Source organism: Quercus robur, chromosome 10 (genome assembly GCF_932294415.1).
Source record: "Quercus robur chromosome 10, dhQueRobu3.1, whole genome shotgun sequence".
Lineage (NCBI taxonomy): Eukaryota > Viridiplantae > Streptophyta > Magnoliopsida > Fagales > Fagaceae > Quercus > Quercus robur.
Window position 1 is genome coordinate 9,146,764 of NC_065543.1, and position 72,089 is coordinate 9,218,852.

General features: G+C 37.0%; 3 protein-coding genes across 3 annotated transcripts; 2 read left to right on the top strand and 1 right to left on the bottom strand.

Annotated features, from left to right (window-relative positions):
- Nucleotides 1-5,163: 5,163 nt before the first annotated feature.
- LOC126703803 (zinc finger BED domain-containing protein RICESLEEPER 2-like) lies at nt 5,164-5,724 on the top strand. Its single transcript, XM_050402875.1, has one exon. The coding sequence runs from the start codon at nt 5,164-5,166 to the stop codon at nt 5,722-5,724; it is 561 nt and encodes a 186-aa protein (XP_050258832.1).
- Nucleotides 5,725-19,439: 13,715 nt separating this feature from the next.
- Nucleotides 19,440-20,748, bottom strand: LOC126703804 (uncharacterized). The gene is made up of 2 exons (XM_050402876.1): nt 20,695-20,748; nt 19,440-20,027 (listed from the first exon to the last, which is right to left on the bottom strand). The coding sequence occupies exons 1-2, from the start codon at nt 20,746-20,748 to the stop codon at nt 19,440-19,442; spliced, it is 642 nt and encodes a 213-aa protein (XP_050258833.1).
- A 19,618-nt stretch (nt 20,749-40,366) lies between these two features.
- LOC126703805 (uncharacterized) lies at nt 40,367-42,586 on the top strand. Its single transcript, XM_050402877.1, has 3 exons — nt 40,367-40,846; nt 41,084-41,361; nt 42,229-42,586. Exons 1-3 carry the CDS (start codon nt 40,367-40,369, stop codon nt 42,584-42,586), a joined length of 1,116 nt encoding a protein of 371 aa, XP_050258834.1.
- Nucleotides 42,587-72,089: the final 29,503 nt, after the last annotated feature.

Consider the following 72,089-nt stretch of genomic DNA (forward strand, 5'->3'; position numbering starts at 1 on the left):
TAGGGCCTAAAAACGTCACTATAGGGCTTAAAAACGGCACTATAGGGCCCCTTGAACCTGTTATGGGGACTTATGAAAAAATTTTTGCAGCAAAACGCCGCTATAGGGCCCGAAAACGTCACTATAGGGTCCCTTAACCTGGTATGGGGGCTTAAAAACGCCGCTATAGGGCCCGAAAACGTCACTATAGGGCTTAAAAACGCCACTATAGGGCTCCTTGAATATGGGGCGATAGTGGATTAAAAAAACATGGTACTCGAGCTTGGCATGCTCGAGTACCTAAAAAAGTGGTATATTGCTATATAGTTTGGAAACAGTGTTTCTGGGCAAATTATTTTGAAAATTGATGGTAATGGGCCATTTTTGCCGCGTACCCTGAGTGTTTGAAAAAATTTCCTAGTGGACAACAGCTGTCTTGGATCGAGCTTTGCAAGCCCAACCGCTTGTTTAGGGCCAGTGGATTGCGTCCCCATTGTGTTGGGACCTCGCCAAGTCCAACTACTAGTTCAGGGGCAAGGAGACCCACGGGTTCAGCTAGTGGATCTTGAATTGAGGTTAAGATGGTTTGGTTACGGTTCTTAGTTCTTACCTTATTCATTGGAGATAAAAATGTAAGATTTCAAATTTCAATTAATAATATTATTAATATATAAAGAAGGGGATTTGAAATCTAATTCTCTTTCATGCAAGAGAGCAAACAATGATATTGAACTAAAAGGTTATCAGTGTAATATCACTTTTAGGGGTATTTGGTTTGCTGTAATGTTACATTACACCGTAATATTACATTATTGTTGAAGGGATGTGTAATATTACATTATTGTTGAAGGGATGAAGGGCCCAAGAGTGTATATTGGTCCGTGGGCCTTATCCAAGGACATTTAGCAGTCCGAGGATATTTGGGCTTTAACGGGAAGGTGCCAATCGGTGAGTTATGGAAGGATTTTGGCCATAAAGGTTTGGTAAGGTTGTCCGAGGATAAATGCCTCATCGGTCAAGAAGGGTAGAGGTCAGAAGGTTTGGTCTGCCATCAGAAGCTAGGCTCTGACGATTCTACTAATAAGGATAAAGATCATGAGGGAGTAGGACAGAGGAAAACTAAGAAACATCTAAGAGAAAGCTGCTACCACCGCATTAAAAGCTCTGCAGCTAACTCTCTGACTACATTAATATGGAGGTGATACTTAAACAGTGATATTCAACCTTACAGCTATTCTCAAAGACTTCAGGAAGTTGTTGATGGGACAAAGATAAAAGCCAGGAGCTTGATCTACATGTGGAGGGTGGGGATGAAGCAAGAGGGTAATATAAAGAAGAAATGCCCCAATTACTGAGGGGGCATTAGAGAATCTGAGAAAAGAAGAAAAAAGACTGTAGCAGAAGAATATATTCAAGAACTATTCTCCTTGGACTTTGCTGAGGAAGGATTTCTTCACATAAAACCTGTTTTTCTTTATTTTATTTCAATCTTGAATCCATTGTGAGCATTGTCCAACTCATTGGAACCTAGTTTTCAATCCACTCTTTACAAATTCTTTGTATTAGGCTCTTTGGGCCTTAATCCTCCTATCTTTTGGGCCTAGGATCCAAAACTTGCCCTTACAATTGTAATCTTACATTAATATAATCTCAATATAAGAATACAACATTACATTGTTTAGGAAGGTGATGAGAATAAAATGATGTGATATATTTTATATTTTTAGATTATATTAATGTTAGATAAAATAAAATAAACCAAAAACCTTAATGTCACATCATCGTAATGTATATCACATCAAGAGTACATCATAACGAACTAAACACCCTTGACATTTTTGCATGATTTTACCAATGAAACACTATAGTCTAAGAACTCGTTTGGTAAGAGATTTTTAGTAACGTTATTTAAGTTTTGTGGAAATACGTGTAGATGAAAAAGTGTGTAGAAATACATGTTGTGGTGTTTAAATAACAGTTTTCGTTATTTAAAACTGTTACCAAATGGGCCTAAATAATTGTGAAAACATTTTGGCAATAGACTTATTGGTTTTTCTTTTTTGTTTATTTATTTATTTTATTTTCTTAAAAAAATTTATGAAAATTTTGTGGTAAGTAGGATGTGTCGTCGGGTGAGTTGGGCCATCTTGCCATTCGTGAATGCCATGTGGTCTTCAATCAAATTGGACATCAACAGATGTATACATATATGAAGCTAAGGACCAAGTACTCAAAAGTTTTATTAAATGCGTTTGCTCAATAGGAATTTATGATTTCTTCTTGGTTGTGTTGTGTGAATATTAATCATGGTTTTAAAAACCAAACCAGGGGCAAAACCAGATTTGCCTCTGGTTCCTGATTTTTGACTAGTTTTCTTGGTTATTCCCAGTTTTTACTAGACCGGACTAGCATTCGTTCCCGGTTGAACTGGTCAAACTGGCCAGTTCGGTCCGATTTTTAAAACAGTGATATTAATGCATGCATCCACTTTAGTAATGATTATACCTAGTTATTAGTGCATTGAGATTTCTTATGTTTTTATTGCAAGTATCTTCAGCAAATTTTATGATATGATTCTAGTGTCAATAATGATGAGAGGCAGAGTCGCCATATTAATCTATTAGAACAATGGATTTTCAGTTCAATTAAATGCTTGCAGTTGAGAAGGTCAAGAGCTTGAGTTGCATGAGTTGTAGTTTGGGCCTAATAGGGATATAAATGGGAACCCTATAGAACACTCGTTTCTGGACGGGCTCGGAGATTTTGCTTAGAGCATTCACATCAAGCATGTTAAAAATACTAAGATGCCAATTTAACAACTAACACACAAAAATGCCTACTACATCAAAGATCTTAAATGTTAAAAATTTTGACATTCAACTATAGTGAGTTGCCATCTATAACAGATGGCAGCTCACTGTAGCTAAATTTTATAATAAAATATGTTTGTTTTGTTTAGGCCCCTATGAATTAGATTTGTTTAACCTAATGAATTAGCCAAATAGTTACTTATATTAATTATTCACATCTAGGTTAAACTCATACAATTATATTACCTAGTGCGGAAAAGTAAAGAAGACAATAATATGATGACTCAGCAAAACCAAAGAAACTAACCATTTTAAGGGAAAAAATCTGGGGAGGATTTAACCTAACCATCCTTAAGGTAAACAAATCCACTATGATAGAATGGAAGTTTATAATAGATTTAAACCCAAAATCTAAGCTACCTCTTGTAGAACTTACTAATACGACCACGTGCAGCTCTGACTCCACAGACTTTTCTATCTTGAATTTGCTGAACACAAACACCTAGGTTTGTGACTTTGAGATCCAACTCAAAGGTTTCAGATCACTATCAGTAGTAGATCTTTATGCAGCAACTTGTTTCCACCAGATCTTGATTGTAGATCTCGTTTCGGTAGATGTTTGTAGAGTTAGAAGGTTACAGAAACCTTACAAATCTCACAGGAGTAACACTTAATCTAGACCTGTTTTTGTTCTCGATTTACTAACGTACATAAATTAATAGTCTGAACATTTAATCATAAATATTTAGAACCTAACAAAATAATACAATTTTATTTGTCCCACGTGTGCCTCTTTTATTTTTCTGTCAGTTTTGCTTCTCTCTCTCTTTCTCATCTTCTCCCTCTCTCCCTCTCAACTTCTCTGTATTCTCCCTCTCTCCATCGTCCTTCCTATTAGGTTCTAAGACTTTAGGAACTAAATATATTAAAACTTCATTATGTATTATATTGGCAAACCATGATCAAAACATATAGTCTAGATTTAAGCTTGCTCAAAGAGTGTTTATTTCTATGAAGCACGGGTGCGTTTCGGGACTCGGGTGCGGGTGCGGGTTGAAAAAGGTGGGTGCGGGTGCGGCGGGACTCGGTGATTAAAAAATTATTAAAAATATTTTTAATATATTACTAAGCATGCTTTTTTATATAATAATAATAAAAAACTCATATAATAATAATAATAATAATAATAATAATAATAATAATAATAAAATAAATAGATAATAATAAGTAAAAAAAAAAAAATAAATAAAAAAAAGTAGGAGGCTCTCATGTGTAGCTTCCCATTAAAAAAGAAAAAAAAAAGAAAAAAGAAAAAAAAGGGAAGATGTGGCTCTCACATTTGGTCAAAGGGGCACAAAAAACAAAGGAGTTTTTAAGTGTTGTACTTATAAAAAAGAGAAACAAAAGTTACAGAACACTTCCAAAAAAAAAAAAAAAAAAAAAAAAAAAAAAAAAAAAAAGAGGACAACTCAATACTCACTTAAGAAGACGATGCAAAGAAGAACACGAAGAAGCAAAGATACGATTTCAGTCCACTGGCGATAGTGGCATATCAATATCCAGTCCAGTCCAGTCCACCGGTATTTTCGGTTTAAGTTTTTTTTTTTTTTCCTTACCAGTCGATTTCCTTTTTCCGGCCGAAACACACTGATATTCGGCCAATACGATCTAATTCGGCCCGAATCGGTGCGAATCCGTCCTGTTCGGCGCGAATCGGTGCGTGTCGGAGTTGAATCGGCACAAGTCAGCCCGATTTTGAGCCGCGTTGGCGTTGATTTGAGCTGCATCGGCGCGAGTCGGGAAATCCACGTGGCACGACGTGGCACGATGTGGACGGACGCTCGGTCTGCAGCGTCCCTCCCGCTTTGCCACATCCCACCGCGTCGGACGCGGGTGCGCTAGGTTCGGAGCCGCGTCCGTGCATCCTACGTTTATTTGTAAAGTTAGAATTGAGTGATTGCAAGATTTATTGGTCTAAATCTGCAAGGCTCGATTGATCGAAAATTAGGAAACTAAATTGGGAAAGAAAAGTTTCAAGAGGTTGTAAAGAAACTGAATTTACAAAGCAAGGACATTACTTCTCAAGGTGTTCCTATAAGGTGGGATTCCACCCTTTTCATGCTTGAGAGTGCATTGGAGTTCAGAAAAGCATTTTCTTACCTACAGAGTAGTGATTGTGACTTCCCTGTAAATTTATCGATGGAGGAATGGGATAAGGCAAAAGTCATGCACAAATGTTTGATTGTTTTCTATGATGGCATATGCAGTTTTTTGAGAAGCAAATGTGTATTTTCGTAAGATTTTTGATATTCATCACAATTTGCTTCAATGGTAAAAAAGTGAACATACATTTATTCACTTGGTTGCAAAGAAAATGAGTGAGACATTTGACATGTACTTTGACTATTGTACTTCTGTTTCGGCAATTGCAGCAGTTTTTGACCCACGGACAAAATTGGACTTCGTGCATTACTCGTTCACAGAGTTATATGGTGGGCATACTAAGAAATACTTATTGATTGATGATATTCTTGGTCATATTTTTGATGAATATGCAGAAGGCCGTAGCAGTCAAGCATCTACTTCATATGATGATAACTATTCTGATATACTAGATAGGTGGTACAAGTCTAAAAGAGATATGAATAAGGCTCATTCACGAAGGGCCGAGCTCCATCGATATTTAGAAGAGCCTATACCTGATTTTGAGGGAGAGTTTGACATATTGGGTTGGTGGCATACAAATAGTACAAAATTTCCAACTCTTTTGAGGATGGCTTGTGATATCTTGACAATTCCACTGACTTCTATATCAGATTCTGCTTTCAGTATTGAAACTATGACAATCAATCCAACCTTCAATGGTTTGGATCCTGACATCATAGAGGCCTTGGTATGTGGGGAGAACTGGTTGGACAATCCTATTAGGATGTAAGTACAATTTTCATTCATTAAGAATTTAAGATCCTTTTATATGCGCCTTCTATTCTATGCATTCCTTAACTCCCTTTTCATTCTATTTAACTTCAGCACACCTAACAAGGACAATGAACACCCTTCAGCACACCTAACAAGGGTTTCTTTAAGCTTGGAACCTCAAGAGGCACAATTTCAGTCTCTTTTGTTTTATTATTTTCTTTTCTTTAAGAAATGATGTTTGTGTTGACATTGCTTCCACCTGCAGAAACATGCTTCCTCTATTGCCAACACGAAACTCATGCTTGCAAAGCTTAGTTCTGTTAAAATGTAATTTGCAATTGACAAGTGGCTCCCTTTGTGTCAAAGAAAGAAGGAACTGAAATCTAAGTGTCAACAAATAAAGAATCCAGCACCCAGCAAACATGCAAGTAGACACCTCATGGACAAGTGTCAATTAAAGAGAAATGAAGCAAACTTCTGTAGTGTTCTTGAAGCTTGTAGTCATCCTAAACTCCTAACACATCTATATATAGATGTGAGTTGTAAATGAAGTTGTAAAATCCAAAATTCAGCAATAGAGTTTCTGCAATACTCTGTTTTTTCATCTAGCATAACAACAACTTAAATACTAAATTCTACTCCTAGCCATATTGTTCTAAACTTGCACCCAACGAATTTGGTATCAGAGCAGGTTGCCAGCCCCTTTTGTCCTAGAACTATAAACCAGACAACCATAAACCATGGCAGCAAGTACAAGTACAGCCACCTTCAACTATGCCCAAAACATTGTTCCCATCTTCACCGGTGAGAGCTATGATTTGTGAAGCACACAAATGAAGACACTCTTCATCTCACAAGATTTGTGGGATTTAATTGAAGAAGGCTATGAACAGCCAGAAGATTTGTCAACTTTGGCAGCAGCAAAGCTAAAGAAGTACAAGCAAAACAAGCAAAGAGATGCTAGGGCTCTACTCTTCATCCAGCAAGGTGTAAGTAAGACTATTTTCCCTAGAATTTCTAGTGCAACTAAATCTAAAGAAGTATGAGAGATTTTAAAAAAGCAATTTAGTGGCTATGATAAAGTAATTTCTATTAAACTACAGAATCTTTGGAGAGAATTTGATAACTTGCAAATGAAAGAAAATGAAACTGTGCAAGAATTTTTCTCTAAAGTGTCGGCAATAATAAATCAGATTAGAGGCTATAGTGATAATATAAATGATAAAAAAATTGTAGAGAAAATACTGAGAAGTTTGTCAGTAAAATTTGAACATGTGATTGCTGCAATTGAAGAAGCTAAAGATTTATCAAAGCTTACACTAGATGAGCTTTGTAGATCTCTTGAAGCACATGAAAAAAGGATGGGTAGATTTTCTACTCAATCTTTTGAACAAGCATTTCAATCTAAAGTGAAAAGTATAGACAATAAAAACACAAAAAATGAACAAGAAAATAAAGTCAACAATTCCTCCCAATAAAGGAATCATACTGTAGGAGGACAAGTGAAAGCTCGAAAATGTATTGAAAACACAAGAGCTTGTTTAGACCCCCAATTTTAAAGTTACGGCTTGGTTGATTTTACACTAACTTAATACTAAGTGCGGAATAGTTTAAACACAAGCATACAAGCAAGAGAGCTACTCTAATCCATATTTAAAGCATCACAATAGTAAAATGAAATGAACAAGAGTAGGGAAGAGAGATGCAAACACAGATAACACGCCGACGTGTTATCGAAGAGGAAACCGAAGAACTCGGCGAAAAACCTCTTGGTCGCCCTCCAAGCAGTAATCGATCTACTAGACAATCAGTTGGGATACATGGGTAAGCAAGAGACCCTCCAAGCCTAATCTACCCTCTGTACCTAAGCCCTCTAAGCTCCTACTCCAACAAGGCTTCTCAGAACTATGTCTTGTCTAGCTCTCCGGATTCTGCAACAAGCTCCATGTTGCATCTGCCATCCTTGGCATCTTCCAATGCTTCCTTGCAACACCAAAAACACTCACTACACTTTGAAAAGGTGTGGATTGTGTTTGAGTACAAATCTCTTCTCAAGGTATGATAATGGGCGAGGGAAGGAGAAGAGGCTACAATTAATTCTCACTAAGGATGAGTAGCTCTTTCTCAAAAAGATGTGTGTGTGTGTTGTAGAAAACCTATCTAGGGTTTTTCTCTTTGAATGACCTCTCTTACATTTGTGGGTAATGAGGTTATATATAGTATGGGTGAAGGGTAAGGAATTCACACATAAAAATCCTCCAGGCAGAATGTTTTGCGACTATCTCGCGGGAAGGCCTTACCCGCAAGACACTCACGAAAACGACAGCCTGGCACGACTCTTCAACTTCCAATCATGTGCTCTTCACATGCTCTTTCGTAGCTTAGCTTCTCGCGAAATCCACTAATTCTTCATTTAAGCTTGATTCTTCACCAACTTAATACTAAACCCAATACAATAAAATCCAACAAAATACAAGGAACAAAATTAGATCAATTACAACACTTTTTGTCATGGAATAAAGCCAATATAAAACATAGTTATAAATCACAACTTTACAATGAGGAAAACATAATTTTAGAGGTCGAGGCAGAGGAAAAAGAAGTTTTCAAGCCAAAGAAATTTTTCTAGTAACTCTGATTCTCAATACATAATCTGTAAAAAATCTGGACATGAGTCCAAAAATTGTTATTTTCGATGCACTAAGTGTAAAATGCCAAATCACTCTTAAAGAGACTGCTAGTATAAAGATGATAGAAGTGCTAAAGAAGAACATGATGCCAGCATCACTAAGGAAGTTGAAAATGCACAAGTGTTTTTCTCATGTATGTCTGTACAACAAGAACCAAGAAGTACATGGTATTTGGATACTGCTTGCAGTAATCATATGATAGGAAGCAAAGAATTTTTTGTGAGTCTTGATAAAGGCTACACATCCAAAGTGAAGCTTGGAGATGGAAAATTTCATGACATCAAAGGAAAAGGTGTAGTAGCTATTGAATCAAAAGGAGGTAACTCCAAACTTATCTATGATGTGCATTTTGTTCCTGGTTTAGTTGCAAATCTTTTAAGTCTTGGACAACTATTAAGGAAAGGCTACAAAATAAATTTTAATGATGATGAAGGGACAATCATAGATAAGAAGACTAATTCCATAGTGGCAAAAGTAAAAATGAATACTAAAAAAGTTTTTCCTCTCACTATGCCACTAGCTGAGAATTTTGCTCTCAAGACTGACAAAATAGATGAAGCATATTTGTGGCATTTAAGATATGGACATTTAAATTATAATGGCCTCAAATTACTGAAGGATAAAAATATGGTTCTAAGATTGTCTCCTATTGCTAAGCTAAATCAAGTTTGTGAAGGCTATATTTATGGAAAAATGCATAGGCTTCCATTTCCAAAAAATGCATGGAGAGTCCAAGCACCACTTGAATTGGTGCATGCTGATATCTGTGGACCAACAAGAACCCCGTCACTCAATGATAATAGATATTTTCTCTTATTTGTTGATGACTATACTAGAATGATGTGGGTATATTTTCTTAAACAAAAATCAGAGGCTTTTAATGTTTTTATTCAGTTTAAAGCTTTTGCAGAGAAACAAAGTGGCAGAAAATGAAGGCTTTCAGAATAGATCGTGGTGGAGAATTTATTTATGGACCCTTCCAAAAATATTGCAAAGAGCAAGGTATTCAAAGACAACTCACAGTTCGTCATACTCCACAACAAAATGGCATGGCAGAACGCAAAAACCGTAAAATTGTGGAAATGGCACGAAACATGTTAAAATGGAAAGGGCTATCAAATAATTTTTGGGCTGAAGCAGTTAACACTGCTGTTTATATCTTAAACAGGTCTCCTACAAAGGCCGTTCTAAACAAGACTCCTTATCAAGCTTGGCATGGATAGAAACCTCAAGTCCATTAACTAAAAGTGTTTGGATGTGTTGCTTATGCTCATATTCCAAAACAAGAAAGAGAAAAGTTTGATGAAAAAGGAGAAAAGAACATCTTTGTCGACTACAACAATGAATCAAAAGGCTACTGCCTTTACAATGCCAAAGCAAACAAGATAGTGATTTCTCATGATGTCATCTTTGATGAATCAGCAACATGGAATTAGGAAAGCGATTCAAATCAAGGGCCTAAACTATTCGAGATTATTGAACCAGTGATAAATCAAGAAGGTTCAAGCTCTCAATCAGCTCCAAGTTCAAGTCCAAGTCACAGCCCATTAGCAAGAACAAGTTCATCAATTGGAACATCTTCAGAGTTTGAAACTCCACCAGGAAGAGTACGTTCTCTCAAAGAAATTTATGAATCATCTAATGTAGCATTTTTTGCATGTGAGCCTCAAAATTTTGAAGAAGAAAGTAAAGAAGAAGTATGGATAAAAGCAATGAATGATGAAATTGCAACCATTGAAAAGAACACATGGGAACTTGTTGATCATCTTGAAGACAAAGAAGTAATCGGGCTAAAATGGGTCTATAAGACCAAGTACAAAGAAGATGGTTCAATTCAAAAGCACAAGGCACGATTAGTGGCAAAAGGTTACTCATAACAACTAGGTGTGGATTTCAATGAAACTATTGCACTAGTTTCTCGTATGGAAACTATCAGAACTGTCCTGGCCATAGCAACCCAAATGGAGCTACAAGTTTTCCAACTTGATGTAAAAGCAACATTCTTAAATGGAGAACTTGAAGAAGAGGTATATGTGGAACAACCTCTAGGCTATCTACAAAATGGAAAAGAAGACAAGGTCTATCATCTCAAAAAGGCCTTATATGGACTAAAGCAAGCGCCACGAGCATGGAATAGCAAAATTGACTCATATTTTCAGCAAAATGGATTCCAAAGAAGTCCAAGTGAACCATCACTATGTCAAGAAAAAAGGTATAAAAGATTTTCTTTTAGTTTGTTTATATGTTGTTGATCTTATTTATGCAAGTACAAACCCAGAGATGGTTGCAGAATTTGAAGGAGCAATGATGAAAGAATATGAAATGACAGACTTAGGTCCCATGAAATATTTTCTAGGGATCCAAGTACGTCAATGCAAAGGAGAAATATTTATTTCTCAAGAAAAATATCTTGAAGATCTACTTAAAAGGTTCCAAATGAACAATAGCAAACTAGTATCCACCCCAATGGCATTCAATGAGAACTTGCACTCAGACAATGGCATAGAAAAAGTTGATGCAAGAAATTATCGAAGTTTGGTTGGAAGCTTAATTTATTTAACAAACACAAGGCCAGATATTGTGCAACCAGTCAGTCTTATTTCTAGATTCATGAATGAACCAAGCAAAACCCATCTCACAGCAGCAAAAAGAATTCTACGCTACCTAAATGGTACAAAGAAACTTGGTATCAAATATGTGAAAGAAAAAGACAGCAAGCTTATGGGATATACAGATAGTGACCGGGCAGGTTCAATTAATGACCGTAAGAGCACTTCTGGTTACTTATTTTGCCTACGTACAAAACCAATTTCTTGGTCCTCAAAGAAGCAGAAAACCGTTGCATTATCTTCAGCTGAAGTCGAATACATAGCAGCATCAGATGCAGCATGTGAATCTGTATGGCTAAGAAGAATTCTTTCAGACATGCAACAGAGTGAAGAGATGCCAACCATCATCTACTGTGACAACATGTCAGCCATTGCTATGACCAAAAATCCGGAGTTTCACAGTAGAACAAAGCACATTGAACTCCACCATCACTTCATCAAAAAATTGGTGCAAGAAGAAGAAATACAACTCAACTTTGTCAACACAAATGAGCAACTAGCAGATGTTTTTACAAAAGTTGGTACTTCCGAAAAATTGGAAGAGTTCAAGAAAAATGTGGGAATTACAAATTAAGAGGGCGTGTTAAAATGTAATTTGCAATTGACAAGTGGCTCCCTATGTGTCAAAGAAAGAAGCAACTGAAATCTAAGTGTCAACAAATAAAGAATCCAGCATCAAGCAAACATGCAAGTAGACACCTCATGGACAAGTGTCAATTAAAGAGAAACGAAGCAAACTTCTGTAGTGTTCTTGAAGCTTGTAGTCATCCTAAACTCCTAACACATCTATATATAGATGTGAGTTGTAAATGAAGTTGTAAAATCCGGAATTCAGCAATAGAGTTTCTGCAACACCCTGTTTTTTCATCTAGCACAACAACTTAAATACTAAATTCTACTCCTAGCCATATTGTTCTAAACTTGCACCCAACAAGTTCAATTTGGCGCCCTGAGCCACTTCCAGCTCCAACCGGTGAGTTCCATTCTTATTATGTCTTATCTTCTTTTTTTTCTTCTTTTAATAGAAGGTTATAATACCTTGTCGTAACTTTCAATTTTTGTGGTTTATGTTATTTCCTTCATGACTTAAAATTCACGTAATAAAATGCAACTTTTTGTCTACCATGATTTTTCTTTAAAAAACTATAATGTCACCTGAATTTTTTTGGTTCATGCTTTCAAATATTGGTTCCGTCCCTGGTGCCATGTAGCCTTCACTCTTCAGTCTTCAATCAAATTGTCCATCAACCGATGTATTTGTAGACAAGGACTTGGTACTCAAAAATGCTATTAAATGAGTTGCTCAACAAGAATTTATGATTTCATCTTGGTTGCGTGTGAATATTAACGCATCTACTTAGTAATGATTTCACCTGGTTATCAGTGTGCTCAGATTTCCTGTGTTTCTACTGCAGGTCTCGTCATCAAGTCATCTGATTATGGTTCTCGTGTCAGTGATGCTGAGGGGCTGAGGAGCCGTATTAGAAAACTGGAATTTCAGCTCCAAGATAGGCTTGCAGCTGAGAAGCTTGACAGGGAAATGGAGAGGGCGGAGTATGAAGCCCAGTTGGCAGCAAAGGAGGCTCAAAATCTTCAGTGTAGGGAGCAATATGCCCAGGAGAAGTTTGAGCTAGAGCAACGGTTCAAAAATGTAGAGCTTGAGAGGCAGAAGCTGCTTAATCATGTTCTACTTAATCATGGGTATCCTATACCATTATATGCTTCTCAGTTGGAAGTTTCCAATACGCAAGAATCGTGGTATGAGGGTTCACGCCACCATTTAGACACCATTTCAGATATTTCTCATTGTCCTGATGGCTTCTTGTATAATTCTCAAAATCATGCTACTTTTGAGTTTAGCCGCATTGGACTTGGTTTGTATGAATGAGGTACCTAAATCTCCGTTGATTCCAACTCCGAGGACTCCAACTCCATCCACTCCAACTCCGACCACTCCATAGCAACTAGAACATGATTTCCCATTAGGTCAGAATTTCTAACAATAGTTCCTTGGCAACGATGCTCAGTGGACTATGTCGTAAATGTTTTATATCTCTACTGACATGTAAATGACGTGCATTGAAATAAAATGTAAATCAAACAATGATGGTATGTGTTACGATCTAAGTTCAAATCAGTGACTATGATCGGCATCTTGATTTGAAGTCTAATACTCTAATTTGATGAATGTACTGAATATATATGTCAAACACTCGGGTTAGGATCTTTCGAAACTACATACGTCAAATTAAATACACATGTATAAGTGGGTTAAGTGTTTTGTCCTTAAATAAGGACTCAAATTTCAAATCTTGTCTCTACCAAAAATCGATTTCTATCTATATATAAATATAAATAGTATCATATTAGTTATAAAAAAAAAATTAAAAAAAATGCAAATTTATAACATATAAAGATGCATATACTTGTCGGCACATACATAGAAATTCCTTATCCAACATTATGGCTCTTCCGTTTGCTAATTTCCTCATTACATAGAGCAAGTAAACTGTTCCCAGCATCCCAGAAACATGATATAGTCTCCTTTTCGACAATGGGAATGATTTGTCGTCATGAAATATCAGTTCTTATACGTTACATGAAATCTCCTGCTTTCTGGCTTACTAGTTGATCCAATTTTTGTCAAATGCACTCTTTCTCCTATAGGAAGGGTAACGGATTTAACTCCACAACTCCTTCCCTCAACAACTTCAGCAAATGATATCCCATCTTTTCTACGGTGAAAATTATTTACAGCCATTGTAGACCCACTTGGATTAAGGTTTATGGTCTTGAATATTTTCAAGTGATCTTGAAATTTGCAATCAATAACTGCAAAATCAATATTCTTGTACTGCTTGATCACTTCACAAGGATTTCCATAGACAAATTTGATCACGTTTTCAAGGTTATTTCCTTTAACCAAAGCTTTGCTTTTTTCCACGTCATCTTCATGACCAATACAAATAAGTAGTCCACCAGTTTGCTTTGCAGCAACAGCTAGAGCTATTGTTAATGGAGTTATGCCTGAGGTGATTTGCACCATTAATCTAGCTCGCTTTCCAACTGCCAAAGCTGATACAAACTCGATATATTTGGGTTCAATCAGTCTTGAGCCTCCAACATTAATTGCTCTTTTTTTTTTTTTTTTTTCCTTTTCTTATAAAAACTTTCTCAAAATGAATTGTTAACTATTACTCTAAGAGCATCCATTAGCATTTTCCAATTACAAATATAGAGAAGACTTTTGGAATGCTCAAGCCTAAGATTACTTCAAGTAAATTGAAAGGACTTGGAGGGTCATACAAAGTTGGTGGGCATATTTGTAGCATTTGGATTGTTTTGATGCCATTAATGTGTTCTTCTTACAACCAATTAGAGTGTTGTTGAAGCCTGACACATATCTTAATTATCACATTAGGACAAGTGGTCTTTTGTAAAGAACTTGAGGGTGTGATGATTTGCATGTAGACGAGGGGTGTAGTTAGGATTTTAAACTTGGAGGGCCGAGTTATATTATTTATACAACAATCAAAATTTATAAATATATTGAATACAAAGCTATCAACTCTAATATATCCATAAATTGTCTAATTCATCACAAACAAAAAGAATATTTTGCATAAAAATTATGTCTAATGATAATCTTTGATGGAATAAAATTAATCTATTATCATCAAATTAAAATTCTAAATGTTGCTACAGGAATCTTAAATTCATCTACTATCATCAAATCATAATCGAAGAACATTTTGCATTAAAAAAGAACATTAATTTGTTGTTATAGGTGTCCTAAATTTTGAATTACTAATATATTTTTTCTTAAGGAATGCATAAATTGTTTATGGCTTTGCTCATATTTGTTTTAGCTTTAATATAACTTAAGAATTAACCTAAAAAAACCTTAAATTTTTTTGTTTTTGTTTTTCTCAATTAAATAAATGTTACTCACATTCAAGAAAAACAAACTACTATTATTTTAAGCAACATCCACCTCAACATTCATATTATTATAATTTTTTTATATATTTTAATGAATTATCCCTCCAACACAAATCCACATCCTCACACACTTTCAAGTTCAATCTACTGTAGCCGCAATGAGATGAAAAAAAAAAAAAAAAAACCGAACAGATTTTTTTTTTTACTAACTGTGAGGGTTTTCAGTTTTGTGTGGTTGTGTTGAGATGGAGAAAATACACCATATTCCTGGTGTATGCTCCCCCCCCACCCCCCCCAAAAATAGTTGGTAGGACCCATAGTTGATGGGTTTCACCAGCTTGTGAGAGGAAGGAAGCATACAGCCGAAACATTCATTGGGATGAGCTTTGTTTTGTCGATAATAACTAAACAATGAGGCTGGCATCAATATTGAGGAGAAAAAGAAAAAGGGCTGACATCTTTTCGATGAGGATGAAGAGGAAAATGTATAGTTTTGTTTTGAAATGAGCTGACATCTTTTCTATTTCGAAAGAGTAGATCATTGTCCATTGAATTAATTATAAGTCTCTAGATAATTAGAGGACTCAACTATCACTACAAAAAAAAGGGTCTAAAGCTGCGTTTTAAGACCCCAAAAACGCGGCTATAGGCTTTTAGCCGCGTTTCCTATGGCCGCGTTTGTAAACGCGGCCTAAAGTCCGCGGCTCAAAGCCTATAGCCGCGTTTTTTGAAAACGCGGCTAAAACCGGACCTGGAGCCGCGTTTTCTAACTGCGGCTATAGGATTCGACCTATAGCCGCGTTTACTAAAAACGCGGCTCCAGGACAGCTTCGAGCTGCGTTTCAAACGCGGCTATAGCTATTTCCCAGCAACATTGATCACGCTATAGCCGCGTTTTAAAAAACGCGGCTATAGGTTTTTAAAAAAACAAAAAAAAATTCTGGGTAAATTTTTCCCCAGAAAATTCAAAATTGAAAAATCAAATATAAAAAATTCAAAATTAAACACAAATACAAAAAATTCAAAAACAAATACAAATCCAGAAAATTCAAAATCAAATACAACATACTCACAATACAAACACACCCTGAAAATTTTAAATTAAACACAATATACTCACAATACAAACACATGCACCCAAAAAATTAAAAATCAAACATAAACCCATAAAATTCAAAATCAAACACAAACCCGGAAAATTAAAAGCACACACAACATTCTCACAATACAAACACAACGAAAAAATTAAAAATCAAACATAAACCCATAAAATTCAAAATCAAACACAAACCCGGAAAATTAAAAGCACACACAACATTCTCACAATACAAACACAACGAAAAAATTCAAAATCAAACAAAACGTGTTCCAAAATATAAAACAAACCCATGAATCTCCTCTCCTTCAACAAAACCAACCAAATCTAACACTAATTCCATTCAATAAAACAAAAGCACAAGCTCAGAATCAAAAAAGAACACAAGCCTGTGAAGAAGGAAGAAAGAAAAAGGAACAAAAAAAAAAAAAAAAAAAACGCAGTACCCAGATGTGAAGGAAGAAAGAAAAAGGAAAAAAAAAAGAAAAGAAAAGAGAAAAGAGAAAAGAGTTACCTGGATGTGGAGAAGGAAGGAAAAAAAAAAAAAAAAAGAAGAAGACTTACCCAGATGTGAAGAAGGAAGAAAGAAAAAGAAAAAAAAAAAAAAAGAAGAAAGAATGAACCATCTGATGAATGAAGAAAGAAAGGGAAAAGGAAGAAAAGAGAGCAATGGGGGTAGGTGGGAAAGTGGGGTGCAGGTGTGAAAGGGTTGTGTACGTGGGAAGCTTCAGGAAAAATTTTTTTTTTTTTTTTTAAGCGCTACCTATAGCCGCGTTTTCAGAAAACGCGGCTATAGGTAACCTGTAGCTGTGTTTTTTCAATGTAAAAACGCGGCTAAAGGTGACCCGTAGCCGCAGTTTTAAATCACAAAACGCGTTCAAAAACGCGTTTTTTAGCCGCGTTTTTCCAAAACGCGGCTATAGCTTTTCCTTTGAGCCGCGTTTTTCATGAACGCGGCTCAAAGGAAAGGCTGGAGCCGCGTTTTTCCGGAAACGCGGCTCCAGCCTTCCCTTTGAGCCGCGTTTTTGGAAAAACGCGGCTCTAGCCTTTCCTTTGAGCCGCGTTCATGAAAAACGCGGCTCAAAGGAAAAGCTTTAGCCGCGTTTTTCAAAAACGCGGCTAAAAAACGCGGCTTAAAGTCGCGTTTTTTGTAGTGTATTATTTTATTTGAGGAAGACAAATTAAGTTTAAGTCTTTGGAACAATGGGAGGCTGGTTATAGTTTTTTGAGGGAGCCTGTGTCTTTTTGCTATGCATATATTGAGGAGAAAATTTAAAATTTTGGGGGCCATGGCCCCTCCAAGGAGCAACGTGGCTCCACCTCTGAACTAGACAAAGTCGTGGCAATTTTGAGCACTTTCATGTGCATGTGACCAATCTGATTGCAAAAATTCTTAGGAATGTGATTTGCTTTTTGCTACATTATTCATATATGGGAAGGAGACACTCACAGACATTCCTGTAAATGACGCGTGGAGAGTATTGAGTTTCTAGATATTGAGTATTGAAGCTAAGAGCAGCCATGAACTTTGGAATAACATAAAATATCCAAGAAAATTGAAGAAACTAGTATAAAGGCATGCAAACACGTAAAAGTATAATTCACAACAATTTTTTTTTTTTTTTTTTTTTTTGGGGTGAATTATAGGAGTATATATTAAGAGGGAAAATGAGGGGAAGGGTTCAGGCCCTTTCCATTCTTGGGAGAAAAGATCAAGAATAAATAGGGATGAAAATAGACTCATTCCAAGACCAAAAAGGGGTCAACAGGCTATATGCCTATATCATGAATGATATATAGTTTGACTTTGACCACCTTTAAGCTTTTTAAAAAAAAAATCCCAACAAGAGAATGAACAAAGACAAGACTTGGTCTTGGAAAAACATTTAATTGCGGAAGACGAGAAATCATGGATCACATCAAGAAAAGGTTTATGAGTTACTTCAATAAATACAAATTTAGAAGCTCTTATCAATAGTCAGGTTGATTGCTAAAAGTTAAACCTGAGTTTCATCCCTCAAGGAATTCGAAGGGTCAAAACAGCCTTATTCACCTTGTGCTACTTTTTCAAACACAACGGTAATCAAGTTAGTTATGTTTAATGCAAGCATGATATATGGGATTCATAGACATGTACATATACTCAGCCATGAAACTGCATCGAGTAACATTGGTTTGTTTCTTGGCAACCTAAGATATCAAATTGGAACCAAAGAAGACTACATAACTAGTCATGGATCTATGAGTAGTGAATGGGCAACTAGCTAGCCCAATCAACATCAGAGAAAACATAGAGGTCAAGACGAGTATCCTCGAGTAGATGAAGCCTGAAGTCTTGAGTGCCTTGAACACATCAAATAATAGGTTTAAATTGTTACATGTGTTGGATCGAAGGAGCATGCATATATATGCTGGTATCCAGTATTGACAAATTAAGCCAGGTCTGCTCTTGTGATGGTTAAGTATTGAAGAACACTAACTTTGCTTCGTTAAACAAAGACAAGAATTAATGTTAAGTTGATTAAAATGAGACTTGGCTATCATAGGTGTTGAGATTAGGTTACTGGTGGAAAATATTTATGCTCGGTGGCTGAGGATGTCACAAGCATAATTGGCCTGACTAAGATGCTTGCCTTTGGAAGATTAACCAACTCCAATGCGAAGAAAATAATGTAGGTTTCCCAGGCCTTTAGTGGCAAAGCCAACGTTAATGTGGTTGATGAAGGAGCTCAACAATGAGAGTTACTTCTCCGCAGATGGATCTACGCATCCAACACCACTGTCCAACTATATATTCTACCATTATCATAAAATGAGTTTATAGATCCCCTGAATGAGAGATAGAACTTGGTACTAGAATGTCATGAGTCTTGTAGCTCAACTGATACATTCTAGTATTTTCAACGAAAACATCTAAAATTCAAATCTCCTCTAACATTTTGAATTAAAAATAAAAAATAAAAACCTTGGTGTTGGAACAAATTAGGAATTTATAAAAAAAAATTTCCTTATTTTAGGAGGGAAATCATTAGGTTAGTTGACTATTTTCAATTTTTCAAGAGATTTGTAACTCAACTAGTACCTTCTGATGTTTTCAATAAAGACATTCAAAATTTCAATCATAATTTCCCATTGTTGTAACTAATTATCAATAATTATTTAAAAAAATCAATTAACTCTTGAGAGGGGAATTAAATATAAATTTTGTAAATTTACACTACAAATTATATGTACACAAAAAATAAAATTATCGAAGTTTAGAAGGGCCATGCCCCGTTTTTCTCATATTTTTATTTATTCTCGTTTTGCATAGATAAACTATTCCAGCATCACAGAAAACATAATAGCCTTTCCATTCACCTTTTCTACAATGGAAAATTGCCATCATGAAATTTCAGTTCTCATATGTTACATGAAATCTCTTGTATCTCCTGTTGATCTCTCGCTTACTAGTTGATCCAATTCTTGTCAAATGCATTCCTTCTCCTATAGGAAGAGTAACAGATTTAACTCCACAATTCTTTCCCTCAACAACTTCAGCAAATGATATCCCATCTTTCCTATGGTGAAAATTATTCACAACCATTGTAGACCGACTAGGGTTAAGGTTTATGGTTTTGAATATTTTCAAGTGATCTTGAAATTTGCAATCAATAACTGCAAAATCAATATTTTTGTACTGCTCGATCACTTCACAAGGATTTCCATAGATAAATTTGATCATGTTTTCGAGGCTATTTTTCATAAACAGCGCTTTGCTTTTTTCTATATGATCTTCATGACCAATACAAATAAGGAGTCCACCAGTTTGCTTTGCAGCAACAGCCAGAGCTATTGTTAATGCAGTTATGCCATCTGGGGTGATTTGCACCATTAATCTAGCTCGCTTTCCAGCTGCCAAAGCTGATACAAACTCTATATATTTGGGTTCAATCAGTCTTGAGCCTCCAAGATTACAATCTTGAATGTTGTGAATCTTACACTGGAGAATCAAAATCATATACAATTTAATCAGCTATAGTTGAAACCAAATTACCCAATAGCTAGGGTTCCTAAATACAAGAAGCAAAATTAATGCAATGTTTTTCACCAAAATATAAGAGAAGCTTCCCCTCCTCTCCCCCTAAATTAATTAGCCTGATATAACAACTTTTTTGGACTAAATGCTATACAAGTGTCAAATTTTGTATATAAAAAAGGATTTTACTAATGTGTGCCTTAAGGACATACAATAATAAATCATTTAAGGAAAATTTTTATGAAAAAATGAAAAAAAAAAGTTATCAACTTTTTTATAGCTTTTTAAATTCCCCATAAAATGTTCTAAAAATAGATGATTAATGTATGCTTTAAGGGCATATATTAACCAGGCAAAAAAAAAAAAAAAAAAAAAAACTATCAATAGTGTCAAATTTCTAAATTGATTACTTTATTCCCAAATGCATGAAATATATTTCTCTTTCAAAAAATTTCACAGCTATTTACATAATCTTATGGTACATAATAAAATTAATGTCAATGATAGGGCTAATAAAAGTGAAAGTAATTGTTGAAAAATATTAATATCTCTAATATTATTTTTTGGAAATAAGCCTAAAATTTTGAAATAGACGTATATTCAGAAAAGATAATTGAAGGAAGAAATTTACCAGCTGAATAGTGTGTAGGTAAGCTTTCATGGCGTCTTGAGGAAACCATTCCATTGTCAAAGAAAATTGCAAATATAGAGAAGACTTTTGGAATAGTCAAGTCTAAGATTACTTCAAGCAAATTTAAATGACTTGGAGGGTCTAACAAAGCTGGTGGGAATATTTATAGCATTCGGATTGTTTTGATGCCATTATTGAATTCTTCTTACAACCAATTAGAGTGTTGTTGAAGCCTGACACAGATCTCATCACATTAGGACAAGTGGTCTATTGTAAAGAACTTTGAGAGTATTATCATTTGCATGTAGGTGAAGTCGTGGCAGCGTTTTGAGCACTTTCATGTGACCAATATTCTGACTGCTATAACTCTAAGGAATGTGATTTGCTTGTTTCCATGCACGTTAATTATTCAGATATGGGAGGAGAGAGACACTTGGTGTTGCCAGACATTCTTGTAAATGACACGTGGAGAGCATGAGTATAAAGACATGCATGCAAGAACTTGGGAATAAGATTATCATATATTGTTAGGTTCTAAAGACTTAGAATTTTATGTATTTAGAATTCCAATGTGTATTGTTAGCAAATCATGATCAAAACAAGTTGGTTAATCGTGTTTAGACTTGCTTAAAGTTGGTTCATTTATGTAAAGTTGGAATAAGTTGTTGTAGAAGTTATTTATGCTTCTCGGCCTGGTTCGATCGATTGATCGAAATTTAGGCTCGATCAATCGAAAATCGGGTTAGAGGCGTTTTTCTGTAGAATTCAAACTCAACCCTAGTTTTAAAATGTTCAGGATTTTCTAATTTGCCCTAGGTATAAAAGGCAAACCCTAGTCACGTTTTAGTGTGGCTCATATTGCTGTTTGTGTAAATCTCTTGTGAGATCTGTGAGGAGCTTTCCTTTACACAAGTTTAGAATTATCAAGAAGGAGATTTCTTCAAGAGCTTGATGATCATTCACTTGCTGCCATAAGAACTTAAAGAAACACAAGCGGATGTGCTTGTACTTGCTGGAGAATCCAAGAAAGAAGGAGTTTGTGGTTTCGGAGTTTGCACGTGATCGTGTCAATAAGTTTCTACTGGTGGGTAGCGATAGGATGTTAGTTGTCTAAGTCCTGTTGAACAACTTCGATTCTTTCATAATGGATTCAAGTTTACCTTGAGGATAACTAGGTTAAATCCTCCTCATATTTTTATTGGTTTGGTTTTCTAGGTGATCATATCTTTGTGTTATTTATCTTTCTGCTGCTTTGCATGATATGATTGTTTGATTATGTTAACCTAGAATTGGAATTTGGACTAAGTAACAACTTGGCTAATTACCTAGATTAATCCAATTGTGTTTTTAAGGGGTCTAAAAACCATTAAGTGGTATCAGAGCGGGTTGCTCTCTTGTTGTTGATCTTTTGATCGCTGAGCTGATCCTTAACCCCTGTTGTTATGGAACATGGACATTCTCTTGTTATTCCTCCTCACTTTGATGGGAATAACTATGCTTATTGAAAAGTAAGGATGAAAGTATTCCTGAAATCAATTGATAAGAAAGTCTAGAACTTTGTCGAATACGGATGGGAGAAGCCCACTACTCTTGTTAGTGATTGACATACTTCTAAAAAAGAAGCAGCCCGCGTTCAATAGTAAAGTTATGAATGCTATCTTTAATGCTGTTTTTATAGAGGAATTTAAAAGAATCTCTAATGTTGAAGTTACTCATACTGCTTGGAATATCATCCAGATTGTGCATGAAGGCACAAAGACTGTCAAAATCAACAAATTGCAGCAGTTAACTTCTAAATTCGAAAACATTAGGACGTCTGATGATGAATCTTTTGATGAATTCTATGCTAAACTTAATGATATTGTTAATTTTGCATATAACTTGGGTGAAATTTATGATTAACCTAAAATTGTTAGGAAGATTTTTAGATCTTTGACTGAAGATTTTAGACCCAAGGTGACTGCCATCACTGAGAGCAAGGATGTGGACTCCATCCCTGTTGATGAACTTATAGGATCTCTTCAATCCTATGAGTTGGACCTACCTAAGACTAGAAAATTCGAATCAATGGCTCTTAAGTTAGTTGATGATGTTGATGTTGGTGCATTTAATGATGAGCTCTTTGTTACAAAGATTGCTTATCTTGCCAAGAACTTCAGGAATTTCCTTAGAAACAACAACAGAAGGGTAAGAGATAAGAATACTGTTGAACCTAGAAACTTTTGGAAAAATGATCCCTCTAAGGTTAACAACATTGATAAACCTAGAGAAAAAGTAGGTCAATCTTCTAATAACTCTATGGGTTCCCGGTGTTTTGGATGTCAAGGGTATGGTCACATGAAATCTGAATGTCCTACCTACTTGAAGTCTAAGGGTAAGACTATGGCTATAACCCTTAGTGATGGTGAAGTTTTTGATGATGAGTCTAGTTGTGATGAGGATGGAAAACTTCATTGTTTTCACTGCTACTATTGTAGTAAATGAAAGCATATCTGCTGAAGAGAACCCTTCTAATGGAGAACTCTCTGAGGACACAGATCTTCAAGAAGCCTACAATAAACTTTGCAAAGTTGCTGCAAAGGATGCTATGAATGTTGAATTAGGCTTGAAGAAAATTGCATCTCTTAAGCTTGATAAGAAGAATTTGCTTGTAAAACTGTTTGATGCTAATGAACTTTTGAACAATGTGAAAACTGAGAATATGCTATTGCTTGATAAAGTTAAATTGTTGGAACTTGATTTATCTGTTGCTAGATATGCTAGTTCTAAACTTGATTAAATGTTGAGTGTTCAAAAATCTCCTTCTGACAAATCTGGATTAGGTTTTGTTGAAAGCATCTCTGTGTCTGCTCCCCATTCTAGAAACTTTGTCCCTTCATCTTTTGAACCTTCTGTGAGTGAAACTGTCAAACTCCCTGTGAGTGAGGTTGTCAAACCCATAGAAGTTTCACCATCTAGGAAGATTAGGATTGATCTGAAAGAGTCTAAACCTAAGCAGCCTACCCTTTCTAAGGACAAGTCACATGATAAGCTTGCATGGGTTTGTCATTTTTGTGGAAAGTTTGGACATATTCGTCCAAACTGTTACAAGCTGTAAGCTGCGAAGAGAGCAAACAAACCAAAAGTACCTGTGCCTCAAGTACAAGATCCTATGGTACTCATTGGTGAATTGGTAAAGGTTCTAAACCTTTATTCAAATCCTGGAGTTGGTAATCATTCCCATGTGAATAAGAACTTCAATGCTCGTAGTGCATCTAAAAAGTTTTGGATGCAAAAGGCTCAATCTAATTGAGTCCTTCTGACATGGTCCTTGTGCTTTATTGCTATTCTTTGTGACCATTGTTCTTTGGTTTTTGTTTTCTCTGTTTCTAGGATTTGCATTACATAACATTCATGCATTTCATTCTAGATTGTTTTTGTTTATTTAAAATAAAAAAAAAAGTGAAAAAGGAACCAAATTATGTTTTGCACTATTTTCTTGGTTTTTGAAAATAAGGTTGGTCAATTTATTTTCACATAACATTTCTTTTGTACCTTATTTAGCTTTGATGAGCTTACTTATTGCACTTTACTAGTTTAAAATTTGTAGTGCACGTTGTATGGAAAAGATGTTTATGGTTTTGATCACTTTATCTTGATCTTGAAGTCACATGTCTTTCACTGTCGGACTTGAACTTTTAGAGAAATGCATAAATAACCATCTCACCACTGTTCACTAGCCAATCATGAACACCTTAGTGCATATTGTAAAATTTCGTGCTCAAGAAAGTGTAGTACATACACAAAAGATCCTAAGGTGTAGCCTCGGTTTAAATGCTAAAATTGGTGTGTATATTATTGGACTTGGACTTAATATTAAATCTATCAAATAAAATTGGCATGTACATTATCCCGGCTATTTTTAATAAGAATCTGAATAATTAAAATTTGTATGTACAATATGAGGCAAATCAAGAAACTTACATTATTGCAAGCTTATTATCTAGGAGATATGGGAGTTATATGATGTAACTCTTTTGGTAGTAGTCTCTTTCAAATCCTTGTGATGAATTTTGTAGACTTTGTGTTTAATTGCTATACACATATCACATCACATGTATCTCAAGTTTTTGTTAGTTGCACACACTACATTAGTTATTCTTTGCTAAACATTGTACATGGTATTGTGTGTGTCTTTGGTCTAACCAACCAAGTTTGCAAATACTTTGAGTTTTATGCAAAACTGATTTGATGATTGAAAATTTATGGAGAATGTAAGAAATTTTAACCTTGGGAAAATTAGGCCTAAATCCTTGTTTTTGAAAATCATATCATCACAGACTCATGCATTTTGTTTATCAATTTCAATGCTTTGAGATGTTCCTAAATTTTTTTGTCAAAAATTGTGTTTTTCCTCAAATTTTGTGAGCCTCTACCAGTTTCGATTGGTCCAATCTGTTTTTTGATCAATCAAAATTCTTTTAAAATTATTTAAGGAAGCCTCTGTCTGTTTCAATTAATCCAATCTGTTTTTTGATCAATCGAAATTGTTTTGAAATTGTTTTAAAATTTTTGAGAAGCCTCTATCTGTTTCGATCAATCGAAACTCGTGAATCAGGTTTTAAAAAAATTAGATTTGACTTGTTCAAACCAATTTTTCAAAACTCTCTCTCTCTCTCTGACACAGCAAGGCTCCACAAGGTTTCTCTATCCATAAGCTGGTATGTCTATATTACCCTTCCTTTTGCATTGTTTTTCATGTTTCATGCATTATTTCATGGTTTTTGGGTAACATCTTTGGAATGTGCATAATTTGAGATTTTTGATGAATCAAACCTTATTTTGTAAATTTGATCAATGGGTTTTGTTGCTATATTGATATATTCATGATCTATGATTGTTAATTTGATCAATTTGGGGTTTTGTGAAATATTAAAAATTCTAGGGCTTGTATTGAACCCAAATTAGGGATTTTGTTTAATTTGGTTTCAATTGATGAAATTGGCTTGTTGAATTGATGTAATTGATCATTATTTTATGTAATCTATCTTGTGTGATGATCAATTGGTCAATTTGTAAAATTAAACAAGTGGGTTTTCAAATTTTTTTAGGGTTTTTGTTAGAAACTCTATGCTCAAGCCAAATTTTGTGAACTTGAACTAAATTTGAACTTAATTTCACTGCATTAGGGCATGCATCATGTCATTTAATCTGTTCATACATCATATAGATTTTTGTTCTATATTTTTTTGTGCTAACTTGCAATCTGCCCTTAGTTTTTGTTTTTCTTGCTTTGTGTGTCTTTGTCCTTATCCTAGCACCATGCCTAGGAAGACTATAGCTCATAAGACCCCCTCCACTTCTTTTGAGTCTCCCTCTAGGAGTGAGGTGTTTAGGAATGACAAAAGTAGAGAGGTTATGAGAAGCTGAACTGTAAGCGTAAGATTTGGGCTAAGTGTTCTATAGTTTTAGATGAGGTTGATTTGGCCATTAGGGCAAACCTTGAGTCTAGAGGTTGGTTGTCCTTGTTAGAGATAGATCATCCACCCCCGACCACCCTGATTAGAGAGTTCTTCTCGAATCTCTCTTGTCACGTCTATGATTCCAACACTCTTGTTAGGAGTTAGATACGAGGTGTTGAGTTTATCATTACTCCTCGGGTAGTGGCTGATGCTCTTGGGGTTCCGGTCGTTAGGGAGCCTGACTATCCTTATGAGGAGTCTCCACCCTTAGATGATGTCATGTCATACATCACTAGATCTTTTATCCAGTGGGGTTCTGATCCTCGGATCACGTCCGCTGAGCTTACTGAGATTGCCTATCAATTCTTTAGGATAGCGTGTAATTTTTGTGGCCTATTTCTCATCTTCATACCATCCCTCTTGAGCGATGTATGTTTTTGTACGCTTTTGTGTCTGGTGCGTCTATCAGCTTTCCTCATCTGTTTCTTCGTTCTTTGAATGAAGTTCATAGGAGTTCTGCCATAGCAAATGCTCTTTTTCATCTTATTTTTATTCATAGGATTTTGTTGTATCTTGGTCTAGATAGTTTCCCTTCTGGTGAGCCTGTTCATGTTGTAGCTCCCATAGGTGCCACCTTCCTTAAGCAGAGGGTTGCTCACTTGAGAGTTGGTCCTATACGTCCTAGAAGTGCAACATCTGGTGTTGTTCCCCCTCCTCCCTCTTCTATAGGTGCTGATACGGCTGAGGCGTCTGGTGCTGGTGCTGCTAATGCTGATGTTCCTCCACCGACTACTTCAAATGATTTAGACATTTGATGTACGTTGGATCATGTCTTGACCATTCAGGCAGCTTATGGACAGATTTTGGTGGACGTGGTCAATGAGATTCGTGCTATGCGCGCTGAGTTAGTACAGTTTTGACGATCTTCACCGCCACCTCCTTTTGATGATGGATTTTGATTGCCTTTGTGATTCTGTCACAAAAAGGAGGAGTACATAGTTGAGCACTTGCACTTGTAGAGTTTTGTTTTCAGGGGGAGAACATTTTTGGTTGGTTAGAGCTTGTGGAGTTTAGATTGTATCTAGGTGCTTCACATTGTATTTTTATCTTTTTAGCTCTTGTCATACTTTTGTTGGGATATTCATGTTAGGGGGAGATACTTTTATTGCTTTATATGTTTCTTGTTTCAACTGCTTATTGATTTATATTTATGAGTTATTCATTGATATATGTCTTTATTATGTGTTGGTTGATATCAACAAGAATTTATTTTGTTTACTTGTATTTTCCACACATGCGGTTATGCATTTTGTTTAGTGTCTCAAGAAATATACAGGTTGATTCAATTGAACTGCTGTCTACATTTGCAACTGATGGATAGTAGTTAGGATTGAATTTGTTTTTTTTATGAGCATTATTTTTGTAAAGGGCTTTTCTTTGTAAACTTTGAGTTTTAATTGTGTTTTGTCACGAATTGCCAAAGAGGGAGTTTGTTAGGTTCTAAAGACTTAGGATTTTATGTATTTAGAACTCTAATGTATATTGTTGGCAAACTATGATCAAAACAAGTTGGTTAGTCGTGTTTAAACTTGCTCAGAGTTGGTTAATTTATGTAAAGTTGGAATAAGCTGTTGCAGAAGTTATTTATGCTTCTCAGCCTGGTTCTATCGATTGAAACTTAGGCTCGATCAATCGAAAATTGGGTCAGAGGCATTTTTTTTGTAAAATTCCAACTCAGCCCTAGTTTTGTTTTAAAACATTTAGGGTTTTCTAATTTGCCCTAAGTATAAAAGGCAAACCCTAGCCATGTTTTAGTGTGGCTCATATTGCTGTTTGTGTAAATCTCTTGTGAGATCTGTGAGGAGTTTTTCTTTACACAAGCTTAGGATTATTAAGAAGGAGATTTCTTCAAGAGCTTGATGATCATTCAGTTGCTGCCATAAGAACTTAAAGAAACACAAGTCAGTGTGCTTGTACTTGCTGGAGAATCCAAGAAAGAAGGAGTCCGTGGTTTCGGAGTTTGCACGTGATCTTGTCAATAAGTTTCTATTGGTGGGTAGCGATATGATGTTAGTGGTCTAAGTCCTGTTGAACAATTTTGATTCTTTCATAGTGGATTCAGGTTTACCTTGAGGATAGTTAGGTTAAATCGTCCCCAAGTTTTTACCGGTTTGGTTTCCTGGGTGATCATATCTTTGTATTATTTATCTTTCCGCTGCTTTGCATGATATGATTGTTTGATTGTGTTAACCTAGAATTGGAATTTGGACTAAGGAACAACTTGGCTAATTACCTAGGTTAATCTAATTGTGTTTTTAAGGGGTCTAAAAACCATCATATATATCCAAGAAAAATTGTAGAAATTGCACGTATAAAGGCATGCAGACACATAAAAGTGTTTGATGTAAAACTTAACCCAGCACCAAGCCACTCTTTTAAGTGTAAAAGAAGCCCCCCAAGGACAGGCAATGAGAGAAGGAAACAAGGAAAATAGATATGTCATTGACTCGTTGTTCATGTCAAAGTTAATTACATGCATCTCCATTACTTTCAGCATATCAGAGGTAAAGATGGTTCATGACTTTTTCTGATAGTTGAATGGATTCAATAGGAAATTAAAAATTTTCCTCATTCAACATGCAACCGAACTCTTTATTGGCTCCAAAAAATTAAATTCAACCAAATTGTTTAAATAGTTGAAAATACTTCAACAAAATACCTTTTAAAAGTGCAATTAAAGAGTTAGAACTTGATAACAAAAAATAATTGACCATTTTCACAAGTGAGATTGTATGTTAATTTAAGTAGTCAAAGCATATAGCTTTTTCTGTGCTCTCAAAAAAAAAAAAAAAAAAAAAAAAAAAAAATCTAAAAATGCGATTCGCATTTTTTTAACATTGTTTGTATCAAAAAAATGGTAAATACATGCATGGTGATCTGTGGGATAATGTCAATTCATTATTTCTTGTAATAAAATTGACAATGTCCTTTTTTGGAAGGAAAAAAAAAGTAGGTGGAAGCGTAGAGTTAGAGAAGACACAATGGTGATCTGTGGGAAAAGAAAAATCGTTTTTATGTGAATTTTCTATGAGAAATAGAGAAGGCATCATATGAAAAAAAATATTGTTTCAAAAAAAATACTAACTAGGTATTTTAAATTATTTGAAAAAGAGACCCTTATAAAAAAAATAATAAATAAAAGAGTATTCTGGCCATGCTTTTTTATTCTTTGTACTTAAGGATTAGTATTACTGATGAGTTGATTTACTTTTTTTTGATGAGTTGATTTACTTATTAGTATATTTTTGTTGGTTCTATTTTTGTAAGAAGTGAAAATTTACTTGAAAAATATTGATATATTGTCAATTAGAATGACATTTAGGACAAGATTGAAGTTCAATTAAAATTCAATTTAGATTTTTTGTTGAACTTTCCTTCGATTTTGCGCGCTTTTATATATTTATTACAATATACACTTTAACCATAAAAGAGTGTCAGGGTTGATATGTGGAAAGGCTAGGTAAAAGAAAGGGGGAAAAAAGTGAAAAAAGAGAGCCCAAATACCCCCTTAAGTTCAATAAATGTGATACAATAAGGAGAGTCAAACCTAAAATTTTAATACTCAATGAGTAGAGGCTAGTGGTGCATCACAAAGATAATCCCAAAATTGTTAAGCAACAAAAGGTTGGAGAACATAAATAACACATTAATTAATTTGAACTGTATTGTACATTGAGTAGGATTGAAAATTTAAGATAGGTGGAAAGGGAGAGAGATGGACTCTACTATGTTGTCATGTTCACACCAAGCCCTTAATGTTCTATTGCTCTAGTTGCTGAGAAAGTTTGAGTATGGTAAGTATGGTGGTTGAAGGAGTAATGAAGAGTTCTAGGGAGTCATCAAGAGTTTTTTTTATTTTTTATTTTTAATGAAAGATCTAATGAAAATGCTTTATGGCAATTGAATAATGAGTGAAACCATTGACTTAGATAATGACAGGAACTGTTTTAGTCATGGTTAAGGACGAATATTGACTAAACCTGATTGATTGTACTTTCTAAGCTAATTCAATCCTAGGGAAGCTACTTAATGTGCATTTGGGAACTGATTAAAAATTAAAATTATTTTATTATTTATGGACTCTACTGCACTTTTTAGTATTATTCATGGGTTCAACTGTATTATTTCAACTAACTTTTATCTTTATCTACAATACTTTCAGAAATAAATTTTCAATTTCAGCAAAATAAGCATTATTCCAATACGCCCTTAATGTGACAAACCTGGTAGAAATCAACTAATGAAACAACATGTTTGTGTGGGCTAAAATGGGTTCAGCAGCAACTGTAGCAATATAGAGCATGATAGACAAACTTCCATTTGTGTGAAAGTGACTAGCAAATAACTTTTTCATATATCGATCCTTAGATTTTGCAAATGACCGTATCCCAGTTAGCAAGATTTACGTTTTGGGTCTATGAAAAAATCTAAATAGGCCTAATCGTACCTTCCATACAACACTCCCTTAAATCTTCATTGGGCCATATAAAATAATCAGGCTCGTAGGATTTTCGCAAAAAAGGGCAATCAACAAAAGGAATGTGACCTCATCAACTTTGCACCCGTATGCCCATCTTAGCTTCTATCCATAACTCTTTTTGGCACACACATCCCGTTCTTATACAACTAGATATACATTTGCCTTGTCTTAGCTACAACTTGTATCAAAGGTGATACTACTTTGATTGTCTAATCCTCATGCCATTTTAAAAGTTTCAATGATTTTTGAGGCATAGGGAGCATTCACAGATTGGCAGTATTTTTTTCTTATCTTACATCGTGTGCATATTATGCTATTATTGTCTAATTATGTCAGAGATTTGGTAATACATGATACTCTTTTAATTCAACATCCTTAATGTTTGACCTTTTTACAATAAGTGATAAGTGGTTTCTTGTTCAATATGTAATGCGTGGTATTGCAGATCACTTGTAGATTGATGCAACTAATCCTTTTTTTTTTTTTTTGTTACTAAACAACGTCCTCTCCTTTTTAATGCTAATGTTTCATCAGGAGCATGAATGCTTGGTTGAAGGACCTCTGAATAACTTAAAACAAAGTATGGTTCAATTTCAAAAGCCTAAAAAGGTATAGGTGATGGAAATTTAAAAGTTGATCTGTGAGTTCCTTTTAATTTTTTGGCTTTTCCTTCCTCCTTTTTTTTTGGGGGGGGGGGGGGGGATGGAAATTTAAAAGTTGATCTGTGAGTTCCTTTTAATTTTTTGGCTTTTCCTTCCTCCTTTTTTTTTTTTTTTTTTTGGGGGGGGGGGGGGGGTGTGGGGGGAGAGGGTTAATGGTTGGAGTTGGTTATCGATTATGAAGCATTTATGTGGATAGGAGCTGATATTAATATTGTTATTTTGACATAGATCTACAACGATAGGTGGCTTTTCTTTGGAGGTGGACCTGGTGTTCTGCCTAATGATACTTTTGGTTCTGTTGCCTCATCTCCAAATGCTGATAGAAGAAGCAGTCGTGGTAGAGGTATGTTATTTCTAACATATTGTATATTTACATTATTTGTATTTTCCTGGAATGACACTTTAAATCCAGCAAAGTGGCTTGAGTGTGCTCATTTTTTACTGTTGATATTATAATGTCTTCGAAGTAGTACATGACATGATCGAGATACTATTTTGTTCCAACTGCAGGGACTTTTGTATCTCCTGGCCCTCCTAATGGTACCCATAAGCCTGGGGTGCATCCTGCCGGCTATCCAATGCCTCAGGTTCCCCTTCCACCATTTCCTGGTGGTCGCCCTTCTCAGCCATATGCTATTCCATCTCGTGGAGCAGTGCATGGACCAGTTGGAGCTGTTCCTCATGTCCCTCCACCAGGCAGTCGGGTTTTTGGGGCTGGGCGTGGCAATGCTGGTGCTCCTATTGGCAGTCATCTGCCTCACCAGAAAGGCACCCAGCAAGCTATTGGAAATATTGGCTCTACTTTCAACTTTCCTGCACTGGAGAATCCAAACAGCGAGCCATCTGTGGGTGGCCCATTATCTCAACCTGGGTTTGTTAATAATTTCTGTACTCATTCTTTCTTTTTACATTTATTTTCCAAATTTTTGTATTCTATCCCGTATTAATGTCATCATGTCCTGAGTATCTTTTTTTATGTGTCAGATGCCAGTTCAAGGGCCAAGCCAAACATTTCGAGATGGATTTTCAATGGCGGGCATGTCTCAGGTATTTCTTGTACTTTGCATATTCAACTGTATATATATTTTTTCTATTCTTGTTTTTCATTTATTTCAATTTCTTTCAACTATCGTCAGGAATTCTTGGGTGATGACTTCAAAAGCTAGGGATCATGTTCCTTATAATGTTGCTGAATTCTCCACTCAGGTACACGTCAGGGAAATCCTAGTATCTTTATACACTTGATCATATATAATGAATATTGCAGAGTGTTTGGATGTATTTGATCTTGATTATTTATTGGAAACTCGGGTATGTATAATTTAGTGCTATTTATTTTTTGGGTGTGATGCTTTTAGGGATTACAAGGTGTATTAAGGGTTTGTCTTTTTAATTTATTTATTTTTAAAGACTAATGAAATTTATTTGTTGGGTGGCTTAATAATAAATGATTTCACCTTTCTGTTTATTATGTTGATGTGTTACTGACCTGGTCTGCAGGCTTCTCAAAGTGGATATGCTGTTGATTACGTTACACAAGGAGTACAAGGTGGGTTTTCTGGGAACTTTCTAAACCAGAACTCTCAAGCTGGATATTCTCGCTTTGGTACAGGGAATGATTTTATGTCCCAGGTTTGAGCTCGTTACCACTCTGAATGTGTTCATGCTTTCTTTTATCATTATTTCCTTTTCTTTCTGAACTTATACTTTGATTTCTACTGTTTCAGGACTACATGACGCATGGATCACAAGGCCCATTTACTCAGGTTGGCTTCAATGACCCCTCACAAGATGATGCATCACAGAGCCACTTTGGTGTGGCAAATGCGAACCCTCTTCAGGCTCAGGTTTCTTCAACTTTTGATGCTGTTTATTAGCGGAACTTTGTAGGTAGAATTATGAAAATGCCAAGGTGTAAGAAACATATGGCTATGGAGAGTAGTTTGCCAAACCTTGCTGTGTTTAGCAAGGAGTTTGATGCAATGTGCTCTTGGCTAAATGTTTTCTGCATCCTTAAGGCTTGGTGGCAGGTGGTCCTGTCGAGTGAAGAAGTTTATAACTTGTCTGACTTGTTTGCAGGGTTTGATGAATTCTCTCTACTCTCAGCCCTTTGCGCACTACAACATGCAACCACCGCTGAACTTGCAGGCTCCACAACAGCAGCCTCAGCAGGGTCAGAGCTCTCAAAATCAGAAAATTCATTTTAATGGTTTAGAGAGGAAACTGTTTCTCTGATGGGTTATAGTCCTTGCATTCAGCAACTTGGTTTTGTGCTCTCATGTGTGCCCAAGTATCTGCCGCCCTAGAATGCAGAAGGGTTTGCCTTTTGTAGGGATCAGTTTGATTATCTCCACAACCCATGGTTGATTATTTTGGGGGTTGGGAATAAGATTATTGGCAAGATGAACGGGCCTTTGAGAAAAACACTGGCTGCACATCCAGGGCTGAGAAAGAAAAGGATAACCATAACCCCTAGTACCTAGTACCTGCTTGGAGTTTTGTGTTGTTTTTGAGAAAAGGTAAAATTATTCCTGAGGGAGAGCATTACATGACATGATTTGGTCTAAAGGGTATGGACCATTAAGAAAGCCTGAAGAAGCAGGGCCATTTACAATGTACAGGGAAAACCATTTACACAGAAGCAGTAACCACTGAAATTTTTGTACAGCCAGCTGGGGAAAGTCAGCCTAACCCTTTCTTCTTCTTCTTCTTCTATTTTTATTTTATTTTATTTTATTTTATTTTTTTGGGTTAAAAGGAAACATATAATAAAAAGCAAACTAGGAAGCCAAAATGGCTAGGTTCGCGGCTGAGAGCCTACAATAGTTAACCCCATTAACATCTGAACATAACAACTCCTTAACAAAGGGTGGGGCAGAATCAAAAACACAAAAATCTCCCTCCAGCGTGCATCCATTCTTTGCAAGAGCATCAACATAATGGTTTGCTTCCCGAAACACATGGCTCACCTTGGCAAGAGGAATTCTGTTTAGCAGCAACCTGCAATCCACCAGAAGAGACGTATACGCTACATTAGTTTGGGAGTTAGAGTTAATCAAATCCGCAACAACTTTCACATCCAATTCAACTTCTAGATTTTGGATGCCGAGCTGGGTAGCTAGGATCAGACCATCCCTAAGGGCCCAAAACTCTACTAAAATACTGGTTCCAAGTCCTAAGGACATGTTTGGTAGACTATAATAAGAGCTGTAATGTAATAGTTATTTCTATGGTTTAGTTATTATTTAGTTTGATTATATTTTTATTACAAAAAATTATCATTCCTTATGAATAGCTATTCTTCAAAATGAGGAATAGTTCATCTTTAAAAGGTTTTATTAGCCATTCCTTAGTGAAAACAATAATTTTGAAACTGAATATATTTTCAAATAAACAAACTTTTCATATACATCTAACAATTATAAAAATAAAAAATAACACATATCTCTCTTAAATTTAAAAATAACAATTTTTAAGGAGATATAATTGTATGAGTAAGAAATTTCTTAAAATAAATGTTAAGTTTCATTTTAATATTATAACTCACAACCAAACTAATGAATAAGTTTAGTTATTACATTTCAATACATTTTATTCCTAATAATAAAGATTACAATTCTTATCGTAATTCTCATTTAGTTTACCAAACGTACCCTAATGATCTAGAAAAACCCTTGACCCAATTGCCGAACTGTCTCTAATGAGCCCTCCTCTCCCTGCCTTCCCCGGGTTCCCCATTGAAGCCCCATCTGTATTCAGCTTGACCCACCCGTGTGGAGGCTTATTCCACCTTACAGTCACGACCACCATACTTCTCTGCATTTTTATTTTTCCCACACTGTAGAAATACTCCACGGCCTGGTTGATACATTGCTTATGCAGGTTGGGATTCAGAGTAGTATTCTGAAATACAACCCGATTCCTCTGCTTCCAGAGACACCACAAAGCAAAAGGTTCAGCTCTTCCTGACATGTAATTACCCTCCACATTATTGTTGAATGGATGACGAAATGTTAGGGCTGTTTGCGAGTGCAAAAGTATTGCTACCATGCAAAATTATTGCTACCAGATTGAACTGTGGTGGTATATAAAAAGGTGTGATAATGGTTTTCATGTGTAATTTAGTTCGTCTTATCCTATGTTTGGATGGAGGGAGAGGAGATTGAAAGGTTGACTAGAATGTGCTGAATTTTAGTATATTTTGGCCACCTTTCCTTCACTTTTTCTTATTTCCCTTCATCTCCCTCCGTTCCATACATACTTTTAATGTTTCCGTGGATTGACAGTCACAATTTATGAGCTCAACTTTCCCACCCAATACAACCTCCGAATTGATTTGTTAATGATTTTGAGCCATAGATTTCTCACTATTTACTTCAATATTTGAACATAATCTGTTGATACTTATGTATGGCATGAAAGATTTATCCTGATCGATGCATATATCAAAAGAGATTCTCAAGTGATTGTCAACAGTGTGAGAGAATTTGCTTTGAGCTTTGGGAACTAGTGACTATCAAAGCGTCAATAATACTAGTTGGATGGTTTTTATTTTATAATTTAGGGCGTCTATGGTACTTATTGTTAAATGGCCAAAATATATGGTACCCATTATCTATTTATGTTTCTTATTGTTAGAACACTTATTGGTGTTTCTAACTAAGATGTCCAGGCCTTCTAAGCGCTCAAATTCCTCCTGTCATAATTATTGCATTAAAAAAATCTGGTGCGTATCGCCCTTGGAAACATGTCCCTTAAAATCTATCTATTGCTGATATTTTAACATTGCATGCACCAATATTTTGGGACGGTATCAAAATTAACAGTTAGTTTTCATAATATTAAGAGGAGAGCAATTGTAGGGGCTCATTTTGAGGAGGGGAACAAGATTTTTGAGTCGTAACCATTTGCAATAAGGGTTTTGAAAAATAGCTACTATTTATGCCATGGTAGCAAAGATTTGCATGCGATAAGGGTTTTGAGAAATAGTTACTATTTATGCCAGGGTAGCAAAGATTTGCAATAAGAGTTTTGAGAAATAGTTACTACTTATGCCATGGTAGCAAAGAATAGTGACTCAAGAGTCATAATGAGAGATGGAGAAACATAAAAAGAGTGGTATTTTAAGAATTTGAATAAGCATTGAATAAGAGAATGGAAAAACATAAGGGTTAGAAAAAGAATTTGAAAAGATGATGATTTGACTGGTATGGAAAATGGTATATTTAGGTTTTGATTTTTTAATAAACTGAAATGGTACCTATATAAATTTAATTAAAATACTTGAAATTTACCATGGTTAGTGTAAGGACAAGGGCCCAAAATCATGCATTGGGCCTTGAGCTTTATCCAAGGAGCTGGAATGGTCCGAGGAGGGACAAAAAATGGTTAAGATTTCAAATTTAAAGTCTCATAAGTAAGGAATGAATGGAAATGGTCTGAGGAGAAATTCCTCCTCGGATACGTTGAATACAACTCAAATATGTACTCAGGCAGTTGGGGCGATCCTCCAAAAAGTCCCAACGAATAGAGACATGCCACACGAATATGTGGGAAGGAAGAAAACCCAAAAATATTAAGGGAAAACTGCTACCACCACATTAAATGCACCGCAGCTACTTTTTTGGCTGCATTTATGTGGAAAAAACTTCCAAACAGTGCTGCCTTGGCTACCACAACTCACAAAAGGCCAAAGAGAGTATCTGATGGGACGGATACTCAAGTAAGGGCTCAGATGATCAACAAATGTAAGACCAAGATGACCTAAGGGGAGCTATAAAATACGAGAAACCCTTCATGAGAAAAGGGGAAGAAAAAAGAGGAAGGAGAGAGAACACTGTGGGAACCTAAATGATCTTTGTATCCAACTATGATCAATGTAAACAAGGGTGACCTCCTCGAACGTACATCAAAACCTCTTATTTGTGTTTGATTGTCATTCAATTTAGTGTTAGCCGTTGTCCAACCTATTAGGGTTTAGTTCTTTGACCCACTCTCTATAAATTTATTGTATTGAGCTCATTGGGCCAAGATCCCACACATCTTGAGCTTGGGTACCAAAAATGTGTCCCTACAATTGGCGTCGTCTGTGGGAAGAACTTGTGTACTAGTGAGTACAATGGACAAATATGGCAGGTTTAGGTCCGCACTAGAGAGAGTCCATAAATTCTCAACGAGAAGACAATTTTCTTAACTTGGAACGTGAAAGAGATCATGAGCATGACTAGTATCGAGAGGGTAGTGTACATACCACACATACGAGCATAAGTCATTCTCGAATTGGCAGTCCAGTATCTCAAAGACAAAACAAAACCAAAGCCATGTAGTGGGACATTGACTATCTAAAGAAGCAACTGTGCCACACACAACGGAAATGAACCCTTTCCAGTTCTGACATCTCCTCCAATGACAAAAAGGATGCTAGTTATAGGCAAAGGTCAAGAACTCCATTGAGCGAGTCTTTCTCCTACAATAAAGAGCACCACCACAAGAAAAAGTACAAAAGCCCGCCTCATAAAGGCATGGGAAATGACGTTATGAGCAAGGCGTTGGATCAAATCTCCAAATCACCCTTTATGCGCAAGATAGAGAGGGAAAAACTTCCCTGGCGATTCCATCAGCCTACGTTCACCATTTACAATGGTTGAATGGACCCTATAGAACATGTGAGCCAGTTCAATCAGAAGATGGTTGTCCATTCCCAGGATGAGGCCTTAATGTGTAAGGTATTTTCATCCAGTCTGGAACCAGTGGCGATAAGATAGTTTGACGGTCTAGGGACTGACTCCATAAATTCCTTTAGGGGGCTCACCTAAGGATTCGACTCCAGGTTTATCACGTGCAGCAAGGTTCCTCGGCCCTTGGATTCTCTATTATCCATGTCTATGAGAGAAGGAGAGTCCATGAAGGCATACTCAGACAGATACTGGGAAATGTTCAATGAAATAGATGGCAACTTTAATGACGTAGCCATCAGAACTTTCAAGGTCGGCTTCCTAGCCGAGCACGGTTTAAGGAAATCTCTGACTGACAAACCCGTCACCAGTGTGCGCCTACTCATGGATCAAATTGACAAGTATAAAAGGGTCGAGGAAGACCAGCAACAAGGGATAGGGAAGGCTAAGGTTATCCCTCAAGAGAGGAGGGATTTCAGGTCGGACCGATACAATAATAACCGGCTGAAGAGAGATTTTACTAGACAATTAGGGTCTGCTAATACTCAGGCGGTCAATGTCGTGTTCCGAGAACCGGTGCGTCAAGTCCTAGAAAAAATCAAGAATGAACCATTCTTCAGGTGACCAAATAAGATGGCAGGAAATCCCATGAGGCACAATCAGAGCCTTTATTGCCAATACCACCAAGACCAAGGACACACCACCGAGAATTGCAAGAATTTGTGGGATCATTTGGACCAACTGGTCCGAGAAGGGAAACTTAAGCAATTCTTGCATCACTCTAGTGGCCAAGGGGGCCAGATAACTTCAGAACCCCGAAAAGATGATTCCTCAAGACCTCCATTAGGAACAATAAACATCATCTTCGCTGCTCTGGGAAGAACTGGCTCTTGTCCCTTCAGAATGATGTCCATAGCTCGGTAAACAGCCGAAGACTCTAATTTGAGGCCGAAAAGAGCTAGAGTAGAAATCCAATTGGTTCTAGGCTTCTCAGAAGAGGATAAAATTGGGACCATCCAGCCTCATGATGATGCTTTGGTGGTCACACTCAGGATTAGGGGCTATGATGTAAAAAGAGTATTGGTGGACCAGGGCAGTGGCGCCGAGATTATGTACCCCGACCTGTACAAGGGGCTGAACCTAAGACCAGAGGATCTAACAGCCTATGATTCCCCCCTAGTAAGTTTTGATGGGAAGATGGTCATTCTGAAAGGTCAGATTAGGCTACCCATACAGACTGGTTCAGAGGTGGTAGAGGTGGATTTCATCGTGGTGGACACTTATTCACCTTACACAACCATTATGGCCAAGCCCTAGCTTTATGCCTTAGGGGCCATCTCTTCTACTTTACAGCAGAAGGTGAAATATCCGTCAGAAGGCCAGGTCAGAGAGATCGTTAGGAATCAATCCATGGTTAGGCAATGCCTAGTGGCTGCCATCTTGCGTCGGCCTAAAGTTGAGTCCTTGTCCTCTGCTGAAAAGGGCTTATAGCAATCAAAAGCTCTGGTGTTGTCATACAATGGATCGGCCAAGGAAGCGAAGTGTGAAGATCTAGACAGGGTGATTGTTGGCAATGATTTGGAGAAGTTCTTTCAGGTAAGGGCTCAATTGCCCCTTCAAGAGAAAGATGAGCTAATAGAGTTCCTTAGGAAAAATGTTGATGTGTTCGCATGAAACGCTTATGAAGCCCCAGGGGTGGATCCGAACTTCATCTGTCATCATTTAAATGTCAACCCATCTATCACCCCCAAAAAGCAACCACCTCGATGCTCATCCAAAGATCACTACGATGCTGTTAGAGACAAAGTGACGAAGCTTAAGCAAGCGGGGGCCATTAAGGAAGTGTTTTACCCCGAGTGGTTGGCCAACACCGTGGTGGTAAAAAAGAAAAATGGGAAGTGGCGAGTGTGTGTGAATTTCACAGACTTGAACAAAGTTTGTCTGAAGGATCCTTTCCCCCTACCTCAGATAGACCAATTGGTAAATGCAACAATAGGTCATCCTCAGATGAGCTTCTTGTATGTCTTCCAAGGATATCACTAGATACCACTAGCCCTGGATGATCAGGAAAAGATAGCTTTTGTCACTCCCACTATAAACTACCATTATAAGGTGATGCCCTTTGACTTGAAAAATGCGGGATCCACCTATCAAAGAATGATGACCAAGATGTTTGAACCACAATTGGGCAAGAGTATTAAGGTATATATAGATGATATGGTGGTAAAGAGCAAGATGTTGTCCTAGCACATAGGAGACCTCGAAAATATCTTTGAAATCCTGAGGAAACACAAGTTATGCCTTAACGCTTCCAAATGCTCTTTAATTGTCGGGTCAGGCAAGTTTCTGGGCTATATGGTGACTCATCGAGGAATCGAGGCTAACCCTAACCAGATTAAGGTAATAAACAGTCTACAACCACCACATAATCCCAAAGAAGTTCAGAAGCTAACTGGAATGACTACTGCCTTGAACTGGTTTATCTCTCGATTAGTGGATAGACGCAGACCCTTCTTCTTATTGATAAATAAATGGAAGGGATTCGAATGGACCGAAGAGTGTGCTTTGGCCTTCCAGCAACTTAAGAAATATCTCTCTTATCCACCTATCATGTCTAGTCTTGAGATTGATGAAGTTCTATTTGCTTATATCGTTGTGGCCCCTCATGCTGTGAGTTTGGTATTGACACGGGTTGATAGTGGCATACAACGGCCAGTTTACTATGTGAGCAAGTCACTACATGAGGCCAAGGTTCGCTATCTACCACTGGAGAAGGTCATCTTGGCAGTGGTGCATGGAACACGAAAGCTTCCCCATTACTTCCAAGCATACACGGTTGTTGTCTTAACTTAACTTCTACTTAGGGTCATACTTCGAAGTGCTAATTACATGGGGAGGATTGCTAAATGGGGGATGATCCTAGGGGCTTTTGACATCAAATACATGCCCCGTACCTCTGTTAAGGGCCAGGTCCTCACAAATTTGGTGGCCGAGTTCGTTGAAGCCCCGTTAGAGAATGAGACAGAAGCACAACACATGGATGGAAAATCGGTTGGCTCAATTGCCCCGTAGGAACCATTATACTGGAAGGTGTATGTTGATGGAGCAGCGAACCAAGGGGGATCCAGAGTGGGGCTAGTACTGGTCTCCCCTGAGAAGCTCACCATTGAAAAATCATTAAGATTGGGCTTCTCGGTCACAAACAACGAGGCCAGATATGAAGCATTGCTGGAAGGAATGTCTATGGTTCAAAAGATGGGGGGAAAAGCCATGAAGATGTTCTCGGACTCAATGTTGGTTGTTAGCCAAGTCAAGGGCGAGTTAGAAGCAAAAGATGAGAGAATGCAAGGGTACTTAAGTTAAGTTAGGCATTTGCAATCAAAATTTAAATCATTCAGCCTATTACACATCCCTAGTAGTGGAAACACACATGCCGATTCCCTAGCCACGCTTGCAACCTCCTCGGTGCAGAGCTTACATCGGGTTATCCTTATAGAAGACATGTGCAAACCCACCGAGGTAAGGGAGAAGATGGCCCAGATTCACCAAGTCAGAGTGGGGCCCAGTTGGATGGATCCCAAAATACTATTCCTGAAAGAGGACATCTTACTAGAGGATAAGTCGGAGGTTGACAAAGTACGGAGAAAGACGCCTCGTTTCTAGCTATTCGAGGACCAAAAACTCTATAAGCGCTCCTTTTCTGAGCCATACCTACTCTGAATTCACCTCGAAGCATCAGAGCTGCTCCTTGAGGAGTTACATGAAGTGATTTATGAAAGCCACATGAGAGGAAGATCTTTGTCTCACAAAGCCATCACTCAAGGCTATTGGTGGCCAAATATGCAAAAGGAAGCATATGAATATGTGAAGAAGTGCGATCAGTGTTAAAGATTCATACCAAACATATACCAACCAGGAGGAATCCTTAATCCCCTATCCAGCCCTTGGCCATTTGCACAGTGGGGCTTGGATATTGTTGGCCCTTTCCCCAAAGCAATAGGTAATAAGAGATATTTGTTGGTCGGCACAAACTATTTCACCAAATGGGTTGAAGCTGAACCCTTGGTGAATATCAGAGATGTGGACGCCAAGAAGTTTGTCTAGAAAAACATTGTCACCCAATTCGGGGTCCTTCGCGCCCTCATCTCGGACAACGGACTTCAGTTTAATAGCAAATCCTTCAAGAGATACTACTGTAATTTGGAAATCACAAATAGGTATTCTACCCCAGCTTATCCCCAGGAGAATGGTCAAGTCGAGGCTGTTAACAAAGTCATAGTGAACGAGATTAAAAAGAGATTGGATGATACGAAAGGAAGATGGGTGGAAGAATTGCCACACGTCCTGTGGACATATCGAACAACACTTCGGAGGTCAATAAGGGAGATCCTCTTTTCAATGACTTATGGAGCAAAGGCCGTCATTCCTTTAGAAACTGGCTTCCCAACGCTAAAGACCAGCTCATTCAATCCGAGCAGTAACAATGAATTGCTAGAAAAGAACTTAGACTTTATTGAAGAAAGAAGAGAAAGTGCAATGGTCCAATTGGCGTACTATCAACACAAACTCAAGTAAGGTTATATGCTAATGTGAAGCTAAGGCCATTAGTTCCTGGAGACTTGGTACTAAGGAAGGTTCTAGGCACCGCCAAGAACCCAGTGTGGGGAAAGCTAGGATCCAATTGAAAGGAACCATATCGCATTACCTCAGTGGTTGGCATAGGAGCATATTTTCTAGAAGACTTAGATGAGCATGTAATACCACATCCTTGGAATTTAAACAACCTGAAAAGGTATTATTATTAATGAAACTTTCCTCTGTCAATACATACATTTGCTTTGTCAATATCTCAATGAAATTTCCCTTTAAAAGTGCTTAAACAAAACCTTAGTCATGTCTGTGTCCTCGGACCAGATGCTTTAAGGAAATTAACACTATGTGTAACATTCATTCAAGTATTAAACAGAACCAAATTCTTGCATGGCTCCTCGGACCACAAGCCTTGGGGAAATTAATAACTTATGGTATCTATTAAAGTGCTTAAACATAACCTTAGTCATACTTGTGTCCTCGGACCGGATGCTTTGGGAAAATTAACACTATGTGTGACATCCATTCAAGTATTAAACAGAACCAAAGTCTTGCATGACTCCTCAGACCACAAGCCTTGGGGAAATTAATAACTTATGGCATCTATTAAAATACTTAAATAGAATCTTAGTCATGCCTGTGTCCTCGGACTGGATGCTTTGGGGAAATTAACACTGTGTGACATCCGTTCAAGTGTTAAACAAAACCAAAGTCTTGCGTGGCTCCTTGGACCATGAGCTTTAGGGAAATTAATAACTTATGGCATCTATTAAAGTGCTTAAACAGAACCTTAGTCATGCCTGTGTCCTCAAACCAGATACTTTAGGGAAATTAACACTGTGTGATATTCGTTCAAATATTAAACAGAACCAAAGTCTTGCATGGCTCCTCGGACCACAAGTCTCGAGGAAATTAATAACTTATAACATCTATTAAAGTGCTTAAATAGAAACTTAGTCATGCCTGTGTCCTTGAACCAAATGCTTTGAGGAAATTAGCACTCTATGACATCTTTGTAAGTATTAAACAAGTCCTGAGTCATGTTAGGACTCTTAGATTGAATACTTGGGGGAAATTAAAATCCAACATCTGATTCCCCAGACCACATACTTAAGTGAAATCAACACTTGATGATAAATTGCTAAATATTACCATTGGAGTACTTATGTTTCCTCCACTAATGGGAGAAACAAATCCAAGATTACACCTAATTTCCTCAGATTAATGGTCTTGAACCGACTAAGAATCTCACACGTTTGTCTAAGTGTTGGGCAAAATGTAGGATGTTCACACTTCCTATCTTTTACGAAGTAAATTACTTACCTATATTAGATTCGATCCTCATCACACAAAGATCAATTCACAGCGTAAGTATGTGGCAAATCTTTTTATTGTTGATATTTAGTCAAATTATTTAAGCCGAGGACAAGTGGCTATAACTAGATGTTATTAAAGGAGTTATGACAGTTCAATTTTACTTACAATAGTCATAAGCTTCAAGGCATGCAAGATAAATAAATAAATAAATAAAAAGTCTTTCCATTGATTGAAAAAGAAGAAATATGTTACAGATAATAGCAACAAAAACAAAGGTAAATCCTATGTCTAAGCCTTGGAGTTCCCCTTGGAGCCAATAGCTTGGAGATCAGCCTCTTCACCATCCTTAGACTTGGAGATCACATCCTTGATTGTGAGTTGATCCTCTAACTGGCTGGCTTAAGCTGGTGGTTACACCTCCTTGCCCTTCTTAGTCTGAATCCCCACCTTAGCATTAAGAGAAAAATCCTGAATGACAAGGGGCTGCTCCAGAGGAGGCAAAGAAAGGGCAAGGGGTGGAGGAAGTTCGGATGGAATCTCTTGGATGTCCTTCGGAAAAAAGATGTGCTCGTCCTTCCTCAACTTCAAGTCTGTAGGAGCTTTCGCCTTGTCCATGGCTACCCCCCAGGACTCGGCAACATAGTCCCTACATACCATGGCCACCTCCTCTGCCAGCTAAGCCTCGGTATCAGTCACCCCACGCTCATAGGAGGCCTTTACCGCGGCCTCGGCAGCTTCTCTGGCCACCCAGGCTGCATCTTTAACTTTTTGTAGTTCTGCCTTGAGGTCCAAAACTTTTTATCTTTCGATGGCCAGGCTCAGCTCTGTCGTGTAGAGCAATTTGCACTGATCTTCGGCTTAGGCCTTAGCACCTTTTAGGCCAGCTAAGGCACTCTGGCACTCTTTGTTTGACTCCTTCAGTTTGTTGGTCAACTCCTTGTGCTCTTCCTTAGGGGCTCCCAACATCTTTTCAGCATTGTAAGGTTGAATTTAATCAACCATGTGTTGGCTTTATTTCGTAACAAATTTGCTTATAATACAGCACTTAGAAACCTTGTATTTAGGTGGGAATCATGTAAGGGTAGTGTGTGAGAGAGTGTGAAGAAATGTTCAAGACAGTGCAGTGAAGCAGAGACTCGCGACTAGGACTCGCGGGAGGCTCGCGGCTTGCAAGCCGTCAAAAGTTGCACACGTGCAGAGCATGCAGGGGAGCTAAATAGTCATGCCAGCTGGAGCATTACAGGACAAAAATCAAGACTGGCCAGTCAGCTTGCTCGCGGCTTGAACTCGCGACTCAGTCAAGTCGCGAGGTCAAGTCGCGAGGTCAAGTCGCCAGCCAACCCTGTTTTGGAAAAACTGACTCTTCGCATTCCATTCTCACACCAGTATAAATACCCCTTATTCCCACAAGATATGTGTGGCTATTCAGAAAGAAAAACCCTAAGAGAGGTTTCTTCAAAACACCCACCCAATTAGAGAGAGCTACTCATTCTTAGAGAGAAATCTTTATAGTCTCTTCTCATTCCCTCTCTCATTGTCATACCTATTGAGAGGAGATTTCTATCCAAATAATACCCACACCCATTTAGAGTGTTGAGTGCTTTTGGAGTTTTGGGAAGCATTGGAAGATGCCAAGGATGGCGGATGTTATGGATTATAGCGAAATCTGGTAAGCTAGAAAAGAAAAAGGTTCGGCGTAACCTCGTTGGAGCAAGAAGCTTGGAGGGCTTAGGTACATCGGGTAGATTAGGCTTGGAGGGTCTATTACTGTTCATGTATCCCAACTATATTTTCTAGTGGATTATTAACCGCTTGGAAGGCGGTGGAGAGGTTTTACGCCGAGGGCTTCGGTTTCCTCTTCGATAACACATCGTGTGTTGTCCTTGTGTTTACATCTCTCTTCCCTTTATCTTTGCCTTTTATTTTCTGTTGTGGATATGATTTTAATTGGCTTAGAGTGTTTACCAATTCTGTATTAAGCTTTTATTTCATGTTCCGCACATTAATTTTTTGATATAAAACTTGAATTGGTATTTTGTAAATTGGGGGTTTAAACATTCAAGGGTGTTTTTAAACTATTTGAACTTTCATTTGGTATCAGAGCGGGTACACTTATTGTGGTTTAATTACCTAAGTGTGATCCTTGACCCCTTATGTTTATTTGCCATGGATTGTGCTTTGTATGACTCTTTGTATGATTTGGTTAGTGATGAATGTAACATGCCACGTGTTTGTGAAAATGCCTCTATGAGTGTTAATCCTCATAAGTGTGATGACATGTTATTTGAATCTATAGGTGTTGTTGACAAACTCTTGAAGAAAAATGCTAAGAAGTTTCAAAAGAATTTGAGCAAGTTATTTTGTGAAAAGGATGATTTGATTGCCAAGCTCAATGAATCCAACAAATTGGTTGAGAAATATAAAAAAACTTGCTGAAATTTCTCTTGAAAAACTGAAAGAGTTTGAATGTTTGAATATGGACTTAGATGCTAAGCTTGTTTTGTCTAGCAAACTTGTTGATGATCTTAAATGTGAAAATGAATCCCTTAAGATGCATGCCAAGTGTTTGATTGCTGAACCTATTATTAAAAAGGATGAAAATATTTGTTGCAATCATGTTGTGGTACTTGATTTTGTGCCTAGTGTGTGTTCTACCTTAAGGGACAAATCGGTGTACATTCCTCCACATAAAAGAAATCAAAAGGTGGAGAAAAAGGTTGTTAAGTCAAAGCCTCTGTTAAGTCTCAACCTAAGGTTTTGAATGGATCTAAGTTTGTTCCAACTTGCCACCACTGCGGTGTGATCGGTCATATAAGACCTCAATGCTCCAAGTTGAAAAGGGAACAAAACAATGTTGCTAGATCTCTTCCCAAAAAGCCTAGTAGACCTAAACGCATTGTTTGTCACCATTGTGGTGCCTTTGGTCATCTAAGACCTCAATGCTCTAAGTTTCATGCCGTTAAAAGAATCAAAAGAAAAGAGAAACTTGAGCTTCATGGAAATTGTGCTAAAAAGAGTAAACCGGTTTTGAGTGAAAATAGCATGTTGTTAAAGAAAATGTTTAATGCTCTTATCTCCTTGACTATGTGCATCTCCAGTTCTCATTCTTCCAACCCTCGTCTTACTTCTCTTGAGACACTCATTCCAAACAATCGTTTCGTTTGGATGAGAAAGGGTTCCTATGGTTGAGCTTTTGCTCTTTTGGTCCTTGATCTAATTTTTTCGATCTTTGTTGGACCCATCATGCATTAAATGTCATATCTTCATGCATTTTGTGCATCTTGCATTTATTTGTATGCATTGTTTTGTTTTTTATCTTACTTTTATATTTCAGTTTTGTGTGAGTAAAAAATCCAAAACCACATAAAAAGTGAAAAATTCAAAAAGTTTGATTATATATGTTTGAGCACATATCACATATGAGTTTGGCCTTGTACCTTTGTACAAATGGCTTTGTGCATTTACGAGCTTAGCTTGTTATTTTTGCACTTATATCTTTGTGGGAAAAATCTTGACATCTTTGTGTGATTGTTGTAAATCGATCTTCAAGCTTGTCATGAATGATTAGTCAATAGTCATGTTGGTTTTGATACATGCGTAGACTTGTACTTATATCTCTTCCCACTCTTTTAGTTTGATTGCTTAAAGAGCTCAATAAATGTAAATCTCAAAATGAAAAGAGATAATGAGCTGCAAAAGTCATCGCACATACTAGTATTCAATTAGGAAAAAGGGAAAGCGACTTATATGAAAATATATGATGCCCAAAAAGCCAAAGGTTTGTTCATCAAATTGAAATATCATAAATTTTAGGCATCGATCTCAAAATGAGATGTTTTGATTCAAAATGATCAAATGTTATGAATTGTAAAGAAGCCAAATGAAAAGTTTCATCGTATGTAATCATTTTCTTGTGGGAGGTCATATATGTTCATTTCTATAATTAAGATAAACCACTTGACTTAGTTATAGTTGTGTATGACTTGATTGAATTGATCATTGAAGTTTCACTCTAGACTAAAGACTATTCCACATTTGATACACACACACAACACACTTGCCTAATGTTCAATGAATGTCTTATTCATTTGTTAAATTGTACTTGTCTAAATGTGATGTGTGTGCGCTCAATCTTATATGGATTAATCCAAAAAGATTTTTGATCATTTTATATGTTTTTGGAAGTGATTTTTATCACTCTTTATGTTCTTGTTTAGTGCTTACTTTGTTTTTTAATGTTTAAACATGTTCTGTTTTGAAAAACAAGTGTCAGAATTTTTGGCTACTCATTTTGGCTACTTGCGTGAGCTGTCAGTTTTGGCCACTCGTTTTGGTGACTTGCAAGCTGCGAGTTTAAGCTGCGAGTTCATACAAAGGGGTTTCGCGACTCACTTGCGACTTGGCTCGCAACTCGCCAGTCGCGAAACGCCCAGAATCAGTTTTTTAAAGAGCTTTTTCATGGGAAACTTGTTTTAAACCTCTCCTATCCTCTCTAAAACCCCTCTTTCAATTTTTTACATCAAAACCTAACCAATTTGAATGGTTTTTCATTCCATTAACAATCCTAAGGTAATTATAAACTTTTTTCATTAATTTTGATCCTTAGATTATGTTTTGGAGAGTTTTGTGCTCTTGGTTGGGATTTTTATTATAGGGGTTGGGAAAACTTATTTTTTTGTCAAATTTCTTCATGGGATTGGTTTCTTTTGTTGATTTGCATTGGTTGTTGGCCCCTTGTGACAGAAATAACATGTATTAAGGGTGAATTTCATGATGTTCATGCATTGTTTCACATTATTATTCATAGTGTGCATGCTAGGTGTTTGATAAAATCCCTTTTAGACATTTTCTCGCTTGTTTGGACTCCAATGAGTACCAAACTTTGGGGTTTCTCATGTTTCCTTATTAGGAACATGTTTGGTTCATTGGTTATGTATTTAACACACCTTACCCCACATGTGTATTTTTCATGCATTGGTCATGCATTGCACATAGCCACCTCTTGCACACACCTTTGCTACCCTTGTCATGCATTGGTCTAGACCTTGCTTCTTCATCCTAGCATGTCATGTCTACCTTATGCTCTGTAGCATTTTACATTGTCTTAGGTTTGAGCTTCATTTTCTCATTCATCTCACACCCCTCATGCATCATTATCATTGTTTTTTCCTTCATCTCTTACCCTCGTTTCTTCTTGACCCTTTGTCTATTCCTGACAAAAAGGGGGAGAGTATACTCTAGAAAGTATACCGGAGTGTTTTGTCATTTCTATATGACTTTTGTGCACATCCTTAGGGGGAGAAATTCTATTTCTCATGCACATTTGTAGGGGGAGAGATATTCCATGGGGGAGAAGACTTTGGGTTAATTAGAAAATTTTGTTCTGTTTATTTTCTTGTTGGCTTTATGGAGTTTTGAATTATGTTTTATTGTTCTCATCGCATCATGTTTGTTTTGGACATGCATACTTCCTTATGCTATTGTGCTTCATTGAATGCATGTTCGGATGATCAATTGCTTTGCTATGTGATCATTGTAGTCATTTCTATATGACTGTTTTGGTGTATGATCAAGTTGCTCACATGTTTCACATCATGTTTACTTGATAGCAATTTACTTGTTACATTATATTTATCCTTTTATTACTTGCTTTATCTTGAGGGTCTAATGTGTTATATGCAAGTGTTTCAGGTTACAAGTATATATGTTCCAAGTGCATCACAACTTCTCATCACTTTGAAGGGGAGAAACTTTAAGCACTTTTAGTTTATATTGTTTAAGTTTATATTCAGTATTTTGTGCTTTGTATCCATGCTGCTTTTGTAAGCTTTTAGAATTTGTTTTCATTATCTGTAGGCTTTATGGTTTGTACCATGCTTTATGCAACCTTTATGCTATGTTAAATCAGTACTTCTAACTAAATGTCTTGCATTTTCTTGTTAAGTACTGTCACTCTTGTGCCCTTATAGGATTGTTCCTAGATGCATATACTTAGTGTATTATGCATTGGTTGAGTGTTGGGCATGCAAGTGATTTGCATTAATCTTATTAGCTTGTATGTCCAAGTGTGAATGAGCATTGTGGTCATTACCTTGTAGTGATTGCTTGTTTGAACAAGCTATGGTTTGTTTCTTAACTCCATCTTTGCTTAATCATATCATGCCTTCATATGCATTTCATGCTTTTCTGTACACAATGATCATAGTGTATTATTGTGTTTCAGGAGATTCATATTCATATGATTCAAGAGCTTCATAGTTTCTAGATTTAGGTGTGAGTGAGTTTTGTCATTGTTCCCAAACTTACGTTTATGTCTAGAGTCTATTTTAGGGTGTTTTTTCACGGAATAGCCAAAGGGGGAGATTGTAAGGTTGAATTTAATCAACCATGTGTTGCCTTTATTCCGTGACAAATTTGCTTGTAATACAATACTTAGAAACCTTGTATTTTGGTGAGAATCACGTAAGGGTAGTGTGTGAGAGAGTGTGAAGAAATGTTCAAGACAGTGCAGTGAAGCAGAGACTCGCAGCTAGGGGAGGCTCGCGGCTTGCAAGCCGCCAAAAGTTGCACACGTGCAAAGCATGCAGGGGAGCTGAACAGTCATGCCAGTAGGAGCACTAAAGGACAAAAATCAAGACTAGCCAGTCAGCTAGCTCGCGGCTTGAACTCGCGACTCAGTCAAGTCGCGAGGTTAAGTCGCCAGCCAACCCTGTTTTGGAAAAACTGACTCTTCGCATTCCATTCTCACACCAATATAAATACCCCTCATTCCCATAAGATATGTGTGGCTATTCAGAAAGAAAAACCCTAAGAGAGGTTTCTTCAAAACACCCACCCAATTAGAGAGAGCTACTCATTCTTAGAGAGAAATCTTTGTAGTCTCTTCTCATTCCCTCTCTCATTGTCATGTCTATTGAGAGGAGATTTCTATCCAAACACTACCCACACCCATTTAGAGTGTTGAGTGCTTTTGGAGCTTTGGGAAGCATTGGAAGATGCCAAGGATGGCGGATGCTATGGATTATAGCGGAATCCGGTAAGCTAGAAAAGAAAAAGGTTCAGCGCAACCTCGTTGGAGCAAGAAGCTTGGAGGGCTTAGGTACATCGGGTAGATTAGGCTTGGAGGGTCTATTGTTGTTCATGTATCCCAACTACATTTTCTAGTGGATTATTGACCGCTTGGAGGGCGGTGGAGAGGTTTTACGCCCAGGGCTTCGGTTTCCTCTTCGATAACACATCGTGTATTTTCCTTATGTTTGCATCTCTCTTTCCTTTATCTTTGCCTTTTATTTTCTGCTGTGGATGTGATTTCAATTGGCTTAGAGTGTTTACCAATTCTGTATTAAGCTTTTATTTCATGTTCCGCACATTAATTGTTTGATATAAAGCTTGAATTGGTATTTTGTAAATTGAGGGTCTAAACATTCAAGGATGTTTTTATACTATTTGAACTTTCAAGCATTAGCTTAAGAGTAGGCCTTAACATTAACTTTATCGTGAGCATTCTTGACCCACTCCTCAGCTATGTAAACCTACTGAGTAACCTGAATAATAATAGCGAGGTGGTCAGGTTTATATACATGTGATCAGAAGTGCACTTAAGGATCGCTTGGCTTACCATTGCGAGGTTCCTCTTCAACGACATGAAGAGGTTAGCTTGCTTGGTATGCCTGAGGCCCTCCATGTCACGGGGGAGGAGAAGGGGTTGCTCTAGGGTCTCGATGAGGATGGTAGCGTGCCCCCTTTAGGACTCCCAAAGCGTGGCATCCCAAGGGATGGGAGCACCCTCCACCTCTAACCGAGGGGCCCAGGTTCACTGTCCACGACATACCTCGGCTTCATCATGGCATTCCATTGATTTAGCCCTCTTATCCTTAGGGTACTTGGATTTCTTCTGTTGCTTAGCCCCTTTTTGGAGTGCCACCTCTCCTTCCTCTAGGTCCTCAGCTGGCCTCTTCTTCCTTAAATCCGGAATGGCCTTCAGTTCGAGGTTGGCAGGGAGCGGAGGAGGAGGAGGAGGAAGAAGATTGGGAGTAACCTTGGCCTTAGGGGCTTCTTTTGAAGTATGCCCCTTATTTCTATTGGCCATTAGGCCCTTTAGGCCGATTCTTTGCTTCAAGTCCATACCTTCTTCTTCTTCCTCCAAGCTAGATTCAACTCTGGCAACGACTAGCTTTTGCGGATGAGCTATTAAAAGTTTATCAAACTCGGTTTCTGAATCCGAGAGCTCCATGAGCCTTTCTGGGACCCTTTCGTCTTCAAGACGAAAATTGTCAATCTCGGCCTCAAGGGATAACTACACAGAAGCTGTCTCCTCTCTCAAAACAGCTACCTCCTAGGGTCCGCGCCAAATCAGCAACTCAACTGGAGGAAGTTCTCTCCGAGCCAAAACCCTAGCTTAGAAATATCTATGCATGCCAGTCTAGAGCTTCCCACCCTTATCGCCTGACTCATGTCCTGAAATATGTGAGATAGCGGCACGTAGTCCAAAATCAGATGAGCAGCCCTCAGCTGTCCATCCTTGCTTACGAATATCTCCGATCTCAATAGGTAGTTGAGAGCTGGAACGTTGGTCAGACTGATCTTTGGAGCAACGTGGTCTTTGTCTGCAATAACATCCGAGAAGGAAATCGTGGTCAAACCAATAAAAATTATCCTTAGAAGAATAGGAAATGTTAAAAATGAAAAGGAATAAAACTAGAAAGGGCTAAATCCTTCACCTAAAGGACCTAATCCTAGGATACCCCACCTGGATCTCCCGCCCGAGTTGGGCAATGAAGACTGTCATGCCACTCCTCGGAGACAACGAGGTAATCGTCCTTCATGCCTTTATTTGACTTAGGCAGGCACGATATCAATCTGACGATGTCGGACTGGGACTTGAGGTAGTATCCTGCACCGCCGAGCTTGTGGCATTCATACATGTGAACCACATCATGCCACGTAAGCCCTAAGTCCATTTACTCATTGAGAGCGTCTACGCAACCCAAGACCCTAAAGAGGGTAAGGGCACACTGATGGGGAGTTATCTATGGTTAATAAGGTAATCTTTGGTTACCCTACCCATTGGAAGCGTCATTCCTCCCTCTATGAAAGCAATCATGGGAATGACGACTTCACCCACTTTTCTGTCTGTAAGTATTCGGTCCGAGGGTCAATACTCTAAAACCACCCCTTGCGGGATATGATATCTGGCCCTAAAACCCTCCATACCTGCTGAAAAGTCCACTAAATGCTTGAATCTACCCATCTAAGCAGACGAGGAGGACGCAAAGGAGGTTTTCTAAGAAAGAAGAAGGCCAACAAGATTGGCCGAGTAGAAAAGGAAAATTTAAAAAGAGAAATACTTACGAGAACAACTATGCTAGTCCTGATCCTTTAGAAAAGACCTTTAGAGAATCTCTTAATGAAAGAGTTATAGAAACTTTGGAATTTAGAGTATTTTGTGGGTTGGAGCGCTAGAGTTCTCTGAAACACTTGAAGATGTATGAAGTAAAGACTAAAAATGAGTTCCCTCAAGGCTTTATATAGAGGGAGAAAATGAGTGGGAGTAATCCTACTCAAAATTCAAGGAAAAATGTCAACCGTTGGATCTGCATGTCGCCGTTAGATACAGAGGACAAAACGCCGCCTAGAGCAATTAATGATGCTTCGCGGGCTTCGAAACATTAGTAATAATTATGAGGCGCACAAAACGGCACTCCCGCACGTGTGAATCAAGGAATCATTTGGTTTTATCTCTTAAAAATTAAAACCCCACTTTTTCTCCTTGGATGAGAGAGAAAAACTGGAGTTTTTAGGGGCTATTGTAAGGATAAGGGCCCAAAATCATGCATTGGGCCTTGGGCTTTATCCAAGGAGTTGGAACGGTCTGAGAGGGACAAATAATGGTTAAGATTTCCAATTTAAAGTCTCATAAGTAAGGAACGAATGGAAATGGTCTAAGGAGAAATTCTTCCTCAGATACGTTGAATACAACTCAAATATGTACTTAGGCAATTGAAGTGATCCTCCAAAAATCCCAACGAATAGAGACATGCCACTCGAATATGTGGGAAGGAAGAAAACCCAAAAATATCTAAGTGAAAGCTACTACCACCGCATTAAATGCACCGCAGCTACTTTTCTGGCTGCATTTATGTGGAGAAGACCTCTGAACAGTGCTACCTTGGCTACCACAACTCACAGAAGCTAGAGAGGGTGTTTGATGGGATGGATACTCAAGTAGGGGCTCAGATGATCAACAAGTGTAAGACTAAGATGACGCAAGGGGAGCTATAAAATACGAGAAACCCTCCATGAGAAAAAGGGAAGAAAAAAGAGGAAGGAGAGAGAACACCGTGGGAACCTAAATGGTCTTTGTATCCAACTATGATCAACCTATACAAGGGTGACCTTCTCGGACTGAAAGTTCATTCACATCAGAATCTCTTATTTGTGTTTGATTGTCATTCAATTCAGTGTTTGCCGTTGTCCTACCCATTAGGGCCTAGTTCTTCGACCCACTCTCTACAAATTTATTTTATTGGGCTCATTGGGCCAAGATCCCACACATTTTGGGCTTGGGTACTATAAACGTGTCCCTATAGTTAGAAATTAATTATGGTTGAAAAATGTGCTAACTGAAATATATTATTGCAACATACTTCCACAGTTTTCTCACATTTTTGGCCCTTTGTCTTATGATGGCCCTTTATGCTTAGTTCTCATCCAAAATAAATCAATCACTTCAAACTATTCCTAGTCATCAACCGATCAGGTAGTGCTATATAAATAGAGTTTTAGATGCAAAAGATTGATACACTTTGTATCACATAGATTACTAGTATTTTGGTAATAACCATCATCTCAATGGTTGGGGACTACCTTACTCGCAATAGCCACTATGGCCTACTTTCTTACTGCCAGTGTTATCCTATCTTTTTTCATTTCAGTTATTCTTTGGAAGTACTCGTCCGCCTTCTCAAGTCCTATCAAATCATACCAAAAAGTGCATAACCAAATTGGAAGCACGAAGGTTAATTCGCAATGGGCTAACTCACCCAGCCATGATGCATGACAAAAGAAAGCGAGCACAAAATGGAGTTTCCCTCTTGGGTGAGGCTCATGTTCGGAAAGAATCTTTTTCAAGACTTTCTCACCTATGTTGAACTTTCCCGTACATTCCATACCAAAAAAAAAAAAAAAAAGAATAAAAAAATTGTTTCTATTCAAATAAATAAATATATAATATATAAAAATAGAAACAATAAAAACAATAAAAAATAGAAATAAACCCAGTGACCCATGTTGAGCTCCACCAAACCCAGTGACCCACGCCGATCTCCACCAAACCCATCACCAATTTGAGCAACCCAGAAACCCAGCCATACCCACCTCTTCCTTTAAGCTCTGGTCACAGGAAAAAAAAAATAAAAAAAAATACACAACACGACCCGAAAAGCAACCTACCAGAAAAAATGAACTATTGTGATGTGTGATGTTGATGTTGGGAGGAGGATGGTGTTTGGGTCTGAAGAGAGGAGAGAGCAGATGAGAAAGAGAGAAGGAAGAGAGAGAAGAGAACAAAAATAATAAGAGAGAGGAGAGAGGAGGGAGAAATTTCTGGGAAAGTAGAATTATTTATTTATTTTTATTTTTTAACAATTGAGCTACAGTGCAATTCTAAAGGTAGAATTGCACTATAGCACTATTGCAAAAAAATTTGCAATACTTGAGTTTTACAATTCCGGATGAAGCATGCTTTTTGTGTGAAAATGGTAAAATTGTTGGAGATATGCCATTTAGCATGCCCAGTGTGGATGCTCTAAGTTTTGATCTTTCGCTCTTAATAAGATTTGCAATTCATAAAAAAAAAAAATAATAATAATAATAAATAAAAAGGATCTGATTTGGGCTTAAGCTAGCTTTGTATCAAAAGCAGACTTGTCATCATTAATTTATTCTAAATCATGATGTGATTTGATTTGATTTTTTTTTTTTTTAACCCATGCTTTGTATCAAAAAACAACTATTCAGAACTACATAAATCTAAAAAATCCAACAAAGAAAATATTGCAAGACCACGCAAAGCAGTCCTCCAATTGAAAAGAGAAAGAAGGAAAATGCGCTTCATCTCAATGGCAGAACGCCCCTCTCCTTCGAAAGTTCAAGCTATTCCACTCCCTGCATATATTCCATATAATGCAATGTGGAATGGCACCCAAAATAGAAGTTTCTCTATTCCACCCAAATATGCCAATCTGCTAGCAACTCAACCACTCATTTAGGCATAACCCATGAAATCAAGTGCAAACACTAACTTTACACCCAATTTGGTTGCTACCGCTCTTATGGTCAGTGGTGGCTCTAAAAATATTTTTATGATGGTTATTGAAAAAATAAATTATACATAATCTAACAAAGAGATAACTGAATATATTAATGTGACCAAAAAAAAAGAACCTCAAATACATGAAGTATTACAATTTATTTTTACTAGCAAAGAGAAAAAGAAAAAATGGGCTAATAAAAGAAAAAATGGGAATTGAAAATACTAATATGAGAGTAATAAAGCAAGAGAGAGTATAAAATGATAATAGAGAGAGAGAGGATGTTTGCTACAGCTGAGTCGCTTAGGTGAGTAAAATTGTTGCTACAGCAAAGCTAAAAAAAATTATAATTATCAGCATGGCTAAGGAGAACTCATGCTCATGGAATTTCTCTTGGCACATTTTTTAAGGTAAAATAAAATTATGGATTATTTAAATGTAATGGGTTGAACATGTTACAAATTTGAATGATTAGAGATTTTTAATTTTTTTGCTTTTGAATAGGTTTTTTCTATTGAATAGTTTGTTCATTTGTTGGTGTTTGGTCTAGTCTTATTTTTGTTTGAGTTATTTTGTTTTTATTTTGGGTTAATTTTTATTGATGCTATTTAAGCCCTATTTTTTATTTACTTATTTAAGAGGTTAAGGATTATGTTTGAGGAGCCAGAATTATTTTTAAAGCAATACTACATCCACAAAATAATTTGGGGGTGCCAAACCTTTTCCAAAAACAAAACAGCTCAAAATAACAAATGGAACTCCCAACGAACAATCCTACGTGTGGCAACACAAACAGATAAGACTTCGCACCTTGATGTCTATTAGTCTTTTTGTGGAATAAGATTTTATATTGACCATAAGAAAAATAAATACAAAAACAAAACAAAACAAAAGCAAAGACCCAGCATGGGGATGTTTGATGTCAAATAATTCTGAATTGAGTTACAAATGTTAAAAAGAGTTTCCAAGTAAAGTTGTGAACTTTGAAATGTACAACTGTAAGTTGTCGAATCTCATTACATCCGCTTTGACCTTGTTTCCCAAGTAATCGGATCCCATCAAAAAGTAATCGGATTTATTAAAAAACAAGAAGCTAACCGGATCTCGTCGTTATATCTGCTTGGGACCAAATAGCTTAACACTTTCTTTTTTATTAATTTCTTATTTGGTTCGTTGGAGGTATTATTCTTCTACAGTAGTGAGACTCCATTTCCCCTTCATGTTAATAAAATAAGTAAATACACACCCAAAAAATCCACAATTATTTTTTATAAAATTGCTGTTTTTAGGAAAAAATATAATGTTAATAATTGGCTCAAATGAGATAGTACAAATTTAGCAGCTCAGCTATTGTACAAAGAGTCCAAATATTTTGTTTCATTTTTCCTATTCCGTTCTATGCTCCACAAATAAAAAATTGTCAGGTGTCCACTTAATTAAATGTTAATTTTATTTCTTCTCTAATATCTGTTTCCTAAAATAAATAAAATAAAAACCAAAACATCCTCACCTATCATTGTCACTGGTTAACCATCTCCAACCAACGCCGGTGGCCCACCATAACAGCCATCTACCAACACCTTATTCTTTTCAAATCCATGACTAGGTACAAGTATAGAGAAATTGCATTGTCCTTTCATCAACTAGCATCTATTCATCGAATCCACCAACCAATGGTCTATTTTGGTCGATTGAAAGTATATTAGAAAACAAAAAACTAATATCAAGCAGCTCTTTGGCTGTGATTTTCTTTTGGTATTTAACTTAAATTGCGTTGGTTATATACTTTGATATTATTGTCTTAGGAATATAGGATCCTACATTTGCTTTTGAAATAGAAGGGGACCGTTTCTTGATATAGGAGTGGGCACGGGTCCATTTGGTTCAATTTTAAGAAGAATTTCATAATAAAACAAACATTGGCTACTTGAGAAAACTTTGGTTGAACGGACATCCAATATATTCGAAAAATTGTATGTGTTAGGTACTAAAAGTTTAAAACAATTGGCAAACCGTGAGTACAAACTTATCTAGATATAGATTTTAGAGTCTATAGAGTTTATTAGATAATGCTCAAGGTACTACAAGTCAAAATACAAGAACATTCAAGCTACAAAAAGAATAATTCAAATTCAGTGAAATCCAACCGATCGAAAATTAGATCTGATTGATTGAAAATCCCAGACATGAAATTTCTATAGAATTCTATTTCAGCCCAAACTCTGCTTAAACGTTTTGAGTTACAAGTGAAACACTTCTAGTATGTAAAGGAAAACTCTAACTACGTTTTTAGAGTTTTTAAGAGACTTTGGAGGTACTCTTGTGAAATTAAAAAAAAGGTATTATGCCTACCTCTTTTAAAGTCACTATCGAAAATCATTCTCATACCATTAGAATTGGTAGATCTGAAGTTGTTGTAACAAGATCAATAACTGCTAATGATTTAAACCTTCAAGGGTGGTCTTGGAGTCACAAACTGGAGAGTTTGTGTTGCTAAACCTTTGAGTATGATCTCAAAGTCACAAGCGATGCTTGTGTTGCAATAAGTCGAGAAGAGAACGAGTCTATAGATTCAGAGTTTACATATAGTCGTGTCAGTAAGTTAATACTGGAGGTAGCAATAGATTTAGGATTAAATTTGATTGTAAAAACTTCAATTCTCTTATAGTGGATTTGCTTTACCTTGACAATAGTTAGGTCAAATCCTCCTTAGGTTTTTACCTTGAAATTGATCATTTCATCAATTCTCTTGGGTCATCATATCGTGGTATTATTTATTTTTTGCTGCTTTGCATGATATGATTTATTTGTGTTTAACCTAGATCTAAATAATTAATCTAAGTAATCACTTGGTTAATATATTAAGTTAAACAATCTATTTTAAGAGGTCTAAACGAACAAACAGTTTAGTATATCAAAACACAAACATAACTAGCGGTGGATGGTCATTGATGAAGTGGCACTAGCGCTAGTTGGTGGTGGTGGCTGGTGGGGATGTGTTGGTTTTTATTTTATTTATTTTAGGAAATTGAAATAAAAGAAGCAGAAAATTAGTATTTAATTAAGTAGGTGGACACTTGATAATTTTTTATTTGTGGAGCATAGAGTGGGATAAGAAAAGTGAAATAGAAAATTTAGACTCCAAATTGTTGCATCTATAACATTAGACCACATTAATTTGTGACGTAGAAGCGACAAATAATTCAATAGATTATATTCTTAAAAAAAAAAAAAAAAAATCTTTGTGAATTTTTTCTTTATGACCAACAAGGAAGGCCACCTCTTGAGAACAAAATCTCCAACCGAAGGGGAAATTACAAAGAAATCCCAGAGTTGCCCAGCAAAAGAATTCCGCAAGATCCACTTTCCTATAACACATGAGGGGCTTGATTTGCAGTTCAGAAAATCTAGTTAAGAGTAAGACAACAAAATTCAAAACCCACTGACAAACTTTCAATGTCCATAATTACAGCTGAAGATTTCCAACTAGCAAGTCTACCTTTAGAATTAATTAGCTTAGAATCTCCTTCAAAACACACTTTGCTCCATTGTAACAGCCCATCTAAAAGCTTTCTGATTCTACGCCTTCAGACACTATAGATGCGGATTTAGAAGCAGCTGCAAAAATACACTTACCCTCTGCATTTCTAACCACTGCTGCTAGAATGGAGTGGCTAGTGCCAATTGCTGCATCACTATTGATCTTTAGGATCCCTTGCTCTGGTTTTTATTTCATGCATTCACCCACTCGTTTCATATGACTTGATCAAAAACTCAAAATTTCGCCCCAAAAATGATCACTTTGCCATTGAATTCGATGACATATTATGATGTGAGATTTTACCCTAATTTAAATAAGAAATTTTATGAACATAAAATTTTACCTTGAAGTATGTACGGTGACCATTTTGCCATTTTAGTTATTTTTTTCATAAAAAGTAGAATTCTTCTTCATGGTTGTGAAATGAGGTGTCAACAACTCATAATCGGATCATGGGATCAAAGGCTCGTTTGATTGGAGAGAAAATAGAAGAGAAAAGGGCTTTTATGATTGTTTATTTATTTGATTATGATGAAAAATTGGAGAGATTTTGGTAAATTCTTAGTATTTTTTCCCTTAGCCCACCAAAATTTTTTCTCTTGGAGAGAAAACTCGGGTGATTTTTTTTCTGCTGAATAACTTACTTTTCAGTCCCTCCTAAGTCCTTCACCACTATTGTAATGTGAACATCTCTTTCTCTCTTTGATTTTTTCTTTTTTATTTTTCCTTACTTTTCTTCCTTTGTTGGTTGGTTATTCTCTCTCTCTCTTTCTCTCTCTCTCCTACCTTTTTTTGTTACCACCAAATAAATCATATCCAGGTGAGCCTTGTAAAGCATACTGTCGCCATGTCTGCCAATCCCTGAACTTCTTGGAGCACCAGTTGAGGAGCAACTTGGACGTAAATATGTTTAAACATCTTTTGTAATGTCGCAATATCTTCCATGATCGGGACATTCTCCAAGCTAGTCAAGCAATGTGTCTGAATTAGCTTTACTCCGTGATTTGATTGTAGAAAAAGAATTACCTCCCTGAAAGCTTGTTTCCACACCTCATACAAAGCTTCTCTAATTGTGGATAGTAAGTTGGTTTCATCATTGCTAGAATGCTAGGAATAACAACCTTTACAAATGGACTGGCCTAAACGATTTTTGATCACAAAGGCACCTCCATTCCAATTAGCTTCACGCGATCGTTTTTTTATATCTACTATAATTATTGCTTGCCAATTCTGAGTTCTGCATGTAGACTGGTTTCCAGCAGTTTCAGTAGTTGTTAAACCAATTTGGAGGTATTCATCTAACTCTATTTTCCATTCTGTCATGAAGTAACTGGTGCTTGAGATGTTTTGTTGGATGTCAACAACTTTGTTAGTTTTTAGACCCCTTAAAACCACAATCAGATTAACCTAGGTAATTAGTCAAGTGATTACTTAGTCCAAATTACAAGTCTAGGTTATCACAATCAAACAATCATATCATGCATAGCAGCGGAAAATAAATAAGACAATGATATGATCACCCAGGAAAACCAAACCGGTAAAAAACCTGGTGAGGATTTAACCTAGCTATCCTCAAGGTAAAAAACAAATCCACTAGAAAGAATCAAAATTCATACAATAAGACTTACAAGCCCCCACGCTCGACTTCTTATTGCTACCAACCATTAGAACTTACTGACACGACCACGTGCAAGCTCCGAATCCACGGACTCCTTCTTTCTTTGGCCTTTGCAAAACACAAACACCCCCGTTTATGACTTTGAGATCCCACTCAAAGGTTTAGCAACACAAACTCTCCTGTTTGTGACTCCAAGACCACCCTTGAAGGTTTAGATCATCAACACCTTTGATGACAAGAGAAGGCAGCAACTTCTACAATACCGGATCTTGAGATTCTTCAAGGAATAGCACCGGTAGAAGACATAAGAGAGCTTTTTAGGAACTAAACCCTAAATACAAAAGAGGCACACTTTTTTCTCTCTGAAAAGCCATAAAAAAACGTGCTTAGGGTTTCCTTTATATACTAGGAGAAGTAGATTAGAAACCCTAATCCTAAATGGGCTTGAACTGCTGTTTGGGCTTAATTAAAATTCTACAGATACGACTTTCGATCGATCGAGCCTGTCTTTCGATCGATCAAACCAGACAGATTATGAAATCTTCTTCCTACAGCTTGTATGTTCTTGAATCTTGACTTGAATCACATTGAGCATTTTCTAATAAAACCTATAGACTCTAAGATCTATATCTAGACAAGTTTGTGTTCACGATTTGCCAATTGTTCTAAACATTTAGAACCTAACAAACTTCATTCTCAAACAGAACCTTATTTCTATAAGTCCAAATCACCCAAAGAGTGGCACTAATATCTGTAAGAACATTATCTTCCTGTCCATTACCTGCCTTATATTTCTCAAGAATGCTTATCAACCATTGCCGGATAGATGGGATAGCATCAGAATGAAAGTTCCGTGGCGAACCAAACCATAAAGCTCTAGCAAAAGGACATTTGAGGAAAAGATGGTCCAATGTTTCTTTATCTTGTTCACACATTACACAATTGGTGCTAACAATAATTTGTCTTCTGTTTAGCTCCAATCTAGTGAGTAGCCCATTATGTAATAATTTCCATAAGAACAAACATATTTTATATGGGATTTTTAGTTTCCAAAGGTGTTTCCAGCCATGTTTATTCATACCATAATTAATTGTCCCATCTTGTCCCATAGTAATTAGTTTGTATCCTTCATTTACTTTGTAGTTCCCCTTCTATGATTGCAACCATAAAATTTTATTCGGAGCTCCAAACTTTGAGTGTGGAGTGTTTAAAATCTCTCGTGCAACTCTCGTTTCATATATATTTGCAATGATTTCAGCCCTCCAAGTGCCTGTTTCAGTATCCATAAGATCTCTAACTGTGCCTCGGTCCAATCCATATTCCACCAATGATGTTTCATTCCGAGGTCTATACCATAGTGGATCCCTTAATTTGATGCCATCCCCCATACCTACTTGCCATTTTGCTCCTATCAGTAGTGTTTCTTTTGTCCTCCATATTCCTTTCCATGTTTGGGATGTAGTGGTTGGACATCGTTTCATATCCCAAAGGTTTTGAGCTGTTGGAAAGTACTTCCCTTTAAGAGTAGTGGCTAGTAGTGATTGTGGATTCTGGGTTATTCTCCAGTATTGCTTTTCTAAGAGGGCTTGATTGAATTGTTCTGTCTTCCTATACCGACACCTCCTAATTCCTTAGGTTGGCAGATTGTATCCTAAGCTATGGTATGTAACTTCCTCACTTTTGTAGTGTTTCCCCACCAAAAATCTCTAATGATTCTATCAATTCTATTGCAGGTATCTTTTGATAATCGATGGATCGACATAGAATATATTGGCATGGCTTGCATAACTGATTTAATAAGAGTTAGCTTCCCTACAGGTGATAAGAGTTTACCTTTCCAAGTTTGAAGTCTACTTTGTAGCCGATCAATGATTTGGTTGCCAACTTCTCTTTTAGTTATTCCTGGGCCTACTGGGACCCCTAGATATTTCCCAATCTTTTCTGCAATATTTACTTTGAACTTTCTCACTAAGTCTTCTTTTATAACTTCATCACAGTTAGGACTGACCACCATGACTGATTTGGTGCCATTTATCTTTTGGCCTGACATTTCACAAAAACTTTGTATGGTTTGGCTGAGCTTATCTGTATTCTGTATGGCAACTTTGAAGAAGATGATAATGTCATCCGCAAACATGAGATGTGAGATAGGAAGCCCTCCATTGTTTATTGCCACTCCCTTTAGCATACCTGTATCTTCTAATTTCTGCAACATACATGACAGAATATTTGTGCAAATAATGAATAGGTATGGTGATAGTGAGTCACCTTGCCTTATACCACAATTGAGTTTGAATTTTTCTGTGGGACATTCATTGATTAGAACGCTGTATGTTACTGTGGTGACACATTGCATTAGCAATTGAATCCATTGCTGACTAAAACCCAACTTCTGGAGTGTGGCTTCAAGAAAATTCCAATTTAGTCTATCATAGGCTTTGCTCAAATCCAACTTTAGTGCAGCGAAACGAAACCTTCCCTTTTTTTTTCCTTTTAATTGTGTGGAATAATTCATGAGTCAAGATGATATTATCAGTGATCAATATACCCTTGATAAATGCATTTTGGTGAGGAGTGATAAGCTTATCAATAACTAATTTCAGTCTATTTGCTAAAACTTTGGTAGCAATTTTGTAGGCCACATTACATAAGCTGATAGGTCTGTACTCACTAATTTTCTCCGGTTGAGACTTTTAGGAACCAAAGTGATAAACGTGTTGTTTAGTTCCTTGAGAATGTAGCCTTTTTTGAGAAAACTTAATGTAGCTTGTATCACTGTTTGTCCCATTGTGTCCCAACATTTCTGGAAAAGCATTGCTGGAATACCATCAGGGCCTAGAGCTTTCCATAAACCCAATTGGAAAGCAGCCTTTTTAATCTCCTCTATGTTATACTCTCTATCCAGTATTTGTCAATGTAGGTGCGAGAGTCCTGGTAGCGTGTACTCATTCAAAACCTCCATAATAGTTGTAGTATTTACCCTTGATTCCGAATGGAAGGTACTTTGAAAATGTTGTTGTATATGATCCCTTAACTTTTGATCCTCATCTATCCATTAATCTAAGTGATTCTTAAGTCTTGTGATGAGATTAGTTGCTCTTCTTTTGCGCATGGAAGTATCTAGTATTTCTGTAACCCTTTTTTGTCCAATCCTTCCTTGCTTTTTGTGCCCAAAACACTTCCTCCATATTCAGAAGTTGTTGGAGTTCTTTTTATTTTTGTTGTTCTAGCTGGGCAATTTATGGAATATCACTGTTATTTTGTATATGCGTAAGCTCCTCCTTTATTTTGGAAAGTTTCTGGTGCATTTTTCCAAGTTCATTTCTATTCCAATTGATGCAAGCCTGCTTGACATTGTAAAGTTTGGATTTAAGGATATAAGCAGGGGAACCTGTTTTTTTTTTTTTTTGCCATTCCTGCTGGATTACGTGTCTACAGCGTGGGTGTAGTAGCCACATAGCTTCAAATCTGAACGACCTCCTTCTGTATATGGGGATGTTGTTTATGTCTAGGACTAGTGGTGCATGATCAGATACCGTAATAGGCCAGGCTTCAAGAGTGAAATGTTCAAAAGTATGCAGCCATACATTGGTAATACATGCTCTGTCTAATTTTTCTAGGACTAGCGCATCCCCACCTCTTTTATTTTTCCATGTGTATTTGACTCCTGTTGATTGTAATGGTATTATTTCTATGTCTCGTAGACAATTACGTAAATGTGAAGCTCCTGGACAATTTTGAGAGGTTGAGGATTGTTTTTCTGCATTGGATAACACCTGGTTAAAATCACCAATCCATATCCAAGGACCATTTATGTGTTCCTGGAAAGATGCAAGTTGGTCCCACAATTCCTTTCTTTTGCTAGTTTTTGGATGGCCATATACAAAAGTAAAATAACATAAACCAAAAGTAGGATGTTTCATTCTAGTGTGGATGAAATTTTTTGTAGCTTATAATACATTCAAACTGATATTTTTCCAACACAACAAAAGCCCCCCAGATAATCCTACTCTTTCTACTTCACAAAAGTTTTCAAAATTCCACTTATGGGTCCAATACTTTCCCCTTCCTTTCTTCTGCTTTGTCTCCATTAGAAATAGGATGAAAGGGTTAGTAGTTTTAGCAATTTTTGAGATGAGCTGAACTACAGAGGTATTGCCGAGACCCTTGCAGTTCCATACCAGTGTCTTCATGGTTGTTGCGGAGGCCTTTGTTGGGCTGCCTCTGAAAGCCTTATGTGTGCGAAAAGTTGGATTAGATTAGCAACTATATTCAGCTGATGTTCAGTTTCCGCATTCTGTCTGCTTCAGATAAAATCAGTCTCTTGAAACTAATTAGATTGACCTGTGATCCTAAGTCTAAGAATGAACTCATTATTCTCAGACTCAATGTTATGCAGTGAAGTAATTATTGGATCAACTTCTCCAGTGAAGTTGTGATTCCTGTTGGATGAGTTCCCCTGCTCTTGATTCAATCTTCTCCTGTTGGATGAGTTCCCCTGCTCTAAGAATGAACTCATTATTCTCAGACTCAATGTTATGCAGTGAAGTAATTATTGGATCAACTTCTCCAATGAAGTTGTGATTCCTGTTGGATGAGTTCCCCTGCTCTTGATTCAATCTTCTCCTATTAACTCTGCTTGTTTCTCCATCATCCTCATCACGCTGTCTCATAGGTGAGGCAGGTTTGGATTCAACATTAGCTTGTGTAGCTAAAGGAACCAATCTGTCCATTAATGTGGTCCTACCTAGAGTAATGTCTTTAATTGCAAAGCTTGTTTGATTTCCATGCAGTGGGTTGTTATAAGGTTTGATCCGTGGTTCTGTCGAGTAGCATGGATGTCGTACAGCCATTGAGGGACTAGTTGTTGAAAGAAAAGGCCCATTAATTGTATAGTGTTATGAGAAAGCAGTTGAACCAAATTTAGAATATAGCCAGGGGATTGTGACTTAGATAGATATACCATCATCTCTATTCCCATTAAAACTAGGTTGTCAGTGCTCTTGCTAACTTCTGATTCCAAATGCTACATTCTGGTGTGTGTAATCTGTCAGTGGGGAATCTCTTGATTCCAATTATTCTCCTATGGACCAACTTGTTCCAGCCTAGTAAGAGTGCCAGTTGTGATTTGGATTTCATCTGGATCATTTGCTGTTCCGCTACTCTCTCCCACATGAAAATGGGAATGTCCATGCCACCTTGGCTCACTTGAATCCTCATAGTCCTCTGGGTTGTCCACTAGAAATAGCTCTATACTAAATTCTGATGATCATCACAGTCCATGTTGCTTTGTGCATCTGGTTCCCAATCTATACTAATAATATCTGCATTACTCCATCCTCTATAGCCTTCATCAACATCAACAAATCTTAGAGTAGAGCCTTCTGGTGGTATCCAACATTCAAAATGCATTATATTTTGGTCAGATGTGGGGTAGATATGGGAAGGAGTGATTGTGGTGTTTGGTGGGTCAAGGTCATTGTCTAAGTCCATAAATAGATTATTTCCCCACAAGCTATCATTTGTTGGACTATTAGGATTGATGTTGTTAGCTTCTTGTTGATGTACTTTGTTGAAGGCTAAAATTTCACATTCCAAGAAAAGTAAAGAAGGCCCAATTCAAGCAGCAAGAAGAATCAACATTAAGGCCCTATTTATGTTCAGATTTCCAGCAAAAAGGTCATTAAAAAGTCCAACAAAATTCAGTGAAAGAACTGGGCCGGGATACCCAGAGGCTGCTAGAGGGCCGGGATACCCAAAGGCTGCCAGACGCCCGGGATCCTCAGGTAATGTAGGACAACTACTGTAGGATTGAGACAACTCAAGAAAGGTACCATAAAATACAAGAAATGAAGAACAGAGATGTCCTTCTCAAGTATCCAGTGGTGCAGCAAAGAATCAGAAAGTATAAAGCAAACATTCATGAACAAAGGAGCTGTACCACAAGAAACCAAGAATGAGAAAATCATACGTAGAAGCAACTGGAAGAGAACTTTCAACCCAGCAGTAAAAGATTCCAACTATTTGGGACTAATGACAACAAGGACATAACACCGACAGCTAAGTCTGAAAAATGAGAAACCTTGAAAGAAGAGAGATTGAAGGCTAATTGCTGAGGACGCCCCGGAATGGAAAGTCAGCAAATGACTTTTAGAGAAACAGCAATAAAAGATGAAAACTATGAGAAAAAAGGGAAGAGACCAGCCCTTGAGCAACTGTCACAGCACGAGCTCTGAGGGGCAAAAGAGAGAAATCACTAGTACCATGGAGCCCTAGAAAACACACTATAAAAGGAAGAGAAAAACCCATGTTGAAAGGGGGAGGATTTTCAGTAGAAAGAATATCATAACAGAGTCATTAGAACTCTGTAAAATTTAAGAAAAACAAAGGAATGTCTCCCGATATCCCAGAAACAGCCACTATAGCACATACTTGGATTCAAAAGGATTCAAACTTTGCAAGTCTTAGAGGCTTGAATAGCCATCAAAGTCTGTAATTTTTGAGCTTATTTGAACCTTGTATCACGTCTTAGTGAGCACATTTGTAATCCACAATCAAGAAAAATAATGAAATATCTCATATTGATTTGAGAATTTCTAACAATTACTTTGCATATTTCTTTACTGCTTCTTGCTGCTCAATATATATATATTCTTGCTTGTAAAGCTGAGTCCCTGCCCAAGCAAAGCCACTCAGACTTGAGTTCCAAATCCCACAAGTCTTGTGCAAAAGCATAAGTCTGTGAGAATTGAGGCCAGGATCCTCGTGGCTGAATCATCCTTATGAAATTCATTTACATATATATATATATATGTATTAATATATATATATATATATATATCCTAATCTAAGAAACTAACAATTATTTGAAGATATATGCATTGTATAGTTGTTCTTGTGTAGGACCTATAGAGGTAAAAGGAAATGACAAAACTCCATTGCATAACAAGCATGGAAAAAGATTGTATAGTGTACAGAACCAGAGATTCTGGGTTCTTACAGGCCTAATACGCCCCGGGATCCCACGACAGTACGTCTCGGGATCCCACGACAGTACGCCCGGGGAGGAATCGCATTTTTGCCTTGAGGAGATTTATGTGACTTGCGCACAACTTGGTTCGTAATCAGCCCCCATTTAGCTGCGGTGAACCAAGCCCAATCCACCAAAACACAACTATTTGGCCCAGGATCCTTGGGCCTGTGTGCTAAAGAGAAAAGCACTCTCACATACTTCTAGATCATCTAAATTGGTGACAACAAATCTATCAAATCTAGAAAGATGAGAATAATGTTGTAATGTTGAAGGATTTGGAGGATGAGATAGTGTATTGGAATTCTGATTTGGGGGGTTGGTGAGTTTGGTGTACTGGTTGTGATTGAGTTTGGTCTGAGTGTGAAGGGATTGGTTCTGTGTTAGGTTGGTTGGGTTCAGTAGGACTAGGATTAGAATTAGCATCATACCTAACCCTTGTGGTCCTACGGCTTGGATGTTTGCGAAATGCTCTGATATCATCAGTGTACATTACTTCCATAAGATCAAGAGCAAATTCCACAGGGTATTGAACTCAGATGCGATAAGCTTGATCTCTTAGAAGTTCTTCAATATCGAACATGTCCATATGGCATTGTGAATGAGCATGACCAATGATTCCACATCTTTTGCAAATCTTGAAGACCCTTTCATATCTACATTCCACCCAAGTATATTGCCCATCATCCCTTTTAAGAATGAAGCCAGCTATCAGTGGAAGCCATGGGTCAAGCTTAACCCGAATTCTCAGAAATTGAATTTTTCGTGGAAAGGTTGGCTGCCAATCAATAGACACAAATTCTCCTAACAAGTTTCCAATAAAATGAGCAAGTTCAATATAATGATTATTCTAGTGGAAGGTTGTGTATTTGTACCCACAGAGTGGCAGAGGTTAGATGTGTTTGGCTAAGTGTGAGGTTAGGTGTCCATTGCTCTACAACTAGTAGAGCTCCATCAATTGACCAAGGTCCCTCTTGAAGAATATACTCTTGATCATATGGATATTCACAATGTATTATATAAAAATTACCTTGCCTGCCCGCTATTCTGATTCCTCCTCTGAGTCTCCAGGCAGATGCTAGTATAGACTGCATTCTTCGTACAGAGAAACACCTTCTGTCAAGTAGGTAACCCACAATGCATTGTCTCCAAAACATTCTGTTACGCTCCAAGGACTCTCTATCCAATTGGATAACTGGACCCCTCCTACGGATGGAATTGTTTTCATGAACATTATGAACTCCCATTTCCTCATCATCTATCTAGGCCTCCGAATGACTACTATCACTCCATCCAATTTCTCTATTATTTTGGCTAGGTTCCATAATGTTAAAGGGGAGGGGTTTGATACTGGGTTTGGAAGTTTTTCCGTATTGTTGTATAGCTGGAAATGGATGTGGGTTCTGATTGTGAAATGGAGGTATATGATATTGAATGGAACCATCTCTTCCTATCTCTTTATAAACTGAGAAGTGGAATGATTGCATTTTAACTCTAATTGGTGGTTGTGAACGGTGAAGATGGACAAAGAAATTTGCCGGTTATACTTAGTGATTTGCGTGGTGTAGATCCCCACGAATACTTGCGTGGGAAGTCTAAAGGAAAGCAGGTAATAGTTTCAAAGTACACAGATTTGGGTTAAGGGATAAAGAAGCTTCTGCAAATCAAAACAAAATGCAAAAAGAGGTACGAGAGTGGAGGGCAAAGAAGGAGATTGGTTTAAAGCTTGATAATGGAAATAAGTGATGTCATCGGAGATTGTAGTGCGGTGGAAATTAATTATAAGCAAAAGGGAATGATCAGCAGACAAGAGAAGTGGATTTTGAATACAGACAATCTATAGAGCAAGGAATTGAACTGAGTTTGAAATTGGGTTTTTTTTTTTTTAAAGAATAGGGGAATAAGAAACTGCCAGGTAGATTGAAAAAGGTAATGATATGTAATCAGAGCATGAACAATCAATTGAGGTACTTCAATCCTAGGAAATTGATTTGAAGGAATAAAATTTTGAAGAATCTTAAGGTTTGTAAACCCTACGTCGCACAAACAAAAACAGGGGAAATTGAAAAGGAAGGGTATATTGAAAAGGAAAGGCAAAATTAATTACCCAGCGTTGTTGAGGAATTGGTAGAATGGTCGCAATTGAAAATAAAGAGGCAGATTCGTTAAAGGAAATGATTGCACCACCTAGTTGTGGTGAGAAGGTTTCGCAGTTGTGCTCTCCAGATGAAGAGAAGGTCTACTAACCTTTAAGGCTTTGACTCCCCTTTAAGGCTTTAACTCAACTCTCTTTCTCTCTCTCTCTCTCTCTCTCTCTCTCTCTCTCCTATCTAATATTGTTTTCTTGTTTTTTTGGTTGTCATCGTTTACTTTTTTTTTTCTTCTTGTTTTTTTCTTTCTTTTTCTACTTGTTTGTGTCAATTTCTGTGCTCTTCTTCTTATTTTTTTCCCATTGTTTTATAAAAAATATAATAACAAAGAGAAAAAAAAATAATATGATGTGTATAATGTTTTCATTTTTATTAAATGTTATTTTATCAATTTTAATTGATAAATAATTTTATTACAAAGAAATTAGCTCTTATATATAATATAATAAGGACATAAGAGTAAATTTACACAAACTACATTTTCTATCCTCTCGCTTTTCTTCTCAACTAAGCAAATAAGCTTTCTATCCCTTCCATTTTCTACCCTTCCAACCAAATAATATTAAAGAAAACTAAAATCTCTTCTATCCCCCCACTTTTCCATCCCCTCCCAATCTTTTATCCCTTACTTTTCTATCTCCCCACCAAATGGGCCCTAATGACAATTAAGGGAAAAAATTACAATTGCTTTGAATTACATTAGAATTTCAAATATATTGTAACTCAATTTATTCACTATTTTCAAACTATTTTCTGTAGAATATATGTGTGTGGGAGGGGGAGAGCGAGGAGGGAGGCTAAAGTGCAAACTATACCATTAAAGTTTGAGAGTTTTTTAATTTTATACTTTGAAGTTTCAGAATTTAAATTTTACCCTTTGAATAAGTATCTTGTTTGCATCACCAACCCTTTGTTTATATTTTCTATTAAGTGTCACATAAGCACGTGTTTGATTCATCAAATAAAATGATGTCATGTGTCATTTTTAGCCTAAAAAAACTTTAAGTAATTAAAACAAAAATGATGTGACATCATTTTATTGGATGAACTAAACACAACAAGCTTACATGGTTTTTAACGGAAAATATTGACAAATAAAATCCAAATTTTGAAATTTCATAATATAAAATCTAAATATCTCCAATTTTAGGGATATAATTTACAATTTAACCTATATATATTTAAATATTTTGTTTTCACTCAACCATGCATCTTAGACAAAACAAAAAGACTGCCACCATTCTACTTGTATTAATATAAACGCATATACGGTGTCAGGAATTCCACTAAAAAGTAAAAACCCTTAAACCCAACCAAATGTTCTTGATTTATTTGTATTTTGTAACACAACAAGTTATAGTTGAAACTGGGTATCAACTTATTTTTTGTGTGAGTGTCGTGGGATGCCTAACATTTGATATGTTTAACTGAATAACTGGATATATGTTTCTAGTCCAAGACAAATTTCTGCCTAATTTAAATTATACTTGAAAGTTCAAATAGTGTAAAAACAACCTTGAA

Excerpts from the sequence above, each read along its gene's own strand:
- LOC126703804 (XM_050402876.1), bottom strand. The coding sequence starts at position 20,748 with ATGGAATGGTTTCCTCAAGACGCCATGAAAGCTTACCTACACACTATT. Across the intron at positions 20,028-20,694 it reads ACCTACACACTATTCAGCTG|TGTAAGATTCACAACATTCA; the intron begins GTAAATTTCTTC and ends TTGATTCTCCAG.
- LOC126703805 (XM_050402877.1), top strand. The coding sequence starts at position 40,367 with ATGGTGACTCATCGAGGAATCGAGGCTAACCCTAACCAGATTAAGGTA. Across the intron at positions 40,847-41,083 it reads ATTACTTCCAAGCATACACG|GAACCATTATACTGGAAGGT; the intron begins GTTGTTGTCTTA and ends ATTGCCCCGTAG. Across the intron at positions 41,362-42,228 it reads AAAGATGAGAGAATGCAAGG|GTATTCTACCCCAGCTTATC; the intron begins GTACTTAAGTTA and ends AATCACAAATAG.
- LOC126703803 (XM_050402875.1), top strand. The coding sequence starts at position 5,164 with ATGAGTGAGACATTTGACATGTACTTTGACTATTGTACTTCTGTTTCG.